This window comes from Pteropus medius, unplaced genomic scaffold (genome assembly GCF_902729225.1).
Source record: "Pteropus medius unplaced genomic scaffold, Ma_sr-lr_union100, whole genome shotgun sequence".
NCBI lineage: Eukaryota > Metazoa > Chordata > Mammalia > Chiroptera > Pteropodidae > Pteropus > Pteropus medius.
In genome coordinates this window covers 8,613,288-8,685,376 of record NW_024353908.1, presented here as the reverse complement: position 1 = coordinate 8,685,376, position 72,089 = coordinate 8,613,288, and positions in this window count along the sequence as shown.

Here is a 72,089-nt window from a genome sequence, read left to right as displayed (position 1 = left end):
GATGTAAGAAACATCCAAAACTGTAAGGTCTTTTTTATGAGTTTATTTGAGCCAACTGACGACAATTGCCAGGAAGCAAAATCTCAATAGATTAAGAAAATGCTCCAGGGAATGGCAGTTTCGCAGCTTATTTTATGCATGAGAATAAAATGGGGAGACGTAAGGAGTGTTACATGAAATCCATTGGTGGTCGATTAAGGGGGCGGGAGAAAGCAAAGCTAGGAGAACTCTCTAGAATTGGATAAAATGTAAAATAGAGAGACATATACTTCTTTTACATTGGTCGACACAGCATAGTTAATAATTAACATTTACAGCACAGAGAGATGGTATTTGGGGAATAAGATAACAATGAGATGTTCTGTGATTTTGTCCTCTGGTGCAGCAGTTGTGCCCTGAGGTGTCTGGAAAAAATATTACTCTGACATTTCAAAGGTATGTTATCTTAGATGCAAAAAGTCAGTAGGCTCACTTAAGGTAAAGATCGACCTTTGTCAAGGAAGCTACTGGCCTAGTACCGGACTATTTGCCATTACATACTTTTAGTTAGGAAATTGTATGTTCATGTTCATATGTTCATGTTTACATATTCTATTTCTCTCTTTGTTACATCAGCCTTCCCCACTAGTCATGAGGACCAGAGTTGAAGTATGAGCAAAGAGTCTTAGCAGATGGAAGCTGCTCATAGCCAACACACACTTTCTTGACCACATGCAGGACCAAGTAAATATGGCCACAGATTTGGCTCACTGATTAGCCTGAGTTCTTCTTGGGTAGAGAATACTAGGGGCCAAAATGAATGTCCCTGTTAGGTAGCCAATTAAAGACCTCATGGATATCGGGAGTTTTCAGAGCTTCATGTTTATTTACTGTAGTGTGACTATTTAGTGCTTCATGGATATTCAATGTTTACTTGATCCTTCCACTCCTTCCTTCTTCTGTTCAGCACATATATGCCCTATTATGTTTTCAATTCTCACACATGTCACATGATATTTGTTTCTATACTTGATTTCATCTATCCTTTTTTACTTGTTTCTTTATTTTCCGTAGCAGAATTGTATATCCTTAATATAAGCACAATGCAGTACATCTAACATAGAAAAATAGTTTATTAAAAAGATGTTGGCAAAAAAGGTGTTGGAAGATATGAAAATGGGATAGTAAGACAACCCAGGGATTAATAAAAGTAGAAGCATCTACCATTCCTACAACTGAAGGAAAAGGTGAGGATGTGCTTGTTACAAGAATCCAGGAACCAACCTATCTGGAGGTGGGACCATGGAGGAGTTGATTTCTGAAGGAGTGAGAGAGAGGGTGGGTGGGAGAGAGAGAGGGAGAGGGAGAAAGAGAGAGAGTCACTCTATCATGGGCTAATGTAGCCGGAGGCCAGTTGGAAAGGAAGCCTGGAGAATGTAGTGTGCAGAAGCAGGCCCCTGGAATACAAAGCAGAGCAGAGGAGGCATGACAAATGAGGACCTGTATGATATTCCAGCTAAGTTTACTGATAGTGACAGAGAAAGCCCATTGAATGAGGGAAACCCATGGAATTGGCTTCTCTAGCTTCCCAACTAAACGTGAGACCCACTAAGCTAAAAAGCCACCAAATAAAGCTATTGATCTGTTTTAATAGAATAATTATTTTAAAGCAAACCAAATTCTGTTTTCTGTGTTAGATTAGACCCAAAGGCATCTAAGATTTTTGTCATCCTGTGACTTTAAGATTCTATGAGTTAATGAAAAATTTACCCTTGAAAGACTAAATGAGATTTTAAAAGCCAATTCATATGTTTATCCATGGTAGACAATTTTAAAACTGAGAAGCAAACACTATTTTGAGAAGAGATCATTCAAAGAAACTAAATAGTAGCAGAAAGAAAAAGTCCTGTTATATTTATTAAGAAAACAATTCCAGTATTAACTACAGGTAGTATATTTATTGCATTTAATAATTATGTAGAAATTGGCTAAGAAGAGAGAAGAGGAAATTTGTATTTGTGATGAGAGTGGATTTACTTAAATCAAACAAACCGAAATGATAATAGTAATGATTCACTGAGTATTTCTTATGTATCAGAGCTATGCCAATAGTTCTAGAGGACAATTTCTCAACTCCTACACTATCGACACTTTGGGTTGGATAGTTCTTTGTAACGAGGGCTGTCCTGTGCAGTACAAAATATTTAGCATCATCTCTGGCCTCTGCCCATTTGATCTACCCCTCCCCAAGTTATGACAATCAAAAATGTCCCCAGATACGACAAAATATCCTTCCGGGGCAAAATTGCCCTGGTTGAGAACCACTGCTCTATAACCCATTATTATATTATATTATAATAATAACCCATTATTATGCCCAGGGCACAAATAAGGAAAATGAGGCTAACAGAGGTTAAATTTGTTGCCGCACCTCATGTAGATAGTGAGTGGTGCAGTCAGGTGTTGAACTCAGGTCCATTTCTAAACCTCCTACTTAATCTCAACATTGAGCTTTCTTCTGTTTTACTTCTTTCTTCTGATTTTCTGAGTATTTGTGGATAGATTTTTTAAAAATTTGTATAAAAATATTAGGAAAAGAGCAGTTATTTTGGGGGATTTGAATCTACAGCAAAAGATTAATTGGATTTCCGATGAGATAGTAATTGTATGCTGTTTAAATCACAAAAATTCAGAAGTATAAGAAGCCACAGAGCTCATATGTCTCAGAAAATGCTATTGTGAACATACAAACCTTTAAAAACAATATCTGACAGCACTTGGTTCACTTTAGGTGAAGAAAGAATGTGTTAAAAAGCTTCCCTATTTTCTGTGTGCTATAATTCTCATTGAATCTCCTTTCTTTATAACGTTATACCACTCAGTAAATGATCAATTTCAACTTCATGCAGCCAAGGTCAGGTGTGAGGGAATAACAAGCTCTCTACTAACACCATGAAGGAATGATTTATTGCTTTTGCAGAAGAAGATTCTTGACATTTTGAAAAGGTAATGTAGTGCAAGAGTAATTAAGCCAAAGGTAGACTGCTGAACAATTGATTAGCATTGTCAGAGAAGCCTGATTAGCTTAGATGCTGCAAAAACTGATATTGCCAGCTATGAATTAAAGGTTAGTAATTAAATTTATGGGCCATGGTCACTTTCTCCAGGTGGCATTTCACATAGGAGTATTTGTGTTTGAGAGGACAGGCAAAAAAAGCAAATGTCAGTTGCCTCTTTACTAACAAACTTTGGTTAAAATGTCTCTTCAGGGACAAAAGAAAAAAATATTGAGTCAAACTTGTCTGTAAGTCAAGGTAGTGCTTATTATATCTAATAATATTTTTAAGAAGCAAGTTCTAGCTACATTCTAAATGGACTAAATCAAAGAGAGTTTAATAAAATGTATTCATATTCATCCTACTTATTTACTAGTGTGCTTTATTCAAGGGAATATTTACTTATGAGTCATTTGTTGTTTTCTCTATTCAGCCAGGCAGCTCTTTTTTGAAAACTGCTCCTTCCCTTTCCCTGTCCTTCCATCCATCTACTTATGGAAGCAGACATATATACAAAATATGTCTTCTCTCCTCTGGCCATAGCTGATGCATACAGGGGTAGATGCGTAGCCCAAACTGAGGCATTCAACATTCTTTCCTGAGGATTTTTTTCCTTTCAATTTTTTTTAAAGGATATTCACAGAGTGTACAACCATCACCATAATCAATTTTAAAACATTTTTATCATCCCAAAAGAAATTCCATACTCATTAGCAGTCCCTCCTTTTTCTTCCTCCTCCTCCCCCACTCTCAGGCCTAGGTAATTGCTATTCTACTTTCTGTCTCTATAGAGTTGCCTATTCTGACATTTTATAAAGAAGAAATCATACAGTATGTGGTCTTTTGTGACTGCTTTCTTCCACTTAGCATAATGTGTTTGAGATTCAGGTAAGATGTAGCATATCAGTATTTCAGTCTTTTTTATGGCCGAATAATATTCCATTATATAGATATACTATATCTTGTTTATTCATCAGTTGATAGACATTTACATTGTTTCCACTTTTGAGCTATTATGAATAATGCTGTTTGCTATAAACATTCATATGTAAGTTTTTGTGTGGACGTATATTTTTTTTTGTCTGTATACATACCTAAGGAGTAGAATTGGTGAATCATATGTTTTGAGAAACTGCCAAACTATTTTCCAAAGTGGCTGCACCGTTTTACTCTCCCATCAGCGATGGATGAGGGCTCTCATTTCTCCACATCCTCACATCCTCAGTAACACTTGTTATTGTCCATCATTTTTTTTTTTTATTTTAGCCATCCTAGTAGGTATAAAGTGGTTTTTTATTGTGATATTAATTTACACTTCCTTAAGAACTAATGACATTGAGCATCTTTTCTGTCGGAAACCAGCCGACCAAGTCAAACCAGGTACCTGAATGGGGGAGCGGGGACTGAGAAAAAAGAGAAGACAGACAGGGTGCAGGAGGGAGAACAGATCTCACAACTGTCTCTCCGAGTTTATTTCTTATGCTCCTTTTTATACATAATCTGTTCCCAAGATAACATAATTAAAGTAACATCCTGAAGATCAAGGTACAATCGACACTTCCTTTGACACTCCCTTTTTCTATACTTAATCTTCTTCTTCCTGGAATTCCACAGAACCAGCCTTTTCCCTTTTTTTATGCAAGCAGGCCTCCCGAGATAATCCATGCACTCTTTTGAATTTTGGGAGCTTTAGCTCCCTACACTTTTCATGTGTTTATTTAACATTTTTATACTTTCTTTGGATGTTTATTTAAATCATTTGCTCTTTTTTATTAGGTCCTTTTATTATCGGGTTGTAAAAGTAATTTATATACTCTAGATACAAGTCTCTTATCGATATATAATTTGCAGATATTTTCCTCTCATTTATTAGGCTGTCTTTTCACTTTCTTCCAGCAGAAAAGTCAAGGTTTTGATTTAGTCCAATTTATCTATTTTTTTCTTTTGTCGCCTGTGCTTTATGTGTCTCGTGAAGAAACCATTGCCTACCTCAATGTGACAACGATATATTAGTGTATTTTCTTCTAAGAGTTTCACAGTTTTGCTCTTACATGTAGGTCTTTGATTCATCTTGAGTTAATTTTTGTGTTTGGTGTGATGTAGGGGTCTAGCTTCAATTTTTTGTATGTGGGTGTCCTAGCACCATTTGTTGAAAAGACTATTCCTTCCCCATCAAATTATTTTGGCACCTTTGTAGAAAATCAACTAACTATAAATGTAAGGATTTATTTCCAGATGCTCTATTCTATTCCATTGATCTACATGTCTACTAATGCCAGTACCACATTGTCTTGATTACTATAGCTTCCTAGTAAGATTTGAAACCAGGAAAGGTAGTCCTCTAACTTTCTTCTCCTATTTCAAGATTGCTTTTGGTTATACTGGGGTCAGTTGCATTTCCTTTTGAATTTTAGAATGAGCTTACCAGTTTCTGCAAAGATAGCATCTAGGATTTTGACAGGGACTATGATGATTCTGTAGATTCACTTGGGGACCATGGCCATCTTAACAAATATTGTCTTAGATCTACGAAGATCTGGAGAAAGACTAGATGTTTTTCTATTTATTTTGATCTTTTAAAATTACTTTCATAATGTTTTATAGTTTTCAGAGGAGAAGTTTGTATATCTTTTGTTAAATTTATTACTAAGTATTTTTATTCTTGTAGATGCTATTGTTCATTGCATCTCGGAAGCTTAAGGATTAAGCAATCCTAGCCTCAGTTTATCTAGTCTCTTGAATGGCAGAATTGTAAATCTAGCTAATGTTGGTGGCCATTTTTTGCTTTGCAGTAGAAATACAAAAAGACATAACAAATTCTGAAAACACAAACCAGATACATAAATGAGAGATGAGGAAGACTTCCAGCATTTTTTCTGGTATTGGAGGTTCTCATTTTGGCTCATTTTTCAGGCCAGCTGCATCTCTATCCTTTATGACAATCATTTGCTTTTGCTTAAACCACCTTCAGTGTATCTCCGCTACACTCAACTAAAAGTCCCAAATAACATCCTATTAGCATGCAGAAAATAGAACCTGCTCTTGTTGTTAGGGGAGAAACAGGTCGCTTCAATGTCACTTCCATCTCTTAGCTCTCAGTTAATCACTCATTTTTATCTCAAGTGAATTAAACAACATAATGTTTTAATGGTCATTATCTATCTTGTGAAATTACCCAGGCACATTAAGCTTTTGGTCACTCTTATCATTTTAAACTACCCAAATTATAACAGAAGTGCCAAAGCTATGAGAACTGGCACTAGATTTATATAATTGAGCAGAGGGTTTAGTACTTACTCTATTGGGCAGGTAGTTTACTACCATGTGATAGCTGTTGGAAATTATCAATACAAAATGAAACAGTTTTAGAAATCTTTTAGCAAAGTTACAAGCCTAAATCTTCTGGTGATATTTGGGCCATATGCCAATAATTCTCAAACCTGGTTTTGATATATGTTTGTTACCAATTATCTCAAGAGATATTATAAAATTTTCAAAAGACTTTTAGGTTCAATTTAATCATTTAAATATATATTTGTAGTATATAGATAATACTTTTGGGAGTATGTCATTTAAGGTCTTATGCTGCATGTAAATCATGTAACCAGAAAGACAGCATTCTAGCCAAAGTATTTTATAAAAGCTCAGAAAGGCCTTTATAGCTAGTAAACTCTTCAAATCTTTGCTTGTTAATAAAACCATATAAGATAGTATTTAAAATTGTATATACCACTTTTAGATATGGTAATCTGACTTCCATAAAATTATTCTAAGGACATTATCAGAGATGTGCATTGAGGATGTTCAATACTGCATTACTAATAATAGCATAAATATAGAGAGAGAATAAAAGGAAAACAGAGATTATAAACTTTAACTTTAGTTCAGTCACATGATAGAAAATCAAAGAGCCATTAAGAGTTATGTTTTAGAACTTTTAATGACATGGATAAATTTTCTCAATACAGTAAGTAGAAAAAAGTAGCATTACATAATACTCTGGTTCAGTAAAATAAATTTTAGATGTATTTCTATGCACAGAAGAAAAACCTAGAAAACTAACAAATTAATTTGGATAATAGAAAGGTCATTTTATTCTTGTGATGTTTTTTGTGTGTGTTTTCTATATAGCATTTATTAACATTTGCACAAGGAAAAGTAAATGCTATACCATAAAATTTATTTTTAAAAGAGTAACAAATAATGTAGATGACAAAGATGTCTTCAGGAGACAGAATACTGTGCTTAATTCTACCTGAATTGAAGGAGACGATGACCTAGATCTGTCTCAGCTACTGAGTCCTCTCTGTGAATAAAAAAAAAGGAAAAGAAAAAGAAACAAAAAACTGTCTTCTTATGTGCCAGTTTTTATCCTAGTAATATTTGTTCTATCTACTTTTCAAGGTTGAAATGAAGAGCTAACTTAAGAAGCTAGTTTGAAAAGTGCAGGATATGATTATTAATGATCATTTATAAAATAACATTTTTATAACATAAAAATGTAATATTGTTTAGTAGACATGCGACCTATTATAACGGTATAAGTTAATATTAGAAATTTTTTTATAATAGAAGTCAAATATTTTTGAATTTTGGCAGAATGACCTCTATTTTCTCAAGATTTTTAGGTCACGAGAACTGAGATCTTGGCCTTCCTTTATTCCCTTTGCTTCCTTTTAAAAGAGGCAATGTGAAATGTTTACAAATTGATATTATGCCCTGCCAGAAATTAGTTATTTCATTTAGTATTTAAATATTTTATTAAAATATTAACCACAAAATGGGAAAGAACATAGGATAACTTTAGGTATTCTGTTTTCTGTAATAACCCAACAGCACTCTTTAGCTTCTAAAGACACACAATTTGTCACTTAAACATCCAAGGCCAGTGTCTTCTCCAGTTTCCTAGGATTACTTTGGGCTCTACAACCCAGACCAAATAGAGAACTTCTTAATCCACTGCTTTGGCCCTATACTAGTGAGAGAGAAGATATTAAGGAGGTTATAAATCCCTTCCTTATGGGCCCCAATGATAGATTAAATTAAATCACTTCCAAAAGGGAAGAAACAATTTCTTTTTATTTTGTAATAGTATATCATCATATCGCATCATATATATTATGATATAACATCAAATCTCTTCCAATGAACTAATAGTCAAGTCTAGTGTGTGGCAGAGTCTGAATTCAGATCACGTAATTCGGTTCTCTCCACTACACCAAATTCATCAGTGTAATCAAGCTACATAAATACAAAATACATAACTAACATTTAATAATAGTATACTAAATGCTAAAAACCATTAAGTGTTTTTCATTTTGCAGATGAGGAAACTGAAGAGCACTTGATTAAGGTCACATAACTTACAAGTTGAAGAGACATAGTTTAAATAAAGATTAACATCATCTTCGTGTATATTTCATACTACTCTTTACACTGATTTTAGGAACCTGACTGTCCGATACAGAAAGATATTTATTTTTCTCAGAAGTAGTTGAGGTGATTATACACTCCAGCTTGCCAACAGAGTAAGACTACCTAAACTTCATACAATAGCTGAACCAAAAACCTATTTGAATATCCACTTTTAAGTTTCATTTTGTGAGAATGTCAATATTTCATTCGGCTGTTGGAAATTTGGCAGTTACTTTATGGAATATTGTGATAGTTAGAGAAATAAAATTAAAGACTGTGTCACATCAAGGAGAGAATATGAGTCTCTTATATACATTCTCAACACAATGATAAATGAATACATAAGAGAAGATAAATTTTAAAAGGTATCAAGACTAAATACACCAATTCTGGTTCTAATAATGACCAAGTAGCTTCTAACAGACCAACTCTAATGCATAAATATAAATATAAAAAGTAAGTATCTGGAGGCACTGGAGAGTGGCAAAAAGCAAGTGTGGCAAAAAGCAGTTTTATATTAGAGGAGAATCACCACTTGGAAGAAGGGAATGGTACTGAGTGAATTTCCTGATCTTTTAAATCTTTCGCTCTAATAGCAAGTTTTAGTTCGTGCTTTTCTGGATGGTTAAAATTCAGATAGAACATCTATAGTGTTATTGACTTGAAGGGGACAAAGTTCAGAGCAATTACAGGAGATGGAAATGATAAAGGAAACTCCAAAAAGAGAGATTCAGAGAGGAAGAGCACCAATTTTCTATGTATAAATTCTTCCCAAATCTGACTGATCCTTGAACTATGCACATATGAAACAGACTCCATGAAGCCCAAGTGAGGCTACAAAAAGAGTTTTTTGGGGATTTCAGCTACACTGCAGAGGAGGCAGATATTACAGTTAGAATTCAGTCAAGTTAAACACTGCTTTAGGGAAAAAAAACAACACTCTTTAGAGGAACGTAATAGAATGTGCAGTCTCTATAATTCACAATGGTTATAATGCTATCTAAAATTACTACACATTTGAAAAAAATGTTCTAAGAGGGGAGTTTATAGTGTATAACACCTATATAAAGAAAAAAGATCTCAAATAAACAACCTAACTTTATACCTCGAAGAATTAGAAAAAACGGACAGATTAAACCCAAGTTAATGGAAGAAAGGAATAACAAAGATCAGAATGGAAATAAATAAAATATGGACTAAAAAGACAAATGAAACTAAGAGCTAGTTTTTAAAAATATAAGCAAAATAGACATTTTAATAGACTTACCAAAAAAAAAAAATGAGAGGACACAAATAAAATTATAAATGAAAGAGGAGACATTATAAGTGATAGCACAGAAATACAAGTGATCATGAGAAACTACGATAAACAACTTTATGTCAAAAAATTGGACAACTTAGAAAAAAAAATGGATAAATTCCTATAAGCATATAACCTACCAAGACTGGATCATGAAGAAGTAGAAAATCTAAAGAGACAATCACTAGTAAGGAGATTGATTCAATAATCAAAAACTTCTCAACAAAAAAGTTCAGATGTCTTTAATCGTGAATTCCACCAAATATTTAAAGAACAATTAATATCAATTCTTTTTAAACTCTACTAAACTAATTTTTTGAAGCTAGCATTATTCTCATACCAAAACCAGACAAGGATACTACCAAAAAAGAAAATTACAGGCCGCTATCCCTAAAGAACATAAATGCAAGACTCCTCAACAAAATATTAGCAAAATCAAATTTAACAGTACATTAAAAGGATCATACATCATAATCAAGTGGGGTTTATCCCTGGAATGCAATGATGATTTAATATCCACAATTTAATGTGATACACTATATTAACAAAATGAAGGATAAAAATAATCTTATCATTTCAATAGATACAGAAAAAGCATTTCACAAAATTTAGCAACCTTTCATGATAAAAACTCTCAACAAACTGGATATAGAGGAAACATACCTCAATATAATACAGGCCAAATATGACAAGCCTACAGGTAACATCATACTCAATAGCGAAAAACAGAAACCTTTTCCCTTCAGGTAAGAAACAAGACAGGAATGTCCACTAACCACTTTTTTTCCTACTCAGAGCAATTAGGTAAGAAAAAGAAATAAAGTCATCTAAATCAAAAAGTAAAATTGCCTGTATTTTCAAATGACATTATATTATATAGCGAAAATCCTAAAGACTCCATCAAAAACTGTTATAACTAATAAACAAAAATAAAGTTGCAAGATACAAAATTGATATACAAAAATCAATTCCATTTTTGTACACTAACAGAAAGAGAAATTAAGATTATATTACTAATAATAATATCAAAAAATAAAATACTTTGAAATATATTTAACCAAGGAAATGGACACTCTATACACTGAAAACTGTAAGACATTGATAAAATAACTTGAAGAAGACACAAAAAAAATGAAAAGATATGCCGTGCTCATGGATTGGAAGAATTGGTGTTGTTAAAGTGTCCATACCACCCAAAGTAATCCACATATTAGATGCAATCCCCATAAAAATTCCAATGGCATTTTTCACTGAACTAGAAAAAATAATCCTAAAATTTGTATAAAACCACAACATACCCTGAATATCCAAAGTAATCTTGAGAAATAACATCACACTCCTAATTTCAAACTATATTATGAAACTATGGTAAAACAGTATTGTACTGGCATGAGAAGAGAAACATAGATCACGTGAACAAATAGAGAGCCCAGAAATAATCCCACGTACATATAGTCAATTAAATTATAACAAAGGAGCCAAGAATATACAAAGGGGAAAGGTTTGTCTTTTTAATAAATAGTGTTAGGAAAACTGAATTTTCATAAGCAAAAGAATAAAACCGGGCCACTATTTTATACTATACACCAAAATCAATTCAAAGTGGATTAAAGAGTTGAATGTAAGACCTGAAAGTATAAAATTCCTATAAGAAAATCTAGAGGGTAAGCTTCTTAACATTGGCAATAATTTTTGTTTTTTTGATTTGATACCAAAAGCAAAGGCAACAAAAGCAAAAATAAACAAACTGAAAAATTTGTTAAAGGAAACCATTAACAAAATGGAATGGGAGAAAATATTTCCAAACCACTTATCTAATGAGGGGTGAATATACAAAATATATAAGAAACTCATACAACTCAATAGAATAAAAAAGGAATAATCCAATTTAAAAATAGGCAAAGGACCTGAGTAGATGTTTTTTTCAAAGAAGGCATATAGGTGGCTAATAGGAACATAAAAAGATGTTCAATATCACTAGTTATCAGTGAAATGCGAATTAAAACCACAATGAAATTTCACCTCATGGCTGTCAAGAAAACAAGAAATATCAAATGCTGGAAAGAATGTGAGAAAAGGAAACCCATGTACACAGTTGTTGCGAATGTAAACTGGTACAGCCACTATGAAAAACAGTTTGAAATTTCCTTAAGAAATTAAAAACTAGAACTACCAGATATGTGAGACAATATAAAACTATTCCTCATATGTATAATTTGAGTGTCTGAAGGAGAGGAGAGAATAAGGCAAACATTTTTAAAGAAATTACTGAAATTTCCCCAAATTTGACAAAAGACAAATTTATAGATTCAAGAATGTCAGCAAACCAAAAGTAGTATAAATGCAAAGCAAAGCACACCTAGGCATATCATAGGCAAATTTCTGAAAACTAAAAATGAGAAGAAAATCTTATTCTTCTTATTTTAAAAGATAATACATCACCTATATGGGAACAATTTAACTTACTACTGACTTATCAGAAACAATGGAAGCTATAGGACAACATCTTTAAAGGTTAAAAAAAATCCAGAATTCTAGATCCAGCAAAAAATATTCCTCAAGTCTAATGGTGAAGTAATGACATTTGGAATAAATAAAATAACGAGAATTTAATGTCATCAGACATGTACTACAAGAAATGCTAAAGGAAGTTTTTCAGACTGAAAAAATATGATGATAACTTAGATCTTAAAGAAGGAATGAAGAGCCCTGGAGATGATCTATTTTTCCTTATTAATTTATTAAGATTACTATTTTCCTTTATACTTTATTAAAAATACATATATTTACTTAAATAAAAAATTAAAATTTAGAATGGGGGTTATAATGCGTGTAGATATATAATACATATGGCAATTATAGCATAAATGAAAAGGATAGGGAGATAAATATTGCATAATTTTTGCTTTACATTTCTTGTCGAATGAAAGCATATTGAGTCTAAGTACATTGTGAAAAGTTAAGGATGTATATTATAATCCCTAAAGCAACTCCAATAAATGCAAAGAGATATAGCCAATAAGTCAATAGACAAATTAAGATAGAATTTTAAAAGAATATTCAATTAATTCAAGAGAAGATGGAAAAGAAAGTACAGAGGTGCAAAAAACAGAGTGGACAAAGAGGAAATAAATGGTAAAAGGGGAGACCTAAATTTAACCATATCAGTAATTAAATTCAAATAGACTAAACAATCCAATTAAGAGGCAGACATTGTCGGAATGGATAAAAATAGCAAGATCCAACAACATGCTGTCTACCATAGAAACATTTTAAATATAAAGAGAGAGGTTGGGTAAAATAGGTGGATAGAAAAGATATATCATGCAAACAGTAAGCATAAGAAGGTTAGAGTGAATATATTAATATTAGATAAAGTAGACTTCAAGATAAGGAGGATTATCAGAGATAAATAGGAACGTTTAAAAGGGTAAGTCATCAGGAAGACATAACAAACTTAAATGTAAATATACCTAATAAAAGAGTATCAAAATACATAAGACAAAATTAGACAAAATCAGCGAGAACTAGACAAATCCACAATTGTATTTGGATATTTTAACAAGCCTTCTTCAACAACTGATAAAACAATTGCATCAAAAATCCAATAAATATGTGGAAGATCAGAATATAATATTAACCTCTTGACTTAGTTGACATTTTTAGAACATTCCTCCCAACAACAACAGAATATGTGTTCTTTTCAAACATACATGTTCATATATGTACTACAACAATTCGGTGGGCCATAGCACAAGTCTAACCAAATTAAAATTAAATTAGAAATTAGTTTTAAAAAATATGCAAGCCTAAATATTTGGAAATTAAATAGCACACTTCTATATAATTCAATCAAGAAATCTTAAAGAAATTGGAAAATATTTCTACTAAGTTAAAATAAAGGTACAATATATCAAAATATGGGGAGTGCTGCTAAAGCTATGCTTCAGGAAAATTTATAGCTTAATATTACATTAGGAAGGAATGCAGGCTTAAAATCAATGATCTAAGCTTCTACATAACAAACTAGAAAAAGAAGAGCAAAATTATCCCACAGTAAATAGGAGAAGGATTTTTTTTTTTTAGGTGAGGCAACTTTTGGTTGACCTCACAGATTGCAAGGACCTTGTCAGCTTACAATCCCTTATTTTTTTTATTTTTTATGCCTACAGCAAGGAGAAGGAGGATAATAAAAATTAGAAATCGATGAAATAGAAAATATACAATAAGGAAAATTAACAAAGCCATAACCCTAACTAGACTGTGTGTGTGTGTTTGTGCAATCCTAGGCATTAAGAGGATGGTTATGGAATATTATAACTAACTTAAATTCATAAAATTCATCAATTTAGGTAAATTGACAAGTTCCTTGAAAAACAATGTACTTACTAGAAATAATACAAGATGAAACAGAAAATCTGAATATCATCATTTCTGCTAAAGACTGAATTTGTTGTCAGAAAACTCCAAGCCTGGATAATTTTTTTTAGTAATTTTGATCAACTATTTAAGGAAGAAATAATGCCAATCATACACAAGTTATTTTAGAAAATAGAGTAGAGAGAATACTTCACAACTCATAAGGCTAGAATAATCATGTTATTAAAACCTGACAAAGACATTATAAAAAAAATTACAGAGTAATACACTTCATGGACATAGATTTAAAATCCTTAATAGAATCCTAGCAAATTGAATCCAGCAACATATAAAAATAATGCTATATCATAACCCAGTGGAGTTTATCCCAGGAAACCAAGGTTGTTTTAACATCAAAAAATCAATTATTGTAATATACAGAATTAGGTGAGCTGGCTTATCTATATGACAAAACATTATATAGTCATTAAAAACATAACATTTTATCTCTGTATATTGTCCTTAAAAACATTTGTCATATACTCTTAGAAGTGGATGAGATGAAAGGTGAAAACGCAATAAACCAATAGAATAAAATGTATACAGAATAAAGACTTATTAAACTTTATTATTATTGTGTTGTTAAGTTTTTAATCATATGTACATAGAGGAGCTGCCTCTTCTTCATGGTCCAAGTGCATTTTTGGTAAATCTAAGATAATCATTTATTAAGAATCTGGAATGATTTGCACACGAATCATTGCCTATATGACATGACTAAAATGTAGTCTTTTAAAAAATATTTTCAATTTATTTCCATTGGCATTCACAAATAAGAATTCAAGTTTCTGAAATTTAAGGACTGATATCAATATAGAGAAAGATTGTGACATTCCATTAGTATATATGAATGAATACAATTCACTTCTCAGAGGATTTCATCCTGTCTTATCAGGTACTAACCACGGGTAAATAACGCCCCTGCCCCAAAAGGACAACAGCTAACTTATTGAAGGCTGACTCTTTAGCAGGAACTGACAGAGCACTTTACAGGCAGTACCTCATTTCATTTTGCTTTATTCTCACAACAACCCTCATGCTATTATACCCATCGTACAAATGAAAAAAGTGAGGCACAGAGAAGTTCAGTAACTTGCCTGAGGTCACATAGCAAATAAAATGTCAGAGCCAGAATGTGATTCTAAGCAACTGATTTAAGAATCTGTGGTGAAAGCAAAACTAATGGTTAGATGTGATTCTGAAAAACATTTTACATCTGATATCCATATGCCTTTAGTACATTTAAGAATATGTTTTCTCTTAAATTGTAAAGTCTAAAGTGCATTATTTTATACTTACAATAACCTATAAAACATGCAATTTAAACTCATTCATCCAAATATTTACTTGAGAAGGAAATTAACACATTCCTCAAAGGAAGTGGATAAAAGAATAATAAATGTTAGGTGAAATACATGAAGGAGGCAGAAATTAAAGAAAACAGCTTTCTTGAGAAGAAACACAAAGAAACTCCACAGGAGGCATGGGCATGTTATAGAAGATCCTCAACTTTCACAAGGAAAAGGAACTGAAATCTCTCAAACACCCCCATTCTGGAATGCCACCACAGCTTACCATGCAGTCGAGGTGGCTAGCATTTAAGGGCTTCTTCAGACACTTAAGGAGAGATGCCAGACTCTTAGTAACTGAGCCAGTGCTGAGGTAAGGTTAGGGGTACAGTGAAAAAATCTGGGTTTCAGCTCGTGAGCAATTAATTCTCAGTCAAAGATATCTCCCCAGGGCATCCGTGAAACGTTTATTCAGAGGCTTTTAGGCATCAGGAATGTAATACCTGGAATAAAAGCATAGATGAATTCCAGTTTTCAGAACCACAAGTATGAGTCAAGATTAAATATTGATATTACATTGGGTTTGTGTCCAAATTAAATATTGAGATTACATGGTCAGATAGGAGTTATTCTTCACCTATGATTTCTGTTCACTCTTCAGGTTTCGGGATAAATATGACTTTCTGTTATTTTCCTTCAGAACTTTTATTAAAGTTTGTAATTTCAGTATTGCTTGTCTGTCTTATTATCCGTTTATTTTTTTATTCTTTGTCTTTTCCACACCAGAAGCCGGGAAACTTGCCAGTCTTACCCAGCACTGAATCCTCATAACATTGTCTAAATCCTAGAACAGTGCCTGGCAAAAAGGAGAAGCTTAAATAAATGGCTAAATGGATGAATGAACAAATACAAGAAGGAAGGAAGGAAGGAAGGAAGGAAGGAAGGAAGGAAGGAAGGAAGGAAGGAAGGGAAAGAAAGAAGGAGGGAGAGAGAGAGAGAGGAGGAGGGATGGGAGGAGGAGGGGAGGGAGGGAGGGGAAGGAAGGAAGGAAGGAGGGAGGGAGGGAGGGAAGGAAGCAGAGTTAATGTGGATGTAGAGTGATCAATAAACCTTAATTGCTAGGCAATTGACTCATGCCCGAATACTAGTTTTGTTGCTTGCAGTATAATTCCACTAAGTGGCTCGGCAAAATTATAAGCAATTATATTCATGTGCCTGCTGTGATCTTTTGAATTTTTGAAACTGGAAAGCCCAAGAGTGTAAATTCTGAGATTTGTTTTGTGCAGCAATTCAAACACTAGTGCATATAAAAATTTCACGTCCATTCTCAACCCCCACTCTAACAATGATGCATTCAACTAAAATGAACACCAGGCAGAGTCAGGGGACGTGAACTCAAATCCTGACTCTGGAAGACTAAATAAACCTGGGTAAGATATTTCTCTTTTTGTGTGCCTTGCCACATGAGCAATATGAGAAGAGTGGGCCAGATAAAGTTTGTCTTCCTTTTTCTCTATGGCATGTAATTCTGTGGGTCCATACATATTTGAGCACTATGTTAAGCCTTCCATGGCATACAAAGAAATATAACTTATAGTCCCTCTTAAACAGCAAGAAAATAATTCGAACAATATCAAAAATTTGTGGTTACCACATTTCTTGGGTTATAAGATGCAACCTTTCATTCCACATCCAATATTTTAGAAACTGAGATGTATATTACAACTGATGTTAAAAGAAACCTTCAAGGAAGATGAATAATTTGTGACATAGTTATCTTCTCTTGTGCATAAGTGAATCAATCCATTTCTAGAAGGTACATCTATCTCACTTGGGGTGATTATTTGAATCTTACCTATAACTTGGACACCTAACAGTTGCCTAAAATGTCTTCTAAAATGATAATACCGTGTCGCAATAGTGAAACAAAAATTTATTGGATAAGTAGAGGACGGGGACTGTTATCAACATAGCAAACAACACAAATAATGGCAGTAAAATGTGTTGAATTTGACAGAATAACTCATAGGAGTTCAAAGTGAGGAGAGGTTGCATGTTTGATTTATTGATCTCGAAAGGTTAATTATGTAGAACACCTACCCATCAAAAACCTCTCCCACTTTTGAGAGAAGCTAAATATGTAATTACATTTAAGGGGAGAGCAACACGATATGCTCAGTCAAGTAGAAAATGCAGGAGAAGTCTCAGTATGCTTCATTATGCCTTAAGATTATTCTATGAGGAAGCAAGTCAGTGGTTGCCTGGAAAGAACCATCACTGAGGAGAAGAAGAGAGAAATGATATAGGAGTACAAGGGAACTTTGGGGAGTGATGGGTATGTTCATTATCTTGATTGCAGTGATAACTTCATGGGTATATACATATTTCAAAACTCATCAAATTATTCACCTTAAATACATATATTTCAGTGTACTTCCATTTTAACTCCAAACACAAAATGAGTTTCTTCTGTCAATAATAAAGACTGTAACAGAAATCGCAGTCACAGATGGATTATCAAAGGCAGCATGACATGAGATGCCATGCCAAACTGATTCAGGAGCATCTTCAGACTCTGAATAACATGTCAATATCATCAGCACTTTCGTCACCACCATTAGCATTTATTAAGTGCTCACTCTGCATGGAGTGGGCATTCTACAAAAAAGTTTACTTATATTATCTTGTTTAAACCTCCCCACTACCACAGAAGATTTATCTTACTATTATTTCCACTTTACAGATATGGGGAAATAAACTCAAAAAAGGTTAAAAGTTGTCCTGGATCATTGAACTGGTAAGAAGCAGATGGAAGGTTTGAACCAGTCAGAATCTATGTTCTTAAACCACTACTCTAGGTGGCCCTCAGGACCAGGCATATGATACCTGAAGGTTGCTATTTGACAGGAATTTTCATATTGGTACTAAAAGATAGAATAAGGAACAATGATATTTCTTAAAAAGTTCTATACCTTCTTGGCCTGCATGAATATATTAAGTCTGTGGCATATTAGAGGGTAACCACAAGCTGGAGGTCTGACAAGCTAGAGGTCTGCTTTGACAACAGTACCCAGGGACTTTGATGTATCTGTGGTTTGAGCAGTATGCAGTTAGGGTTTCCAATTGTGGTGAACAAGGGGCAGAGTTGCTTAAATGTTGGTTTCATTATTTCATTACTTTTAGAAAAAAGGATGGCGAATTGAATGTAGAGAGACTTGGAAACACTGAACATTTCCAAATACCTTATTCTGTGTGAAGTATATATTCTTGATTGTTGCTCTGTTTTATCTTTACTGTGGTAAAATATACTTAACATAAAATTTACCACTTTAACTATTTTTTAGTGTACAATTTAATGGCATTAAATATATCCATTGCCTTATTTTTAAGGGTATTATCTCATTCAGGGGAGACAGCATGAACTGTGGTTAAGGGCATGGGTACTGGAGTCAGAGAAGTCGACATTTGGTTTCTACTTCTGTCTCTTACTGTTGTCTGGCCTTGTCAATTTAATAACTTCTCTATCTTCCAGTTTTCTTATCTGTAAAATGATGATAATAAAGACCTACCAGACAGTACTATTGAAGAGTAAGCAATAATATGTATATAAATTAGTATAATTCCTGGCATGGGTAAAACCTTTCACTATGCTATAGAAATTGTAGCTATAATTCTACCAGGTATTTCTGTGAGTCAGAGGTTCTTAACCTGGAGAATGTAAACCTTAGGGGAGTCATGGATTGGGCTTGAGGAGATCTATGTTTCTCTGAAATGATGCACAGATTCATGTGTCTTCTCTGTATCAGTGTCTGAGAATCAGGTACATAGCTTTCATCCAATTTTCAAAGTTAGAATTGCAGGGCAAAACCAGAAAACTCATCAGTGAAATACATATAATTAGATCAACCTTGCTTCACCTGCTACTTGGAAGCCTTTGATCTTTGACCTAAGTTTTCCCTTCCCTCTGTAGAGATTATAGGTCAATAGCAGAGCAAAATGCATATTCTTTGTCTCAGGGCCACGGTGTTGAGCCTAAGGGGGTACAAATTACCCACAATTCTCTAAAGTTGTGGCCTGTAGTCTGCATAACTCTACCTACTTTGTCCCACTCTCTTAGCACAGTGTAACTGCAATCTGAGTGTCCTAGGGGATACAATGCTCACTGGCCAGCAGGGTTGCTGTGAGAGTGTGAAAAGCAAGGCAAAGGACTCATAGAGATCAGAAGACTCTGCCACCCTATGATCTCATGTGCCTCTCTGTACCTGAGCTTTATATGGCACATTGCACATGCCCCTAACAGCATTTTAATGTGCATGTAAATTACCCAGGGATTCTGTAAAAACGTTGAGTGAGCTCAGTAGGTCTGGGGTGGGACTGAGATTCTATATTTGTAACAAGTTCCCAGGGGATCACACTTGAAAGAGTGAGGCTCTAATCTCTTCATATTGTAATGATTAGTTTGCTTGCTAGTCTCTGGGCAAACCGAAGCAGGAGAAAGGACATTATTTGATTCTATTTCCCAGGGGCTTAGTACAGAAAGGACATATAGAAGTTGAAAGTAAATGCTTAATAAGCAAATGAAAGAAAAAAGAGGAGAAAGAGGGGAGAGAGAGAGAGAGAGAGAGAGAGAGAGAGAGAGAGAGAGAGAGAGAAAGAAAGAAAGAAAGAAAGAAAGAAAGAAAGAAAGAAAGAAAGAAAGAAAGAAAGAAAGAAAGAAAGAAAGAAAGAAAGAAAAAGAAAAAGATTAGAAGATCAAGGGGTTTTTCTCTGAAGACATTAGGTGTTTTTCCAGGTGCCTTTCTCAGATACTTTCCAGGTACTTTTCTTCCTCTAAAGACAAAAATTTATTTCCTTCCTCTCTGGGACTCAAGGAAAACTCTCTCTCCTCAGCCAGAAAAAGGGGAGAAAATAGAAGTCGCCATACTAACTATGAATAAAGAGACTTAAATTTGTGAAACACCAATTGTGAGAGAATAGGAACATCTACTGTGTAATGAAATGCATTGTGCAAAATGCATTTTATGCCCTAGGCATAAAAATCTGCAAGACAGAGACGAATACATGCAATGCAATTTTACACACTTATTTTAGAGTAGGCTGTTCTTTAACACAGAATACAAAGTTTAACTTAGGCAGTTATTTTAGCCTTTACTGCTAATACACGAAAAATAGAGACTCAAGGAAAGAAGGAGGAAGGTCTTGGGAAGGTGCTTTACCAAGGTAGACACAAAATGGGTTTAAGAAACACAATCAATTTCTGTCACTTAGATTAAGCCAGGTGGAGACAGCTGTAACCCCAGGTGTGACCACGTATTACCTTTCCTGCTCACAGTCTCTGCTGTGTTTACTTGTGAGCGGATCATTTCACAGACAGACAGAGAGTACGAGTGCCATCAGTCAGAATGCTGTGCCTAGATGTCACACTATTTCATCTGGCAATGATGAATCACACTGGAGCTCTCACATCTGCTTTCCCATGACCTCTGAGCAACAAGGGAGAGCTGAAGAACAATTCTAGGCTTTCAATTTCCCTAACAAAGCAACAAAAGGCCCAGATTAAACTGGCCTCTTTGAAATTTAAAAGGAACCACCATTTGTCACTTTTTAAGGGGCAAACTGATTAAGAGACAGTGAATAGTCACAAGACAATTCTCTGATTAAATGTGTAGCCACTATAAATGCAGATTCAAACCCTTAGAAAGAAATAAATGCACACCCTTCTTCAATTCAGCTGAGTCAGCGTGGAAGTTTCGTATTTTTAAAGAAAGTAAAAATTGCAAAGGCAATTTTTGAGGAAGTGCTTAAGAGACACATGGGGAAAAGTAAGGCTTTAGTACAAGTTCTGAATTCAATTAGCTTACTATAAACATGGTCTTGATTGTTACAGTCCATCTTTTACCACCATCCCAATAAGGGCCGCAAAAGTGGAAAAAGCAACCCATCTTCACCCAAATTTCGATGCTGCCTGAAAGTTTCTGTGATGATGATGATAACGATGATAATAACTAATTTGCCATCAACTAGATGTTCTAAGCATTCTTCATCTATTAAATTGTTTACTCCTCATGACAATATAAAATTGATGGTTATTTAACCTTCATTTTTACAGTTGAGGAATCTGAGGCATACAGAATTTAAATAACTTGCCTAAAGTTACACAGCTAGTTAGTGGAACAACTACTCAAACTTGGGTAGTCTGGCTCAAGGTCCTGTGCTTCCCATTCCCAGCTTTATTGAGATATAATTGACATATAACATTGTATATGTTCAAAATATACAGTGTATTGATTTGAGGTATTTATAGATTACAATATGATTACCACCATAGTATTAACTAATGCCTCCCATCACATCACATAACTACTAATTTTTTTTTTTTATGGTGAGAATATTTAAGATCTGCTCTTAGCAACTCTCGAGCCAGCATTGTTAACTATAAACATCATGAACAGGATGAAAAAAGTACTTCACAGTTCTCATTCTCAGCTCCCAGTTCTCTCTGATAGTGAGAGAGACATGAAGAAAGAATTATGGCTGATACCTGATCAACTTCGACATTTGGGCAATGCCATCAAACAGGTCACTATGAAAAAAGACTATCAGCAGTGAAAGATGGAAAAGTCCTCAAAAACCCACCATTACTCTCAGTGCCTACGAGCAAAAGGGCATTCAGTCCATCTTGAAGGAGGAGGGTGAACACATAAGAGAAATGGTGAAGCGAATTAATGATATCCGAAATCATGTAAACTTCTGATACCACCAGATTCGCACCTGAAGTTAACACAAGTGAAGGCCTAAACTCATATTGTAAAACATCTAATTTATAAAGAGGCATTTTGGGTGAGCTCTGGTGTGGTTCATTGTTTTTTATACTTTTCTTGTTTCATAATTATTGAATAAATGCTTTTATTTATATATATATTTAAATAAAATATATATATATTTTTTCACATCTTCTTTATACATTTACCTATTGACTGACACTTAAGTTGTTTCCATATCTTGGCTGTTGTGAATAACAGTGCAATAAACATAGAAATAGCACCTATGCATCTAATTCTTCTAGCATTGATAATGATGATGCACTAAGTGCTCTGCTTCCATGGCATTGCAGAATCTACAGTGTTTACTTCAACTGTCTGTGAAGTAGCTCTCTCAGTTCTAATATTCCATAAGACAATGAGCAGTCTATCACAAAAGTGCCTAGTAATTACCTGTGGCACTGCAGGGGATAATGGGTAATGGGAAAGGACATAAAAGACACACAGAATGTGGTCCCTGTCTTCATATCATAACTTCTAAAAGATATGTATGAATTAAAGATGCTTGAACCTTGAGAGCCTCACCAAAAGGACTCTCTGACCACCATGAAGGGAACCCCAGGGTAGTGGTGGTGATTTCTGTGGCTCAGCATCCTTTAGCCCTTCCACTGTTAACAACACCCTGAACTTGTTTTGAAGCTTCTGTCTCCCCTTCTCCCAAGATACACATTCTTGATTTGCTGTCATCGGGCAGACAAATGGCTTGAGATATGCCACTTGGAGTCATCCTCTTGGGAATTCAAATCTGAGCAGAGTAATGCAAGGACAAAAACCCCCAAACAGCCAAGAACAAAAAAAGCAAAAACATTAACATCAACACAAACTGCATATCATTTGGAGAAGCTGTTGATTCCATTCTGCTACCTGGATCTCCAGACGGTAGAGCTATCTTGGTGTGTCCACTTCTGGGTCTTGTTCTTCAGTGTTGCTTAGATTGTGTGTGAATTCCCATATGTATCAATACATTTACTTTTGGCCCAAATTGCCCAGTTTCTGCTACTTGTAACCATATAACCATAACTGTACAGCAAAATTACATATTCAGTTGTTCTTTAGACAAGTTAATCCTGAACTACACATATTTCAAGTCACTTTACAGAAGCACTCTGTTGGTCACAAAGGGGAGTGATTAAGTAGGATTTAAATAAACCCGCTGACAAAAGTCAACGTGGCCATATTTTTCAAGAAACATAGCACATTAGAAATGTCCCCCAAACTCTCTATACAATCATTTCATTAACTGAACTAAGTGATGAATCAAGAATCAACCACAAAAAGACCATGTTTTCTTGGGCAAATTACTTCTTCTATATGAATTTATTTCATATCTGTAAAATGAAGAAGGGGAAGGTCCCTGAGTCTTCTATGCATAAGTCAACTATTCAGATTTTAAAGGTTAGAAATGAAAAAGATAAGCTTCAGAAAGTACTGAGGAATTGAGTAGATGCATTTTTTTTTTTTTATAATGGTGACATTGGTTAACAAAATCCAGGAAGTTTCAGGCATTCAATTGAGTAGATGCATTTTAAAACCTCTTTTTTTCCTGAAAACAGACTTTTTTCTCATATGAATTGATAGAATGGAGTTGGGTTCTAATTTGACTCCTTGAAGTAGAAATTTATGGTATGCATGTTATAGAGGATCCAGGATCTTTCTTGAGCCTGTAATGATCTTACCATTCAAGAGAAGAGCTCCAAAAGATTATTAAATAGCTCTTCTGTTATTTAACTGAAATCTAGTTATGGACCAACCCAAGGAGGTCAGCAACAAATGTAATTTAATTCTTAGCTATTAATAAATGAGTTTCAGATTAATTTAAATCTTCAAAGGAACTTTAAGTTGAAGCAAAATTCATCATAAAGCTTATTGAATTATTTTATTGGCAACTATTCAAATTTTAAAGTTTCAAGGTCCAGGCATATGTCTACAGAGGAACAAACAAATTACATCTGTCATTTGCAGTAAACAATTTGAGTCCCGAAATGTATTTAACTTTTCATCCTGTTTCCTCATTTTATACTCCTCTAACCTCCGAAAGCTACCCAAACCACAAGATTACTCCTGACCTATATCTGTTTGTTCTATAGTTCACCCTTTTTGCAATTTAATGACATCATTTCCCAGCCCTATGGTCAGTGGCCTTAAGCTGAGCAAAATGGTCAAAGGCAGAATATCAAAGGATTCAGATCAATTCCATCTAGAGTTAAATTCACCAGACAGGATGAGAGCAATTAATTGATAAGAAAAGTTTACTTCTTCCAAGTATCAAGAAAACTTAGACACACAAACTTATAAAACATAAAAATTATTGACATATATTCTTATATCAATGTAGTTTTTCTTCAAAAATAATTTCAGAACACATACTTTTCTCAATTGTTATGTTTTCTGATTTCACCCATTGGCATCAAGATTAAAATTAAATGAGATAATATGTGAGAATCCATTAGCACAACTTTGGGGCTATAATAGCTGTCAGATCTTGAACTCTGACATTGAACCAGGCACTATTATTAATTGTACTTAAATCCTATCATTTGATTCTTACTGCCCTTTAAAACAGATGCTATACTATTGTATTTTCCTGCTAAAGAAAATGAGGCTCAGAGTAGTAGAATACATACCCAAAGTCACACAATGAGGGAGTGGCAGAGATAGAGTTCATATCTAAGCCTCTTAAGATTAATTATTTTAATTACATTTTCATGTTAATAAATTCAAGGAGAATCTGAAGGAGAAAGAAAGCAGACTGTGGATTCTTGAAAACTGAAAAATTAACTGAAAATGATGCCAAAGGGAAAAAAAGCATTCCTCTCTTTTAAATGGCATTGTTAGCAATTATTGATGCTAGTATGCATGTATGTATGACACCTGATGTCTTTCCAAGAGCCATAAGCATATCTCATGATTTTGCATTTGATCTGACAACCTGGGGTCTTCCTGGTGGTATGGTTTAGAGGGGAAGGAAATTTACCATCACTAATGTTTGCCCCTTTCATCAAGAGGTAAAAGCTAGAGGTGTTATGACCTAAGCAGAGATCATTTCGGACAGTAAGCACCATTAGCTTTGACTAGAGATTGCATTTGTAAGAGGATCCATCTGTGCAGTTTCCTCAGGAGGGGCCACATATTTATCTCCGGAGAATCTGACACAAGCCATTTGTCAGCCATGGTCACACGTGCTTGATGTTGCCATGCTTTATCCTTTTAGTCAAAGCAATCATTCCTAGTTGTGAGAGAGCAACTGTGGAGTGCCAGGTGTTGATATTTTAGAAACACACAGTGATAGGGACAGCTGTGGTGGCAGATTTCAATTTTTTCAGCCAAGCTGGTAATAGCATACTACACTGGGTGAAATTAAAAAGTTTCAGATATAAAGTCTTTGCATCTCCACAATAATGTATGATTTGTGATGACTTTTCTCTGAGGAACTCTCCATGGAATTTACCTTCATTCTGAGGCAGGGCATGTGAAAGAGTGGCTGCACTAAGGCACATACCTCCTGAATGCTGTCAAAGAGATCCCTCAGATTTTCCTGTGCTGAGGCTCTCTAACATTTTGCCTGTTCTCATCATTGTCATTCATCAGTATGCTCACTTTCCTATCAATTCATATTCAATATGACATTTGCTTCTACTTTCCTTTATGGGTCAATGTCTTTCTGAACCTCACAAATGCTGGCTATATCAAAATTATTACTGCTTTGGGTCATAATCATTTGTATGTTCTGATTTAATTAAGAGAGAAATAAAAATTAAGGAGATTTTTTAATGGAATCTTTTGTTTCTCAGGTAAAAGCAGTGCAAAGCCAACAAAAATCAGTCCTACAGATTTTTTGATAGGCAATAAAATCAGGCCCTCGAATAAAATGAAAATTAAGTTCAGGATTGGCAGGATGTTACTTTGATATTTTAATAGTTCATTTTAGTGGTTTTAGAAAATGCTGTGCTCATATTGGTACTTAACCTGTTTGAGAATCTTATGAAAGCCATGGACCTCTTCCCAGAAAAAGATGCAAAGATGATCAAAGTTTTGCATATACTTTCAGGTTTTCATGTATCCAGTGAAAGCTTTACAATGTATGCTCTAGATCAGTGCTATCTAAAAGAACTTACTGTGATGAAAATAGCTCATTAAAAAGAACTTTATTGAAATATAATTTGTATCATATGATTTCTCACTTCAAGTATACAATTCAATTGTTTGTAGTATATTTACAGTTATGCAACCATTGCATAACTAGAACATTTTTGTCATCCCCCCAAAAAACCTTGAATGCTATTAGCAGTTATTTCTCATTTTTCCCCAATCTCAGTCTCCCCTATCTCTAGGCAACCATTAATTTACTTTTTTCCCCCTTACAGATTTGTATATTCTGGACATTGTATGTAAATGGGATCATATAGTATGTGATATATCTTTTATATATCTTTATATCTTCTTTATATCATTCTTTAAAAGTTTCTTTACAATGTTTTTTAAGTTCATCCATGATACTGATCAAGATGTATCAGTGATCATGATGTATAAGTGCTTTATCCATTTATCAATTGATCAACATTTGAATTGTTTCTGCTTCTTGGCTATTATAAATAATGCTGTTATGAACATTCATGTACAAGTATCCATGTGCCTACATATTTCAATTCTCTTGAGTGTATTACTCGGAGTAGAACTGCTGAGTTATATGGTAACTCTACCAATAACATTTTGAGGAACTGCCAAACTGTTTTTCTAAGTGGCTATATCATTTTATTTTCCTTAAAACAATGTATGAGAGCTCCAATTCCTCTACATTCTTATCAACACTTATTATTAGCTACCTTTTTCATTTTAGCCACCTTAGTGGGGTGGTTTTGGCTTGTATTTGCCTAGTAGCTAATGATGTCGAGTATCTTTTCATGTACTCATTAGCCATTTGTGTATCTTCTTTGGAAAAATATTTGTTCAAATCCTTTGTTCATTTTTGATTGAGCTGTCTTTTTATTGTTGAGTTGCAAGAGTTCTTTATATATTCTGGACAAGTCTCTGTTTATATGTATATATATGTATCGTAAATATATTCTCTCATTCTCTGGATTGCCTTTTCACTCTTTAAAAAAATTATTTTTTAATTTAGTTTCAAGTGTACAGTACATTGATTAGACATCTATATAGTTCATAAATGATCCCCCCAATTGCACTTTCCCTCCCCTGACCCTCCATCTAGCCAATGTTTTAAGGCTAACTGCATTCCCTATGCCGTGCTCCCCATCCCCGTGACCATCTATTAGTTACTCATTTGTACTTCTTTAGTCCTTCACCCCATTCTCTCAGCCTCCCAAGTCCCCCTCCTCTCTGTCTGACACCAAATTGTCCACTATATTTGTGAGTCTGTTTTTGATTAGTTTGTTCTTTTTATTCCTTAGATTGAGAATGTCAGTGAAATCATATAGTGTTTATCGTTCTCTGACTTAAATACCTTCTAGGTCCATCAAAACAATATCTTTTTCCATCTCCTTCCTTTTCACATGTAGGGGTCTTGTTTTCTTATCCTTTCAGCCACTCTGTCTTTTGGTTAGAATACTTAATTCTTTTCCATTTAAGGTACTTATTGATAGGAATGTAATTGTTACCATTCTTTATTCCTGTTTTTGATGCATGTTTTTTCCTTCTTAAAGAAGTCCCTCCAACATTTCCTGTAATACTGGCTTGGTAGTGATAAATTCCTTTAACTTACTTTTGTCTGGGAAACTCTTTATATGTCCTTCAATTCTAAATGATAGCTTTGCTGGATAAAGTATCCTTGGTTGTAGATCCTGGGTTTTCATCCTGTCAGATATTTTTTTTGCCAGGCTCTTCTGTCCTACATAGTTTCTTTTGAGAAATCAGATGCCAGTATTATGGGTGTTCCCTTGTAGGTAACTATCTGCTTTTCTCTTGCTACTTTTAATATTCTTTCTTTGTATTTAACCTTTGGCATTTTAATTATGATGTGTCTTGGTGTAGGCCTCTTTGGAGCCCTGGTTTTGAATTCTCTGAGCTTCCTGGGGTTTTATGTCAATTTCCTTCACCAGGTTAGGAAAATTTTCCATCATTATTTCTTCAAACAGCTGTTCAATTTTTTGATTTTCTTCAGTTACGCCAATCAGACGGATATTTGGACCCTTAATAGTGTCCCACATCCTCCTTAAATTATTTTTATGGTCTTGGAATCTTTTTTTTTGCCATTCTGTTTGAGTGTCCTGATTGGCTTTCCTATCCTCCAGATAGGGCATTTGATCCTCTTCTTTATTCACTTTGTTTATTCCTTTGTTTACTCCCTTTAATATACTTCCCATCTCAGATAACGTGTTCTTCATTTCAGACTGGTTCCTTTTTATAATTTCCATTTCCATTTTTATGTTTTTTATCTCTTTGTTGAAGTTCTCACTGAATTTATCTACACTTCCCAAATGTTCATTGAGCATCTTTATAACCAGTGTTTTGAACTCTGCATCTATTAGATTACCTGACTCTATTATTTCTGGATCTCTGTTCTGTTCTCTCATATGGTTTCTGCTTCTTTGTCTTCCCATTTTGGCTGCCTTTCTGTATCTGTTTCCATGTGTGAAGCAAAGCTCCTAAGTTTCCCGGTCTTATTAGCGTGGATTTCTGAAGTAGGTATCCAATGGCACAGTTCTGAGAGGGGTTCAGGCCAAACTTAGTAAGCCTCTACCCCTCTGGGACCACCTATTACTATTCAGCAAACAATCTGCAGATGCTGTGCTTATAGTTGCCTCAAAAGGCCACAACAGAAACCGAGGCCAGCTGCTTCTAGTGTGAGACTAGGCACTGCTCAGCAAGGAGCACCTGACTTGCTGAGGATATACCTGAATATGGCTTGTGTGAGGCCATGAGTTGGAGGAGATGGGGTTTCAGGGACTCCTCTGGGCAGAGCAACCTCTGTTATCCAGTTTGATGACATCCCAGCTATGGCGGTGCTGTGTCCAGCGCGCAGGGAGTGGGGAGGGCTCAACAGGGAACAATGGATACCTCCAGCACTTCTGTACCCTGCCAGTCTCACCTCAGCCCTCATTCTGACAATGTCTCCCTGTAAGTCCTTGGTGCCCCCTGTGCACAGCAGAATTGGCACTGGTGCTCAGAGCGAGCAGGACCGTACCGCAAAAATCCACTCATGGATGCGGCCCCTTTAAGAGACTTCTGCCACTGCCACAGCCTCCGTCTCACTTAGCCACTCAGGACTGGGCATCCCTGCGTCCTTGCCCTGTCTTACCCTCTGCCGTTGCAGGATGATTTCTTAGACTTCCCCTAGTTGTATGGCTTATTTCTCTAGATCCCAGGTGATTTTTCCTTGTTACTGCTCCTTGTTTCCATCACAACTTTGATTTGGTCTCCAAGAGGGATGAACAGAGCCTATTTAATCTATGCCATTTTTTCTCTCTCCTGCCTTTTCACTTTTTTAACAGTGCCCTTTGAAGCATAAAATATTTTAATTTTAATGAAGTTCAATGTTTGTCATTGTTGTTCAATTGTGCTTTTGATGTCATACCAAAGAAACCATTATCTCATCCAAAGGTCATGAAGATTTATTCTTATATTTTCTTATAACAGTTTTTATAGATATAACTCTTATATGTTGTCTAGGGTCCACTTTGAGTTCAATTTTACATATGGTGGAAGAAGGGACCCAATTTTATTCTTTTGTATGTGGATATTCGATTGTCCCAGAACCCTTTCTTGAAAAGACTTTTTTTTTTTCCTGTTGAATTATCTTGACATGCTTGTAGAAAATCAATTGACCATAGATATAAGGATTTCTTTATGGACTCTCATTTCTATTCTATTAATTTATGTCTATCTTTAGGCCAGTAACACACTACTGCAGCTTTGCAATGAGTTTCGAAATTGGAAAGTATGCCTTTTACAGCTTTGTTTTTCTTTTTCGAGATTGTTTTGACTATTCTGGGTCCCTTTTATTTCTGTATGAATTTTGAAATGAGTTTGCCAATTTCTATTAAAAAAACCAGTGAGGATTTTGACAGTAATTCTGTTGAATCTGAAAATCAATTTAGAGAGTACTGTTCTCTTAACAATATTAAATCTTCTGCTCAATATTAATTCATCTTCATTACTAAATATATTCATTTGAAATTCTTCTCCAAGAATCCTGTTTCACAGCATTTTTCTTTCATTTACTTCAGACTTTTTCATATTCATCTGCGAACACAGTCATTTTCAAAATTTAATATTATAATGGCAATCATAATAATTTTATTATTTGTCAAATAATTTTTTATTCACTTATTTAATAAATTTTTATTGTGTGCTTACTATGTTGCCTGCACTTTTCTGAGAATTCTGATTTTAGTAATTTGAGTCTTCTTTTTTCTTCATCAATCTAGCTAAAGGCTGTCAATTTTGCTGATATATTCAAATAACCAACATTAGTTTTATTAATTTTTTGGTATTGTTTTTTATTCTTTATTTTATTAATTTCTGCTCTAATCTTTATTCCCTTCTTTTTGCTTGCTCTAGGTTTAGTTAGCTTTTCTTTTTCCGGGTTATTGACTTAAGACCTTCTCTTTTAATATAGACATTTTACAGCTATAAATTTTCCTCTAAGAACTCCGTTAGCTGCATCTTATAAGTTTGGCATGTATGTTTCATTTTTACTCATTTCCAAGTATTTTCTAATTTCCTTTGCAACTTCTTCTTTGATCCATTGGTTAGTTATGTATATAGGTGCATTTTGAAGTGTAATTTGGTTCAATAAGTTAATTATGGAAGGAAAAAATACTAATTTCTTACCTGTTATGTTAGATTATTAAAAATTAATCATTCGGATTCAGCAAATAAACACATTCCATACTCATTATGTTAATTTTCACTACTATATCTTTGTACTGCTTCTCAAGCTTTCATATGGACACAGTCACCTGTGGACTTAACTAAAATGTGGATTCTGTAGGTCTGGCATGGGCCCCTGTATGACAATGTTAAATTCCTTATGTTAGTTTACAATTTTTTTATAGCAACTTGTCTAGCATCTTGTCTTGCTAGAAGAGGATACTTCTGAAATCCAGAATGACTATTCATTGCCCCCAAAAGACACACTCTACTCCTTTGTGTCTTTGCACACTCTCTTCCCACTGCCCTTAATGTCCTTATCAACCTGCCCCTTGCCAACTCATCCTTCAGGATCCAGTTCCTGCCAACTCTATTAAGAAATGGTCTCAGCTCCACTCTGGGCTTCAGGTTTCTTTCTTTGTGCTTCTTTAGAATTATACACATAACATTGATATTGTAGTTGTCACATTTTATGATAGTAATCTATTTATGTCTTCATCACTAGCTGTGAGCTCCTCAAGGGCAAGAAATGCCTCATATTTCTATTTCTAGTACACAGCACGGGACTTGCTACTCAACAGTTCTTGTCGAGTAAACAAATTTAGTCAAAATATAAATGGTTTGGGACTAAGGCACCAACTATTAACCTTATCTACAAATAGAGTTCATTCATTCATTCCCAAAGCTCTCCTTGTATCCAGCTTCTACAAATATCACAACTGCTTTGAATTATATTTGAGTTATATTTATGCATGGAATTGTGAGTTCCTCAAGAGGGCTGGGTTTGTAGCACATTCATCTTTGCATCTCTTGGCTCACATAGAACAGTGTCTTGAACATAGAAACCATTCTGTAAAGCTTTGCAGAACTGAAATGAGCTTAACAAGCTTTTCCGGTTTTAGCCAAGTTATTACAAAGTCTCCCATTACTCTGGGGAAACAATTTGCTCTTAACATAAGAGTGAAAGGTCTATTGCAATACTGTTTGGTATTTTACACTTTCACATTCCTGTGGAAAGAGATATGTTCAAAACAGGTGGGTATACTGTCTACTCTGACTACATTGGTCAATACCTGACCCAGATGACAGCAATATAGTGAGTGTGAAAACAGGAGAGTCATCTTAGAAGGCAGAAGTCAATTGAAGAAGCAGTAATGATTCACAGAGGAAAATATATTTCAATTTGAAATATGTTCATAGATCCACTCTCTTTCTTTTGTGGTATCAGAAATGAATTGGTGGGTTAATATCAGAACATGGCTCTCTTAATGACTTTTTCACAGAGTAGCCTCTGGCAATTTCAAAATCACTCTTTTTCTCACTCACCATTCTGCAAACATTTATTGAGCATCAGCTAAGCATGAAGTACTGGAATAGGCACCACTAGGAGAGAAGATTAGGTGAGAAAGTATAGAAACATTATTGGGTATTTTAAAATAATATTTTCACTATCAACTGCAAGAAACATCACATGCAAGCAGCAAGAATAATACCAGTTACTTCAGGACATACAGGTTTTTAAATTCAGACTTGCTGTTGGATTTCTCAAAATCAATAGCTGAGATAATGATTCTAATAGTTATATATTATCAACATTTGCTACTCTAAGACAGTGATAATTAAAATTAATGTAACTATTCCTAGGATGAAGACAAATATTAATATGGTCATTGCTTGCTTTCTTCATCAACCTTAACTCGTACCATATTCCTTCCCTCTGCCGTGTACCTCAGCCGCACTAGCCTTTTTTCAGAGCCTTGAATACTTGTACTTCTATGATAAAGTTTACACATACTGTTCCCTCTGCTTGGACCATTCTTATCAATCTTCTTCCATTTACATGAAAAATTCTTATTTATCTTTTATGCTTCAGCTCAGTGTCATGTCTTCAGAAAATGTTACTTCCCCAACTTCCTTAATCAGATCATATCCTCTTCTCATATACCCTAACAGCACCATATACCTCTCCTTCATGGTATTTATAAAAGTTACAGTTTTTAAAAAATCTTATTCTTATATACTTTTATGGCACATCTACTAGACTATAATTTCTATGACTGTAGAAATACAATTTCTTTTTGTTCACCACTGGCTCACTAGTGCTCAGCAAGGCACAGGAGGCAATTAAAAATTGTTAAATAAACGAATGAAAAATAAGTTGAGGTGACATCAAAAATAACATTACTATAGTGATTACTATTATAATATTAGTTTGAAAATGATTTTATGTTAGCAGATAAATATGATAAAATTTAAAGTGAATGAAAGAAAAAAGCTATAGAACAGGATTGTTAGAGAAGAATTTCAAATGACTATATTCAAAGATACAGATTCAATGTGGATTCTGAAAACATGAAGAATGACAGACAAAATACATTACAAACAAAGGTAATTAATGGATGAATTATGAGAACCTTCCCAAAAAGCTGTGATGGTAAGAGCATATGAGACATAGACTTTTGAAACTATAACAAAAAAGAAGCAGTGACATAGGCAAAACATATCTCCACATTTACGGTAGAAATGTCGATTCCTCCTGGACTGAGTCTGAAAGATGCATGAGGATATAAGTACCTTGGAAATCACTCAATCAAATCTCTAAGTAAATCCACCCTGGAGATTTAACCAATGTGAACTGTGAACTAAACACATAAATTACACATGTGAGAGTGAAGCAAGGGTGTTGGTATGTGGAAATGAAAAATTGTTATTAATACATCTGTCAGAAATTAGAATGCTATGCCAGCTGGTGATTTGCCTTAAGCTTTTCTCCCTGAGAGTTCATTGCAAAAGTTCCCAGTTGTCACTTTGACAAAAACATTTGTTTTTGATGGACCACCTAGAATTGGGTCTTAGACTCAGTTCTGTATTAAAATAAGTAAGAAAATGGCTTATTTCTTAGCCTCAGAGAAGCCTGTGGACCACCATATGATATGCGTGGCCAGGAACACTTAAGTCTATAACCAAACTCTCCTTTATGAAAGCATCTTGTGGAAAACTCTTGACTAGGGGTAGCATAAGTGTTTCCAAAAGTGACTTCCAAAGTCTACAGGGGCCTGACACAAAGGAACCCAGTTCTTTCAGCAATTACAGATCTTATTAAAAGAATAGACATGTACTTTGATGACAGGAAGCAGTTCAGGATATTGCCATGATGTGAAGTCCTCAGGCCCACAGGAACAGACTTGCTCTAAAATGACATTCTGACTTGTTTTCTCCACTTCTGTTCATCTTTAACATCTTTTCCTAATTCTTGGCACCATGTGCCTTTCTAGCTCTGGAAGTAGTGGGCTTCTCTGCAATATGACTCTCGTAATGAGCCTATGATTAATTATAAAATAGACTAAGGCTTGGATAATCAATGGTGCGATGCACCCGTTCATAACCAATTTCATGTTTCCTCTCACCCACTAAATGGCACATGGCCAATTTCTTGAAGGCCTGGAGTGAACTGACACATGTGGAGGCTGCAGAAGATCCTCCAGGCATAATATTAGTGGTAACCAAGAGTTACTTAGCTATACAATACTTAATGAAATGACAGGTAAACTCTTTTGGAGGGAAATTTGACAATATTTACCAAGCATCAGGAAATGTTCATAGCCTTTGATACGGAATTAACACTTTGCTTTTTAAAAACTACTCTAAGGAAATAATCCATATACTGAGAAAAACTATATACACAAAGATTTTTTTTGCTGCATTTTTATAATAGCAAAGAAAAAGAAACTAATCAAATGGCAAGTAGAGTAACTGTTAAGTAAAATGTGGTATATTCACTTGTGGAAATTAAGTGGTTATTGTTGATGGTAGTTAGCAAGACCAGGAAGGAAAAAAAGAAACCCCACTTAGGACTAATGAAAGTGAAAAGCTCAGAATAAAAAGTTAAATGTATATGCAAATCATAAATATTAATATATACATATAATAAAAATGCAAGCAGGAGACACATTAAATTATTCCCAGGAGAATTTTTAAATTGTGAGGTGGTTGGTTATTTTTATCTTTATCTTTACTTTCCAAATGTACAGTCGTGTGAGTGTGTTGTTTTAAAGAGAGCTTTATGGAAATATAATTGACATAGCACAGAATTCATTTAAACTTTACAATTCAGTGGTTTTTAGCATATTCACGGAATTGTGCAATCATCGCACTATACCTAATTCCAGAACATTTCATCATCCCTAAAATTAATTTGGTACCCTTTAGTATTCACTCTCTATTTTACCCTTCCCCTAGTCTTTAACAACCACTCATCTACTTTCAATCTGTATGGATTTGCCTGTTCCAGAGATTCCAGACAAATGGACTCATACAATATGGTCTTTGGCATTTGGCTTCCTTCATTTACCATAAGGTTTTCAAGGTTCATTCATGTTGTAGGACACATCAATACTTAATTCTTTCCATGGTCATATAACATTTCATTGTATGACTATCCCACATTTTATTTATCCATTTATTAGTTGATGAACATTTTGGGCTGTTTCTACTTTTCAGCTATTATAAATAATGCTGCTGTGAATATTCAGCTATAGATGATTGTTTTCATTTATCATGGGTATATATCTAGAACAGGAATTGCTGAGATATCTGGAAGCTCTATGTTTAACCTTTTTGATAATCTGCTAAACTCTTTTCCAAAGTGATGGCAGTATTTTACAATCCTGCCAACAATGTGTGAGGGTTCCAATTTCTCAACATCCTTGTCAACAATTGTTATTTTTTGTCTTTTTGATTTTAGACATTCATCTGTGTGTAAAGTGGTATCTCATTGTGGTTTTGGTTTATATTTACTTAATGATTAAGGACATTAAGCATTTTTTCATGTTCTTATTACCATTTGTATGTCTTTTTTGGAGAAATGTCTATTCAAATCCTTTACCCGTTGGGTTATTTATAGTTTTATTATTGATTTCTAAGAGCTCTTTTTATATTCTTGATACAAGTCTATTATCACATATATGATTTGCTAATATTTTTCCATTCCATAGGACATATGGATGATGTCCTTTGAAACCCAAATATTTTTAACTTTGATGAAGTTCAATTTATTTTTTCTTTTATTACTTGTGTTTTTGATGTCATATCTAAGAAACCAATGCTTAATCCAAATTCTTGAAGATGTACTCCTAAGTTGTCTTTTTAAAGCTTTTGAAAATAACTTTAGTTAAATTTAGGAATATCATATATTTTAGTTTAATATATCTGTATGGCTTGAGGAAGGGATCCAACTTCATTCTTTTGTAAGTGAATATTCAATAGTCTTGGGACAATTTTTAAAAAAGATGATCCCTTTCCCATTGAATTTTCTTGACACCCTTGTTAAAAAATCAATGATCATAAATGGAAAGGTTTATTTCTGGACTTTCAGTTCTATTCCATCGATCCATATTTCTACCGTTATGAACTATTACATTGTCTTGAATACTATAGCTTTATAGTAAGTTTTGAAAGGGGGAAGTATGAGTTCTCTAGCTTTGATTTTCTTTTTTAAAATTGTTTAGGCTACTCTGGGTCCTTGTATTTAAAATGAATTTTAGGGGTTGATGTCAGAAACATGGCAGAGTAGAAAATGTCTGCAGATGTCTCCCCTTGAAACTACAATAAACTAAATATCTAAAACTCAACAAAAAACACTCAATCTGCACACTAGAATGTCTGAATGTGGGATCTGCACATAAGTGCTAACATATGTGCAGATCCCACATTGAAAAACAACTAGAACAGCAGAAACAGTTTTTTTTAGCAAGGAGATTGAAACTCTCAAAGGAAAAAAAAACAAATAGAACTTCTGGAGATGAATAACACACTGAAAGAGATAAAAAATGAAATAGCAAGGTCGGAAAATAGAGTCGACCAAATTGAGGAAAGGATCAGTGATATCAAAGACAGAAATTTAGAAACAAATCAGAAAGAAGAAGAGAGAAACTGAAGAATGAAAAATAATGAAAGATAAATACAAGAACTAGCTGATACCATCAGGAAAGAAAACAGAAGAATAATGGGCATTCTCGAAGGAGAGGAAAAGGAGCAGAGACTAGAAAGCATTTTCAGACAAATAATTGATGAGAATTTCCCAAATCTAAGGAATGAACTGGAGCTTGGAATTCAAGAAGTCAACAGAACACCCAATTGTCTCAACTCGAAAAGGCTTTCTCCAAGACACATCATATTACAATTATCAAAAATCAATGACAAAGAAAAAATTCTCAGGGCAGACAGGGAAAAGAGTATGGTAACCTATAAAAGAAAACCCATTAGATTATCATCAGACTTCTCAGCACAAACCTTACAAGCCAGAAAGGAGTGGAATCCAACATTCAAACTATTAAATGAAAGGAACTATCAGCCAAGAATAATGTATCCAGTAAAGCTCTCTTTTAGATATAAAGGAGAAATAAAGACCTTTCTAGACATACAAAAATTGAGGAAGTTTTCCACTATGAGGCCTATATTACAGGAAATATGGAAAGGGATCAGGTCACCTAAAACAAAATGACAAAAAAATACATAACTATGAATAAGGCAACGAGCAGGCAGATAGAAGCAGAGTACAACCCTTATTTAAAAGGGCATTATAAGCTTAAACAATAAAAAGAGATTTGTTATAGAAAGAGAGTAATGAACATTCAGTATACATAAGGACAAACTGAGACAACAATAACAGAAAAAGATCCAAATTCACAAAGGGGAATGGAGATAAGACACACATAAAAGAAAATGGACTACTGTATATATAACTATCCTCTACATATTTATAATGGTAACCACACACCAAAGATTCAGAACTGAAGTATATAACATAAAACAAGAAGAACCAGAGGGACAATCCACAAAACCCCACCAAAACAAAAAACAACAACAACAAAAAAACACAGACACATGAATACAAGGAAGCAATGGAAACACTGAACCACCAGAAAGCAAAAGATAAAATGTCTATAGGAAAATCTCATATTTCAATAATCGCCCTAAATATAAATGGACTGAACTCACCAATAAACACGCACAGAATTGAAGATTGGATCAAAAAACATAACCCAACTATATGCTGCATCCTGGAGAGACATCTCAGTTACAAAGACAAATATAGACTCAAAGTGAAAGGATGGAAAATGATATTTCAAGCAAATGGCATTCAGAGAAAAGAGGGAGTAGTGGTTCTAATATCGGATGAAATAGACTTCAAAATAAAAAAGGTAAAGAAAGATATTAAGGGAATGATACACCAAGAAGACATAACACTTATTAATATGTATGTTCCCAATCAGGGAGCCCTGAAATATATAAAACAATTACTAACAGAACTAAAGGGAGAAACAGACCAAAACACTATCGTAATAGGGGACCTAAATACCCCACTGTCGGATATGGACAGATCATCCAAACAGAAAATCAATAAGGGCATAATATCCTTAAATGACACATTAGACCAACTGGACATAATTGACATATACAGAGCCCTTCATCCACAAACATCTGCTTATACATTCTTCTGTAGTACACATGGAACATCCTAAAGAATTGACCACATATGGGAAGACAGGGATAACCTCAACAAATATAAGAGGGTTGGAATCACACCAACCATATTCTCTGATCATAATGCTTTGAAGCTGGAGATCAACTGTAAAAAGAAAGTGGGAAGAACAAATACATGGAGATTAAACAACATGCTACTGAAGAATGACTGGGTCAAAGACGAAATAAAAAGAGAGACCAAAAGATACATAGAAATGAATTATAATGATAGCACAACATATAAAAACTTTTGAGACATGGCAAAAGCAGTAATAAGGAGAAAGTTTACATTATTACAGGCCTATCTCCAAAAACAAGAATGAGCCCAAATAAACAACCTAACACTTCATCTTAAAAACCTAGAAAAGGAAGAACAAAAGAAGTGTAAATTCAGCCGAAGAAAAGAAATAATCAAAATTAGAGCAGAATTAAATGAAATTGAAAAAAACAACAGCAAAAAGAAAAAATAAATGCAACAAAGAGCTGGTTCTTTGATAAGGTAAATAAAATTGACAAACCCCTGGCTAGACTCACTGAAGAAAAATGAGAAAGGACAAAAATAAATAAAATCAAGGATGAAAAAGGAGAAATTATGACAGGCACTGCAGAAATACAAAGGATCATACAAAAATACTATGAAAAAGTATGTAACACCAAATTTAATAACCTCAAAGAAATGAAACAGTACTTAAAAAGATACAACCTTCCTAGACTGAATCAAGAAGAAATGGAAAATCTAAATAGACCAATAAGTAGTATGGAAATGGAAACAATCATCAAAAACCTACCAAAAAGTAAAAGTCTAGGACCAAATGGCTTCACCAGTGAATTCTACCAAACAAAGAAGATTTAATACCTATTCTCAAATTCTTCCAAAAAATCAAAGAGTAGGTAATATCTCCTAACTCGTTTTATGAGGCCAACATTACCCTGATACCAAAGCCTGGTAAAGATAACACGAAAAAAAGGAAAATTGCAGACCAATATCTCTCATGAACACAGATGCAAAAATCCTACATAAGATACGAGCAAACCAAAAACAGCAACATCTTAAAAAGATTATACACCATGATCATGTGGGCTTCATCCCAGAGGCATAGGGATGATTTAACATATGCAAATTGGTAATGTGATATACCATAGAAACAAATAAAAAAATAAGAATCATATGATCATATCAATAGATGCAGAAAAGGTCGTTGACAAGATGCAACATCCATTTATGATCAAAACACTTAAAAAATTGTATAGAAGGAAAGTACCTTATGGAAATGGTGTAGAAGGAAAGTACTTTAACATAATAAAGGCCGAATATGACCAACCTTCAGCCAACATTACACTGAATTGTGAAAAACTAAAAACCTTTCCACTAAGATCTGGAACAAGACAAGGCTGTCCACTATCACCACTGTTATTCAATATAACATTGAAGGTCCTAGTGACTACAATCAGGCAAGAGAGTTGTATAAAAGACATCTAAATAGGAAATGAAGAAGTCAAACTGTCACTACTTGTGGATGACATGATTCTCTATATAGAAAACCCTAAAGACTCTGTAAGAACACTATTAGAAACAATAAGAAATATAGCAAATTTTCTAGATACAAAATAAATGTTCAAAAATCCATAGTGTTCCTATCTCTAATAATGAACTGTCAGAAAAAGAAGTGGAAAAAATTGTTCCTTTTGCAATTGCAACAAAAAATAAAATGCCTAGGAATTAATTTAATGAAACATGAAGTACCTGTATAATGGAAACTATAAGACTCTATTAAAAGAAATGAAAGAAGATACTAAGAAATGGAAAGATATTTCGTGTTCTTGGATTGGAAGAATCAATATAGTTAAAATGACTTTATTACCTAAAGCATTATACAGACTTAATGCAATCCCCATCAAAATCCTATCAGCATTTTTTAAAGAAATAGAACAAAAAATTGCCAGATTTGTATGGAAGCACAAAAGACCCCAAATTGCCAAAGCCATTCTGAGAAAAAAAATAATGAGGCTGGAGGCGTCACTCTGCCTGACTTCTAATTATACTATAAAACGACAATAATCAAAATGGCATGGTGTTGGCAGAAAATAGACACACAGACCAGTAGAACAGAATCAGAGTCCAGAAGTAAACCCATGTTACATGGGCAAATAATTTTTGACAAAAGAGCCAAAAACATACAGTGGAGAAAGAAAAGTCTCTTCAATAAATGGTGCTGGGAAAACTGGAAAGCCACCAGCAAAAGAATGAAACTAGACTGTTGTCTGTCATCACACACCAAAATTAACTCAAAATGGATTAAGGACCTGAACATAAGACCTGAAACAATAAATTGCATAGAAGAAAACATAGGAACTAAAGAGAATTTTATGAATTTGACCTCAAAGGCAAGGGAAGTTAAAACAAAAATAAATGGATGGGACTACATCAAACTAAAAAGCTTCTGCACAGCAAAAGAAACTGTCAATAAAGTAAAGAGACAACCATATTGGAAAATATATTTGCAAGCAATGCCTCCAATAAGGGCCTAATATCCAAAATATACAAAGAACTCACACCACTCAATAACAACAAAAAAACAATCACATCAAAAAATGGGCAGAGGACGTGAACAGACATTTCTTCCAAGAAAACATACAAATGGCCAACAAATATATAAAAGGATGCTCAACATCGCTAGCTATTAGGGATGCTAGCCTGTTATAATAGCTGTTAACAACAGGACAAGTAATAACAGGTATTGGAGAGGATGCGGAAAAAAAAAGGAAACCTCACATACTGCTGATGGGACGGCAAATTGGTACAGCCGCTATGGAAAACAGTATGGAGGGTCCTCAAAAACCTAAGACTTGATCTACCATATGATCCAGCAATCTCTCTACTGGATATTTACCCCAAAGACTTGAATACTCATATCTGAAAAGATATTTGCACATCAATGTTCATAGCAGCATTATTCACGGTGGCCAGGACATGGAAGCAACTGAAGTGTCCTACAATAGATGATTGGCTAAAGAAACTATAGTACATATATATAATGGAATATTACTCAGCCATAAGAAGAGATGAAATACTGCCATTTGTGACATGGATGGACCTCTAGATAATCATGCTAAGTGAAATAAGCCAGACAGAAAAGGTTGAAAATCACATGATATCAATTATATGTGAGATATAAACCTAAAAGCAACGAATAAACAGGAAAAAGAAACAGAGACTCATGCACATGGACTATAGACTAGTGGTTACCATAGGGTGGAGGGGAAGGGAGAGTGGGGAGGTAGATGGGGTAAAAAGGATCAAATATGTGGTGACAGAAAGAAATCTAACTATGGGAGATGAACACACAATGCAATATATATATGCTTTACTGTTAAATTGTACACCTGAAACTTGCTGGATTTTGTTAACCAATGTCACCATAAAAAATAAATAAATAAGTAAACAAATAAATAAAATTAATTTCAGAATGAATTGACATTTTTCTGTAAAAATGGCAGCTAAATTTTGATAGAGATTCCACTAACTCTCTATATCAGCTTGGAGGAGTATTACTGTATTAACAATATTAAGTTTTTGATCCATGAATCTGAAGTTTCCATTTCTTTAGATCTTCCTTAATTTCTTTGAATGATAGTTTTCAGTATGTCAGTTTTGTACTCCTTTTGGTAAATATATTTCTAGACATTTTATTCTTTTGATGCTATTGTAAATATAACTGTTCTTAATTTCTCATTGCTGGTAGATAGAAATATAATTAATTTGATCTTGCATTCTATAAGTTTGCTTAACTTCTTCAATGTGATTGTAAAGTAAGAAGGAACCACTTAAGGAGGAAGATTATAGTCCTTCTCAATTTTGCATAAAGGATGTGGATACTCTGGAATCTCCAGTCAGTCCTAAAGATACTAATCTATAAATATGCTGCTCACTTGCATGAGAAGAAAAAAAGTGGGAAGCTTAAGGTCTAGCAAGATGGTATGTCTAGAGAAAGTGGATAAAATATGATATAATTTGTGCTATATTTGTGTCCTCCCTATCTATATATTGAAGCCCTAATCCTAAATGTGATGGTATTTGCATGCGGGCTTTTGCTAGGTAAGTAGGTTCTGATGAGCTCATAAGGGCAGAAACTCTTCCTGTCCCCCATGATAGAGTTAATGTCCTTATAAGAAGAGAAAGAGACCAAAGTTCTCTCTCTCCACTAAGTGAAGACACAGTGAAAAAGTGGCTCTCTGCAAATCAGAAAGAGTCCCCTTACCAGACACATAATCTGGCAACACCTTGATATTGCACTTTCCAGACTCTAGAACTAAAGAAATAAATGTTTGTTGTAAAGAATCAGGCAAGTGAGTTGACCCTGCACCAACACAGGGATTTCTGAACTGGCAGCAGCTCTCAGTTTGGCTCTTAATTCTGTAAGAACAGAAAATGAGTTCTAGGGCATGGTAAGTTGGACAGAGAGAACCAAGACCCTGCATGAAGCTGAGCCCTCAAAAAGTATTGGGAAGAGGATAAATAATCTCTATCTGCTAGCTCAGGGTAGTGAAAGGGAGCTTATTTCCTGGTCTTGGCTTTAAGTGGGAAAAAGTTAAATTAAAATTGCCTGGAGTAAATCATACCTCTGAACTTGCCAGGGATCTAATATATAAATGTAGTGATTGTAGTTATCAATACTGCATTGGTTGCTCTGAGAGTAAAGCTATGAGAGTAGAGCTTTCACTATCACACCACCACAACAAAATGGTAATTATATGAAGTTAAGGATATATTAACATTTATTGTGGTAAATGTTTCACATTATATACATTCCTTACACAGTGTTACATGCCAATTATATCTCAATAAATCTGGAAAAGCCCAACTTTGAATTTGTACCCTTTGCGGATTTAGGGTCAAACTCTATGCTACTCAGGTGGAATGGGTACCACCCCCCACTGAGAAAGTAGTATAAACTTGCATAGCCCAGTGGTACCCCTGAATTATTTGAGAAGTGACCATAAAACCCATCCTGAAAAGGCACTTCAATAACCCAGGCCACTTGAGATTTACACACAAATACACAAAACAAGCCCTATTGAAAACTAACATACAACCGTATGTAACAAAATATAAGAAGAAATGATCCATCATGAGCAAAACTCAGCAAACAAAAACAATAAAAACAAAATGGAAGAATTAGTATCATAAAGACTTTTGATAAAGGTATAACATCATAGTGACAGTATATCAAACATACCTAAAATGAATAAAGTGATAAAACAAGGAGTGGAAATATTAAGTAAATGTACAAATAAATAATAAAAATATTTGTAAAATAAGCCAGTTAAAGATAAGAGAGCAGGTTCTGAACAATCTAGAGAGAATGGCGGATATAAGGGGGAGAGAAAACCCATCTGGGCCTATAAAAATGTATCTTTCTTTCTCAGCAGTTGTATTTTAATTTCAAGGTATTAGGAAACATGATACATTTTTTGGTAAATGGCATTGTACTTAAATACTGACACTGTTATTCCAAATAACTCAAACAGCGATATTTCTTCAATCATAAGCAATGAGTTCTATAATTAGAGCATCATAATAGATCCTGGATCAGGAATCAGAAAAGGACAACCAGGTGTCATAGCCACTTAGTTTCTCATGCTTTGGGCATCACATACCACTGATGGCATCTCTTCATCTCCTATAATGGCCCACTTTACTTCAGCTTGGAATACCATTGGCTGAATCAAATCTATTCCTTCCTTGAAAATTTTTATTAAAAAAAAATAAGGCATAAGTTGTGCTCTATTTTTTAATGCTTTCTTTTTTTAAAAGCTAGTAGAAAGTCTCTCAACTTGGAAACATATTTAGGTTGTTATTTCAGATAGTTTTATATTTCTGCAATCAATGGAATTCTTCACTGACAGTGATCTGTATACAGTGATTTATAACCCTTTTTGGCTATTCAAGTCTTTGTCACACATTTCAATAGATCTTACTATTTTACTTTTTTTTGTACTGTGAATGCTACCATTTTGTTTCTTACTCCCTCTCTCCCCTCAAAGTCATTCAGGTCATTTATTTTCTGACCCACTTAAAAAAAAGAAAAAAATAATGCTGACTATTCTTTAAGAAACGTGTGGTTGCTTATGAATGTATAATATGAATTTTTCCCTTAGAGAAAACCTAAATCTCCTAAATGTTATTGTTATTGGACAAACTTTAAAGTTAATCCATAAGTAGGATTCCCAGTATTCACATTTTCACTTTATTTTCTTTAGAAATATCCCCTTAACAATTCATAGTTCTTCAGAGTGACTTTCTTTATACTTTAGATGAGAACAAATATATTATTTCTCTTTAAAAGATGCCAAATTCCCTAAGAGTTACAATATATACCTTTTTTCCCCCAGATCCTTGATGATTTTCTTATTAGAAACCCAGGCACAGAAACTAATCATGGGCCAATGATAGAACACTTGGGTATTGAAAATCTTGCTATCTGGAGTTAGATTTGCTAAATAACACTTTTGCCCATAGGGGTGGGCAGATCAGGAAGCATTTAGCAACTTTCTCCTGCTGTTAAATCATTAAAAGTCACTATTCTTTATACTCACAACCAAGCCCTTTCTTAATCCAACAAGCAGCGGTCCTATTCTGTCAGAGAATAGCCTGGGTCTTCATGAATCACTTCTTTTGCTGAGATAGTGAATGCATTTGTTGGGCTAGCTAGATTAATACCATAAAAAAGGGGCACCTGCATAATTATGCTAAAATAAAATGTAGTTGTTTCAATTCTCCATTTAAAAATCATCTGTATGAAGAACTTTCAGAATGATAGAAGTAAGGGCCTCTGAAAATCTGCTCAACCATAAAGGCAATGAGAACACTGGCAAAAATTGTCAAACCAACTGTTTCATAACTTTGAAATTAACCAAAGAATTGCAATAACCCAAGGAGTGTTATGCAGGAAGAACGGTGGATACTCAGAATTAACAGTGAGCTTTGTGGCATTTTACCATTCCCTAATCCCACCTTTCTCACCCCAGTTCTATGGTAACCTTGAAAAACAACAGCTTCAGCCTCAAACTAGGGTAGCTGTAAAACTCAGTAGCCCGACAGTCACCTGAGGAGATAAAATAAGCTTAGAGCTCCCTGAAAGCCTCATTCTTAGAGAATTTTCCACATTTGACCTGTCTGGCAGCTCCCTGGGAACTCCCACTTGCAGGACTCGTATTTATTTAACCTGAATTAGAACTTGCTCAATACAAATGACCTTTTCTCTGGGGTATTTGTTGAAAACAATCAGTAGTAATTATTTAACAAACAGTAAGAGGTAAGATTCCATTGGGGCAACAAAAGACTGACCAGAAAAAAGGAAAAGCTCCACTATAATTCTAGGTGATACAGAAGACCACATGCATGTGTAGAGTTGTAGATATGCCCAGAAAAGACCTGAGAAGACTCTAATTTCTCACCTCCAGCTAACTGTGAGGTTGTGCATAGCAAGAAGTAAAGGCTAATGCCGGGTTCTACACTGTAAGAGCATTGAAGGCATGCCCCAATGAGCACACAGAATCCCTAAGCAAAGGCTGAGAGACTTATTTGTTCAAAGAATTTTAGAAAATTTCTATCCAATCATTAACTGACTACTAAACTAACCAAGCTGAGATTTCAGTGGCCACACATGACAAAGAATATAAATGTTTCAAAATTAGTTTAGAGTAGTCACTACACAAAAAGAAAAACAGCAACAACAAGAACATCAAAAAGCAACAACAATAAACTCTGAAAAGGGGAATCTGATTACAAGGTTTGCAACATTGCATTATTTAAAATATCCAATTTTCAACAAAAAATTATGAGATATAAATAAAGAAATAGAAGAGTACGGGCTATGCACAGGGAAAGAAACAGTCACTAGAAACTCTCCACGAAGAAGTATATTGGATATGATAGACAAAAACTTTAGATTAGCCAATACAAAGAGCTAAATAATACACTATCTAAAGACCTAAAAGAAAGTATGTATATGTCTACTAAATAGAGATTATCAATGAGATAGAAATTATAAAAAAATAAATAGAAATTCTAGAGTTAGAAAGTACAACAAAAAATTCACTAGAGGCACTCAACATCAGATATGAATTGGTAGAATAGAGAATTAGAGACTTAAAGATTGGTCAATTGAAATTAACCAGGCAAGGAAGAGAAATCAAAAAGAATTAAGAAAAATTAAACAGAGTCTCAGAGACCTGTAGCACATGCACCAATATCCTGAAAGAGAGGAGAGAAAGAAAGGGGCAGAAAGAATAGTTGGAGAAATAATGGTCAAAAGCTTTCCAAATTCAGTGAAGAATATTAATCTATACATTCTAGAGCTCAGTGAAACCTCAGTAGAATAAACTCAAGAGATCCACACTTAGAATATTATAATCACACTGTCAAAAGCCAGTGACAAAGAGAGAATCTTGAAAGTAATGAGAAAAGTGATTCATCATGTGCAATAGATCCTCAATAAGATTAACAGTTGATTTATTATCAGAAACCATGGAAGCCAGAAGGCAGCTGATGATCTACTCAAAGTGCTAAAAGAAAATGACTGTCAACTAAGAAGTCTATATCTAATAAAATTATCTTACAAAAACAAAGGAGAATTTAAGACATTGTCAAATTTTAAAAACTGTCAGAATTCCTTGCTAGCAGGCCTGACCTACAATAAATACTGAGGGAAGTACTTTAGGCTGAAATAAAAGAATTCCAGACAGAAATGTGAAACCACATGAAGAAACAGAGAGAACCAAGAAAGGTAACTACATAGGTTGATGTAAAAAACAGCATGATATATATATTTTTTGTTTTTTAACACTTTTTTCTCCTGATTTAAAAGACAACTGCATAAACAATAAGTATAAAACTATGTGATAAACTTATAATGTATGAAGACGTAATTTATATTGCAACAATAGCACAAAGGAGTAGAAAGGAAACGGAGCTATAGAGAAGTGAAATTTTGTATGCTATTGAAATTAAGTTCATAGAAATCCAAATTAGATTGTTATAAAATGATAATTGTAATTATCAAGGCAACTACTAAGAAAATAATTCAAGATATATAATAAAGGAAACAAAAAATAGAATTAAAATGGTATATTAGAAAATGTCCATTTAACACAAAAGAAGTCAGCATTGAAGGAACAGAGGAATATAAAAGGATATAAGACATGTGAGAGTAAATAGCAAAATGGCAGGTATAAATTCTATCATATCAGTAATTATAATATATATAAATGGATTAAGCACATCAATCAAAAGACAGAAACTGGAAAAATAGATTAAAAACTATGATCCAACTATATGCTGTTCATAGGAGACATTCTTTAGAGTCAAAGAATTAAATAGGTTGAAAACAAAAGGACAGAAAAAGATACACCAAGCCAACAATAACCAAAAGAATACTGTTGTGGCTATAGTATTAGACAAAATACCACTGGTTAATATCAGAAAAAAATACTTCATGACAAAAAATGTTACTGAGACAAAGAAGGACATTTTATAATAGTAAAATTATTAATCCATTAGAAATACATAGCAATTATAAAGATATGCATCTAACAACAGAGCTTCAAAATACACAGAGCAAAAACTGACAGAACTAAAGCGAGTAAAAGACTTTTCCACAATAATAATAGGAAATATTAATATTTCATTTTCAATGAATAGAATAAGTAGGCAGAAAATAGACAAGGCAAATGAAGAGTTGAACAACATTATAAACAAAGTAGAACTAATTGATGCCCATAGAATACTTCACCCAGGAATTGTAGAACATATATTCTTCTGAAATGCATGTGAAACATTTTACAAGATTAACCATATGTTAGGTCATAAAACAAACCTTCATAAATAAAAAAGATTAAAAGTGTGTTCTCTAGCCACAATGCAATGAAATTATAACCAATAACAGGACATTCTGGAAATTTATAAATATGTGGAAATGAAACAACAAACTCTTAAATAGACAAAGAGTCAAAGAAGAAATCACAGAGAATTAGAAAACACTTTAAAAAGAATAAAAATGAAAACACAATGTACTAAAATCTATGAGAAACAGCTAAAGGAGTGCTTAGAATGGAATTTATAGCTGTAAATGCCTTTATTAGAAAGGAAGAAAAAGCTTCAAGTTGATAATTTAACCTTGCACCTCTAAAAAAACTAGAGGAATAAAAATTCCTCAATCTAAGCAAAAGGAAGTAAATTAATAAAGACTATAGTGGAAATGTATAAAGAATAGAAAAACAATAAAAAAAATAAATAAAAACAAAAGTTGGGTCTCTGAAAAGACAAACAATAAATGACAAGACTTTACCAAGACTGATCAAGGAAAAAGTGAGAAGACTCAAATTACCATATCAGAAATAAAAGAGGTATATCACTATCACTCTTAGAGATACAATAGGAATTATAAAGGATTATTGTGAATAATTATACAACAATAAATTAAATAACTTATATACAATGGGAAAATTCCTAGGGAGACACAAACTACTGAAACTGACTCAAGAAACAGAATGTCAGAATAGATATATACAAATAAAGAGATTGAATTTGTAATAATAAAAAAAATTCCATAAGATAATTTCAGACTCACATGACTTCACTGATGAAATTTACCAAAATGTTTAAGGAAGAATTATTAGTACTATTTCACAAACTGTTCCAAAAATTAGGAGAGAAGGGAATACTTCCCAACTCATTCTATGTGGCCAGTATTACCCTGATACCAAAATCAGACAGACATGACAAGAAAAGAAAACTATAGATCAATATCCCTTATGATTTAAAAATGCAAAAATGTCTCAACAGACAGAACTCCACAACAAATGAAATTTATCACCCAGAGATGGAAGATTAATTCAACATATAAAAAATCAGTATATTATGCCATATGAATAAAATAACTAACAAAAAACACATGTTCATCTCAAGAAATTTAGGGAAAGCATTTGACAAAAATCCAACACCCTTTCATGATAAAGCACTCAACAAATGAGGAATAAATGGGAATTTCCCTCACCTGATAAATGCTATCTATGGAAAACCCATAGTTAACATCATACTAAATGGTAAAGGATAGAATGCTTTTCTCCTAAGATCAGGAATAACTCAAAGATGTTCACTCTTGAAGCCTCTATTCAGGGCATTTAGAGTTAGTGATTATACTGGAGGTTTCAGTCAGGGCAATTAGGCAAGGGAAAAAAAAAGGCATTCAGATTTGAAAGGGAAAAGTAAAAGTATCTCTATTTGCCGAACACATGATCTTGTATATAGGAAATCCAAGGAATGCACTAAAAAGTATTACATCTAATAAATGAGTTCACAAAGCATACAGAGTGTAAGATCAATTTAAAAATCAATTTGTGTTTCTACACACTAGTAATAAATAATTTTAAAATAAAAATAATTATATTTACAATAGTATCAAAAAATAATAAAATACTTAGGAATAAATGTAGCAAAAGAAGTATAAAGCTTACCATCAAAACTGCAAAACCTTTTTGAAAGAAATTTAAAAAGATCTAAGTAATTAGAAAGATACCATTTCATGGATCAGAAGACAATATTGTTAAGATGGCAATAATCTACAAATTGATCTACAAACTCAACCTATTTTCTATCAAAATCCCAGTGGCTACTTTTACAGAAATGGAAAGGTGATCCTAAAATTCATATGAAGCTACAAGGGATCCAGAATAGCCAAAACAACCTTGAAAATAACAAGCCTTTTTGAGATGATGACAATGTTTTGAAATTAAATAGTGCTGATAGTTGCATGACTCTGTGAACATACTAAAAAAACCACTAAATTGTATATTTTAAAAGGGTGAATTTTTTGGCATGTGAATTATATTTCAATATAGCTGTTTTTTAGAAAATTTGTGGCAGACATGTCAGGCCAAATGCATTGATGGTGCAGAGTTTACTTTTCTCTTATTTCTTTCACACTAAGAGATGTTAGTGTATTTATGCTTTATTTAGAATAATAATTGAGAATTATTTTCTAGAAAATAATATATAATGTCTGAGTTCAGAGTAATTAGTCATTGCAGATAGATGTTTCTAAGAATTTTTTAGTGTGGTCATAATGAGAAACATACACCAGATGTAGTCAGTTCTGGCCTTGTAAACATTTTTCAATGGAATAATGATTTTAAGGATCTTTATGAAAAATTATAAGAGATCTTATTTTGCAAAGTGTTCAACGTGTAATATAAGATTATCAAAGGTCAGAATTGTTGGAAGCAGACCAGATATCAAAGTTTTTCACTCTTTTGGTTAAAATCAAGGAAAAATATTTAAACATCTTCCCTATTTCTTTATGCCAGATGTTGGTCTTTGTATGATTAGCTCATCCGGACTTCTAAATTATGGATTGCTGACTTTCAAAATACCAGGCTAACAAGCTTCTGAGGATAAGTAATGAAATAAATATTTCATGAATGGAGAGCTGGAGGCCTAGATCACTAACTCTAATTTCAAATTCCATTTCTCTGCTTGCTTCTGTTTTGACTTCCTAGATTGAATAGAAAGAGAAAGGAGAAGAAGGGGTTGACGGGGCGGGGGGGCGCGGGTGGCTAAGGCTATTTGAAAAAACCAGTTATCATGTACTAAAAGATTCTTTTAAGGTGTCATGTCTTTTGGAGAGAAAATTGAAGAAAGGAAAAGGGTTTTGCATGCAAATTTTATAGTAGAAACAAACTAATTATCAGGAGCTAGATATTTATTTTAGCTCTTGATTTTTAGAAAAAACTTTGATTTTTATCTTGACTTTGAGATAATCCATTCAAGTCCCCCTTCATAGACAATTGGCACCAGAATCAGTCTCTTCACAGGGAAAAGCTACCTCATAAGATATAAAATTGTCTATCAGACATACCGTCTATATCAGTTAAGGTTAGTGCTATGCTACATATCACCAGAAAAGAGAACCAGTAAGCCAACCAAAAGAACGATTGCTTGTGTTAACATGGATAGGATACATACAAACAAATGCACATATTTAAAGTCATGACCCAGAGATGGTGGAGCTAAGGATGGGAGTTTTGTGTACAATTCACATGGGATCATTTATAAAACTGAAAAACTATGTAGCTGCCGCTTACTGAACTTTTTACACCCTAGGTCTTCATATATATTCTCTTATGTGATAGATGCCACTATCTCTATTTTAAAGAGATTTATTAACTAAATGCAAGGTAACCAAGTTGGTAAGATTTATCTGGGATTTGCACCAAGATTAGAAAATCCATACACTTGACCATTATCTTATATTGCCTCCCCAAACTAAAAATAGATCTCATCCAGTGAAGATCTCTATTAGAAGGACAAAAATAGAACATTTTTCATTTGCTTTCTTTCTCAAATAACTATTAATACTGTGTACAATATTCTTTCATTCCACAAATATTTATTAAGTGCCTATATGCGGTTGAAACATAGTCTTTAAAACACTATGCTACTTTGAGTGGAAAAATGAGTAGGGCGAGAAGTCAGAGGGAATTGCATTGTATCATTTTAACTATTTTGAGTTAGTAGTGTAGCTGAACTTCATCCTAACGGTCTCTTTATAAAAAGATTTATTACCAACTATCAGATAAATACTCTAAATGATAAGAAAAATAGTCATTTCTGTATCACAATTATTTTACACATAGTCTTATGTTCACCTGGATTGTGATATAATGCAAAGATCTTTTTTAGTTAACTCTTAAAAGATAGTTATTGGTCTTCTGATAGCATTTTAAAGGGAAAACTAAACAAGAGTCAACAAGTTTATAACTAATTCTCCTACAGAATAACTACCAAAGGCGAATCACATGGCTGACAATGTTTATGTTACCATTTTTGCTTTTCTCCATCCCAATCCCCAATGTGTGTAAGGTGAAAAATTATCAGCCCAAATTCAGGCCTGAAAAGATGGAAACTACTTTGTGTTGAAGCACAGAATAAAAATACTTTATTTGTTCTCCTTAAAAGTCCGCTGCAGCTTGAAAGACTTCCCACGTGCACAGCAGAAGGAATTCAGCTTTTATCTGACAAGACTGTTTAAGAAGTATGACCTCTGGCTTCTTTTACATTGCTGGAACTTAAATTTTCATGTAGTGTGTCCAGCATACTTTTTTTTTTCATGCAAATTTCCTGTCAAAACTGCAAATGGACATTTAATCAAAGGTCAGCCCTCCTTCTTACTTCTGTTCGGTAAACAAACAAACAAACAAACTTTATTTCATCTCTGGCTTTCAGGTCAGTTTGAGAAAGTGTTACCTAACAGAGAAATTACTGATGTATTTCTTCCTGGTCTTCTTTATAGTTTTTCCACCTCCTTTTTCTTCTTTTAAATCTTATAGGTGCTTTAATTTGAATATGTTTTCACATTTTAATGGGATACTTAAAGTAGCTATGGAAGGGATCTGAACTTTGTCCTCTTGTTAACTGAGGTTGAATTGCTGGTAGATTAACACCCAGCAACTGACAGAATAATCATCAACCTTTTTTAATAGCAGTTTTGTGTCATGCTTAACTTGTGGAACTTGTGTATACATATGCCTCAAGAAGGAAAGTTTGTCTTTCATGTTGAGAAGAATAAGGAAAAGAAGAACAAAGAAAATCGTAAATTATTTTATATAAATATATTATTCTGTGGTCACTTGCCTCATACTGCAAACCTAAGTTGAGTTTAGACAAAGATATTCCTTCATTTAGTGGGTTTTCAGTTATTGAAGGGAAGGTTAACTATAAGATGCTACAAATAGGCAAAGTTCCACTTGAGTTTTCATCAAAACTGTCTCAGCTAGTTGTAATGGTGTAGAGCCTCGAAATACTTGGTAAAATGTTAAAGCATAGCTATTGAAAAATCATATTGCAAAAGCAACTATAACAATCACGTTGAAAGAAACAACACCCCTGATTATAACACAAAACTTCAATCAAAGAAAAAATTGTCAAGTGAAAATTTGGTGATCTTAATAACACTATATCATGTAGAATACTTCACTTTTAATAAAAGGGGCAGTTACCACTTGAAGAAAGAGACTTTGAAAGGAGACAGACTGAGTTTAAACCCTATCTTGCCATTTCCTAGGTGTCTGACTTTGCATAAATTAGTTTTCAGAGAGCTGACTTGCTCATCTATAAAATGAGAGCTCAAACCTCTTGTTATCTTTCAAAGCTCAGGAATATAGGACAGGAGTCTGTAGTACTACACAACCTCCCTTCCTTTCTTATCTACTTCCCTCAGGCTGCTCCTCTGTCACCCTGCACACCTCATCCCCTGCCCTTCTTTCCCCCTAGAGTAGCCAACTTTTATTCCCCTAATCTTCCCTTATACCTTTCTCTGGTCTTTTATCGTGTAGATTTACAAGGCATTCTTTTTCTACTTAGAGAGGATTTCTCTTTAGGACTGAGAAGTAGGGAGAAAAAACCCACAATTCTGGGATTCTCTTCTGGAGCTGGGGAGTCGGGGAGCCTGAGAAAAAAAGTCCTTTTACAAGATTGATGCCTGCCTTCTGTGTCGCCATATGCATCAGCTCTAGTTTTGTGGGCAAGAAGGAAAATTGTTGGGGCTAGGGGTGGTTTAGGACCAGGAGACACCCTTGAGCAACCGTTAGTTAATAAGGTCGCGGGTAGAGAAAATTTGCCTCTGCTCCGTTGTTTAGTGAAAAATTAATCAAGATATTGAAGTAATCGGACCAGTAGAAGCTGATACTTAATAGTCTTGTCAAGCCAGTTGTCTTTTTGTTGCTTGATGCCGCTCCCTCTGGTGAACAGAGGCTCATTTTGAGTTCAGATTTTTCAAAGCTAAAAGCTGCTCCTGCCTTGTGTCTTCACTGTAATCAACATCCATTGGAAGGGAATGAACAACACTCTGGTGGTAGAACTGAATTACCCTTCGCTTTTTCTTTTCCCTTTTGTTTTTAAGAATTAGGACAATGAACATGTACTGGGAGACAATGTAGTCATCAAAATTGCAGAGACATCTGGATGTGGTCCCTTAACTAAGGCCATTAACATCACTGGCAGGCATTCAAATGATCTGCTGTTGCTTTCTTTCAGGGAGCTGATTATCTGGCTGCACCCGGAGCTGCTAGCAAATTTCCTGGCTAATGGGTGTCGGTGACCTGTGCCCGAGCAGCAACGATCTGAAAGGTAGCGCCTCTTGGAACCCCAAATTTTGCACCCCATAAATGCATGCAATTGTAAATCAGGCAGCACTTTATGAACAATTACTGGTTGTGAATTTGATAAATAACAGTGGCATTATCTACTATTGCCTACACATATGTTGTACTGGTTGTCAGATAAGTAAGCTAAATACCTATAATGGGTATTTTTTTTTCAATCACAGCTTTATTAAAATATAATCTACATACCTACAATTCACCCATTTATAGTGTAGAGTTTAAGGGGTTTTAGCATATTCACAGAGTTGTACAATAATCACCATAATCAATTTTAGAACATTTTCATCATCTCAGATGAAAGCCTGTACCCATGAGTGGTCATTATCTGTTTCCCCTTCACCCTTGAGCTCTCAGCAACTTCTAATTTACTCTCTGTTGCTATCTAATGGGTTTCTTTTAACCTGCTTTTTCAACCAATAAAAAGAAATCTATATCTCACAGGAGTGAGGAGTATAGACACTGTTAGGACAGGGTCAAGTAGACAGGTTCATATGGTTTTGGTGAACTCAGTAAGAGCTCAGCATCTAGGAAGACAGACCTGAATGTAAATTTGGCTCTGCACAGGCTTTCAGATAAGTTAACTTATCTGTATTTTCAGATAAGTTAACCCCTTGGAAACTATTTTCTCAACCACAAAATGGGAAAAATAATAATTCTTATTTTATAGGGCTAGTTTTGAGTATTAAATGAGAATGCATATAAAATACTTGGCATTTCTGGAATATGGTTAAGTACTCATTACATGTTAATATTATATTTGTTTATATTTTTCATGGAACTCCGCAGAATGGATTTCAGTTTACATAATAACTCATCTTGCCACAGCTTAACAATTTCTTCTTACTTCTTTTGAGGTAACTGCAGTCGTCACTTAATAGGTCAATTGCAAGAACGACTTTAGAGTGGTGCAGTAGATGGATGCGAGATCACAGTGAGTGAAGAAGTGAAAGAGAATTGAGCAAATGAAGGTAGCAAAAACAGACTCCTCTATCAAAAAACTGGGCAATGGCTTGAGGGGAGAGTTCTCTGTAGGATGTAGAGGGTTTTCTGATGTTTGTAGACCACTGAGAAGGAACCAATCAAAGGAGTAAGATTGGAGATGCCAGATAAAGAGGGTCGAGCTCAGAAGGACAAGAGTCAAGGCCACCCTGAAAATGGACATACCATATGAATAACTGGATAAGCATTTTTCAAAGCCATGGCTAAAAAAATTAAAAATAGTAGTGTCTTATCCTGGATTCCCCTGAAACAGAGCCTGATGACGAAGGCTCAAGTACGTAGTTTATTTGGAAACGTGATCCCGGGGAGCAGCAGTATAGAAGAGTAGGAGGAAAGCAGGAAGGAAGGAAAGTTTATACATGTTCTACAGCTAACTGTTGCTTAATCCCACTGAATCTTCTGAAAATCTCATAAAACACATTTCAGAACTACCTAAGGACAAAAAGAGGGAAAAAATGACATTTTTTTTTTTTACCTTTCTCCTAGGTCAAACATGGTCCACTGGATTAACTCCTTTGCATTTCCAGGATGAGAAATTGTGAGTGCCAAGAAGGTTTCCAAAAGTATCCCATGCTGTGACTTCCAAGAAGCCCCAGGGCTTAAAACAAAGGTACAGGGCTATGACTCAAGTAACGAGCTGTGCCACTGTATTGGGATAAAGCCTGTCAAAGCCTGCACAGAACTATCATCAAATGTTAGCTGGATTTTACAGTGATAGGCAAGAGATGTCCCACATAAACGTCTCTCATCATTGAACATTTATTATATATCAAACACTGTTCTAAGCACTTGGCATTAACTCATTTAATCCTCACAACTGCCTTGCACTGCAAATGAGAAAACAGGCACTAAAACTTAAGTAACTCACTTGAGGTCATATAGTTATTAAGCAGCAAAACCTGGAGTCGGAATCTAGCATATAAGCTAATCACTGCACTGTACATCTTCTGATATCACTGGGCCAGTTGAAGCTAGAACATCCATTCACACTTCTCTGACCCTCTTTTCCCTGAATAGTATATAAAGAACCTCTGCTGAACTCTAGGTGTAATTTATTTTTACCTAGACATCTGTAGATGATGTCTGACTTAGTTCCCTTCACCTTGTTCCCCAAAGGAAAACAAAACCCCAAAGAGACCCAGCTTGCTGGGTCAAGGTTAGCTTGGAGTCTCTTTGACCTATGAGGTCTCCTACTCATTTATTCTCCACTCATTCTGTTAAAGTCATTTGGTAATCAGTCACTCCCAAAGTGCATGTAGAAAAATTAACTTAAATTTAAAAAGAATGCAAACTTTCAAATACACTTAGAACAAAAGTTTTTAAAAAATGGCCATAGCTACAATTTGTAGCTCAATTTGACTACTGAGCACTTGACATGTGGTTACTTCAAATTGAGGAGTGCTATACGTGCAAAATACACATTGAATTTGAAAGATTTAGTATAGAAAAAAGTAAAATATCTCATTAGCATTTCTTATACTGATTACATGTTCAAATGATACTATTTTACATACATGGGGTTAAATAAAATATATTTTTCAAATTAATTTCATTTATTTTCTTTATTTAAAATGAGGCTACTAGAAAAGTTAAAATTGCATATGTGGCTCACATGATATGTCCATTGGACAGTGCCACTCTAGGTAATCTAACTTCTGCCATCTTTCTCTCCCTCTCATTCTTACTTTTCCAGTCACTACTTCAGTTATCTTCCTAAGACACCTCCAACATGTTCCTACCACCTGGCTTTCCAGTTACTGTTTCCTCGGCTTGGAATGTTCTTTCCCTACAATTCCCCTTGGCTCACTTCTTCAAATTATTCTTGACTTCTTCAGAGAAGCATTACCTAGCCACTCTAGGTAGACAGTAGTATCTCTATATGTCCTTATTGTTTTTCTGTTTGTTTGTTTTCATTTTTAACATTTAAATTGGTATTGTATCCTCTGTCATTGCTTGGTTTATATTACAGTGGAATAAGAAGATGGATGGTGAAATGGGTTTTTGTGTTTTCTTGTAATTGACTTTTTGAATAATGCTCAATTTTTAAAAGAAAGTTTGTCCACCTAAATGGACTACTTCATCTTTTAGCCTTGACATTTCAAACTTGCCTGAGCTCCCTTCACACTCGCACATCTTTCTGTTAGGTTGAAGGATCAGCTTGTAACTTAAGAACCTTTACAAGGGTCTTTTTCCCTCGGAAGGTATGTTGACTTGTCTGGCTTTCCAATGAGAAGGGTTTCCCATCCTCTCCCATTCAGAGATGCTGCAGTTGTTTCTCTCCGTGTCCTCTGCTTTAAGTGACAGTAGAGGGCAGCAGCGTCCTTTCCACAAGAAGCAAAGACCACCTAAAACTGGGCTGTGCATAAAGTCAAGCCCCTTTCAGAGAAAAATTGCTGAGTCCTATTATGTCTAGGACTGTACTTGTGGCAATGGCACATTTTTCTCCTAACTCTAATTATATAGATGATTCACTCTTCTGAAGAAATTTGCATATTTGGAAGTTAGGGTAAATTAGCAACCTTGTCTAAAAAAATCTGTAGTCTTATTTTTTGTTGTTGTTACCCAACCTCCTTATTAGACAGTTATTTTATCTGGGTTTTTATTTCCTCCTTTCCACTTAATTTATAGTTTGAGGCTAAAGAACTGTAGAACTGGAGTAAATTAATACTGGTGGATTCATCTAGTCTACATCACATCTTGGACTTACAGAAATGAAAGCTGTCTTCTTGTGGCATATAATTCCTAGATTTATCTGTAATGATCACTCTGAAGGAAAGACAGTTTTAACTCTGACTTTACACACTATCCAGAAATAAATTTCTTCACTAACCCATTGCCACTACGGCACTGAGAATTTTCAATAAAGACTAGATATGTAGGACAAGTGATTAATAACCTTCTAGAAGTGAGGTAGATAAGATGCTTGTAGATCTTTTGGTTATGCTTATTAGTCATGCAGATATATTTTCTAAGACTATAAGAAGAAAGATCCAATTTCCCAAAATTTATTTTTAAAATTCAATAGGTAGTGAAGGCGCTTAAGGAATTACTAAGTACCTTGGTCAATTAGTGATTTTAGCTGGAAACATCAGTACACCAGCAGCTTAAAGGTGTTTTACCTATTCAATTTATTTTTACTTTTATTTTTTAACTTTCATTACATTTACCAAAAAAAAAAAAAATCACAATTAATTCTTCATCTCTGCCTTTCATGGAAACAAACAAACAAACAAACAGAACAAACAAACGAAACCCTAAAACCAAAACAGGCAAAAAAAACCCAATGGTTTAGAAAAGATCACTTGACCTTGGCATGATGGTCATGAAAGTTAGTGGCTAGAAATGACTAGAAGCTTACTCCATGAAAGTTAGTGGCTAGAAGTGACTAGAAGCTTACTCTCTAGGGTTCTATCTAGATGCTAGTTTGCTGTGTCTCAGTAACAGAATTCTGATTCATAACTGAATTTATTCTCAAATTGTATCCCACTGTTTTGATACCTAGTACTTACATGGATATCTGTTATCATGTTCTGGTTGCTTTTACTGTGAATGTTACATTCTCTAAAAATTCATTTTGGAATAAACAGCCCCCATATACTTAGGGCCAGAGAAGAGAGTCTTGACCTTACTGAGCCATAATCATAGTTATTATACCAATAGCCACTGGAAGATTTTGTTGCTGTTTATGATCACGCAAATCAGTCTCAGCCTGGATTGTTTGGGCTTTGTTTGTATTTGATACTTAACTTTGAACTCTAGGTTTTGAAAATTTCCATTCAGTCTCAGGGACATAACCTTAGGAAATTGGGTTCTCAAGAGATAGCAGTAGATAGTGTTGAGCATGCCTTTTAGATATAAAATCGGATTAAAGAGTTTCATCCTGTTGAAATTATTAACCATTGGAGCCTCTGAATATAAATGTACTCCTGAAGGCGGTGAAACTTAAGGCAGTCATATGAAGGAGAGTAAGCAAAGATTTCTATTATTATACATATAAGATGCTGAGAAAGAGATGAGAAAAAAACTACAAGGAAAATATAAAATGGTTGTGGGATAGACATTCCATTTGAATAGATGAAGATACTGTCAGGAAAAAACTCTATTTTCACCTATAATAACTCTATACAACACACATAAACTAACCAACTCTTATTCGAAAACCTAATCCTGGTTTAAGAAGTGAGAAATGATCTATGCATTCTGAGTTCATCCATGCAGTGAGAATAAACTGAATTATGATTTGAACTCTTATTGATAGGTATGAACTCAGGACACTTGAAGTATAAAAATGCAATGAACCCTCCTTTGTCCCAAGTGTGGTACTAGATGCTGTGGATGCAAAAATGAGCGCAAAGGAGTAAGATAGTCTCTGGCCTGGCAGAGTTCAGTTCTGGTTCAGGAGACTGAACAAATAAGTTAACACATTTATTTAACCAATAATCATAGTAAAATATGATAAGTGCAAAGCCAAAATATGGGTAAACTGTTGCAGGAACAAGAACAAAGAGGAGACAACTGCTGAAAAAAATCTTACATACCTACTTATTCGATACAATTTTTATAAACATATCAATACACAAACACAAAGTTAGGCACTTGCTTTATAACTTCAGATCAGTTTTGAATATGATTATTTCTTTATAATGACAGTCCCAATAATTTAGTTTTTATGGCTATTTTTTAGTCCAGTTTTAAAGTCAGAATATGAGCCTCTCTCAGAAAATACAGTTCTCATCTTACTTATTTTTGGGCTCCTCCATAGCACCTAACACTGGGCCAACATTCAACAAAAATTTTGAAGCTAAATTAAATTTGAATATGGTTTTACAGGCAGGTGAGGTAGAAAAAAGAAAGGTTACTCATTGGTAATATTTGAAACAAAACTGGATAAGACAGTAATAAAAAGGAAAATTACATATATCCTCTTTATATGCTCGTGTGCCAAAACTCTACATTAAGCATACTGTTTAGGACTAAAAAGATAACCTTACAACTTCCAATATTTGATACAGATTAATTGTATTTTCAGCAGGAAATATATATCAAATAACTAGAAAGTAAAAAACTGATATAAGAGATGAATTTGTCATTTGTTCAAGCTATTTTCTTCTTTATATAAATGCGACTAGGTTAAGAAGCATGGATTTATCTAGGATAGTCTGGTCCCAGGTATGAAGGAAGCCTTTAAAGATTTCAGCAATGGTTACTTTTTTCCTTTGAAATAAATTAATGACTTTTCATAGTTGCATTTTTAAGGTTTGTTTAATTAGAGTAAAAAATTTCCTGTCTAAAGCATCAGCAAAACCCCTCTCCCCAACATCATCTTGTAGATATGTGCCAACGAGATCCCACTAAGATTTCAGCTTTCCAAATGATTCTCTGTTTTTCTAAAACAGCAACTCTTAGACCAATTTTTTCTATGTAAGGAGCTGCCCAAACCACCACGTAACCAATGGCTTCGCTTTGTTCAGTCACATGAAACTGCCCATGATAATCGCAGCACCTTGTACTCTAACCATATATTATCTCAATCAACTTGAGTATCATCACCGCCAACTTGATAAGTCTCTGCTCTTCAGATACAGAACCAGCTTATAGAGGTTACAAGCTATGAAAAACATAAATGATAGCACAAACTTAGATCCTCTATCAACTAGTGATATTGGTTTCACTGTGTAATTTTTCTGCTCTAGGCATGGTGTGTTCTAAAGCTGGGGAAGATGTTGTTTATTTCATTAACCCATCCTTTGCAGGTACTTTGAGTTGCTAACTCTAGTGGAAATGATCACCCATTCCAAGCGGGTACCACCGACGATGATTTCCTGTGACAACATTATTGGCAGGATTTGAGAAAGCTTCTGTTTCTGAATTCTGTTTCTGAATATTTAATGAACATCTACTGCTTTGAAGATAGAATATTCAAAGCACAGGGTACAAAAAAATAATAAACTATATGTGTTTTATATATATAAACACATACATACATACATACATACATATAATCATCTTTAAAAATATTTGCGGGACAAATGATATACACAAAAATTTAACCAGCATTTGGAGAAATATTTAACAAGTACTGATGATAGACTTTGACATCATCTCTTTGAGTGCAGCTGTTTTGTGTTTTGTCATTGCCGTATCTTCAGCTCCTAGAACAGTAACAACATATATTTAGTGCTCAATAATTTTTTTTCTGAATGAGTAAGCAGCATAGGCAATAGAGGATGATGGAATCCAGGAGGAGAGGTCCTCCAAGGCACCATGGAGGAAGGAAGATTTGAGCTGAGCTTTAAAGTACATAGTTTAGGTAGGCTTATTAAGTTTAGTGCCTTATTTGTGAAGACAGAGCAAAAAGCAAATCTCAAGGATGATCCTAAGAATGTAACTCATAGCCTAAAAGCCAGCTCTGTCTGCTAAATATTTCCTATAATTCAAAATACATAAGGGAAAGCAAAACTAGAGTGAAATAATTAATAGTCACTAGTCTGAAAACAAGGTCAACAGATGGCGTAATTATAGAAAAGGAGAACGTACAAAGTCCCTTTCTTGCCTACCATTTCCTTTCACTTCTTTCTAAACATGGTTCAAAAGTCCTGGGAAGGAATGGAAATTGAGGACAGGAATGTTGCTCTTTGTCACTGAATGTGGAAGGGATCCCTTTGCTTTTGTTTTCCAGCCCTGAGGCTGGTCCCACACATTAGGCACGGTTGTCTGGTCTTAGTTGTCTGCCAGTGCCAAGCCTGGCTGCCCTCCCCTGTCTCCTAACCCATTCCCAGCCCCCACCCCGAAGTCAATGAATGACAACACCCATGAATAGATTGGCTGCCTATCTGACTTCCTGGAAAATCGACTTGTTTGTTCCTAATTATTTCTTTTGCAAATCTAAAAATTATCCAGGTGGCTATGGGCTTTTGGTGAGTTAGGAGGTAACCGGGAAGCCAGAAAAATACAGCTACTGAGAGGAGGTCTGAAATCTCTATATCACCAGCTCCCGGAGTAGGAAAGCCAGATGCAAGTGCCAGATTTTTGATGGTAGGAACCTCTCACCATTCTTACTGTTCTAGGCAGCTAACAGTGTGATCTGGCATCTTGATTATGGCAATTCAGTGCAGATTGTTTTTTCAAGTGGCTAGACTCATACTTTGAATGTATGTATGTATTTATGTATATATGTATGAATATGTATCTTTTGCTTGCACTGCCTGTTGTTTGGCTTTACTTGGAAGCATAGTGAATTTAGGAAGCCTGTGTGTCACACTCTTAGGGCCCTGAGCTTCACAGTACAATAGATCTTGGTTTAAGTTTCTCTGTGTACTACAAGTAGTTAAATCACCTATGTTCCCATCTATATATGGGGGGAGCGGCATCAAAACATCACTCATAGCATTGTTGTGACAATTAGATAGGATCACCCAGTGTGTTCCCATAGTCCCTGAGGTAGTGTGCATATTAATAAAAGTTAGCTATTATTATGATTGTTCTCTTTTGTTTCCCAGTCTTGAGACTGACCTCAAATTAATCACCTTAGTCTGGCTTTCTTTGTTGTTTATTTTAATTCATTAGTCCAAATACCTTATCAGGATTTCTTACTCTTGGCATTATTGACATTTTGAACCAAACAGTCCTTTGTTGTGGGGCTGTCCTGTTCCTTGGAGTATCTTTAACAGTATCCCTGGCCTCTACCCACTAGATGCCAGTAGCAAACCACACCTTCCACCATGGACTGTGACAACCAAAACTGTATCCAGACATTGACGTATGTCCCCTGGGAGGCTAAATCATCCCTGGCTGACAGCCTCTTGTGTAAGAGTCATTCTTGACTCTTCTCTGTTTTGCACACTCTTTCACCTAATCCATCAACAAACTTTGTTAGCTCTACTTTGAAGATGACCCTTTCTTTCTCTCTCCACTGCTACCACCTTAATCCAAGCCGCAGACATCTCTTTACGAAATTACTGTCTTAGTCTCTTGCTGGTCTTCTCATCCCCTAGCCCTTGCCACCACCCTCACTCAGTTCCAGCCTTACTGGCCTCCTGGCTGCTCCTTAAACACAGCAGACAGGCTCCCACCTTTGCAATGGCAATTCCTTCTGTATGAACTGTTCTTTCTCCCGTTTCTCCATGCTTCACTCCCTCATTGTCAGGCCTCTGTTCAGATATTACTTTTGAGGAGAGGTCTCCCCAGTCTACCCCAAATTCTGGCAGTTCTGACATTTCCTATTCCCTTATTCCAGGCTTTATTTTTCTCCATAGTACTTTCTCCATCTAATATAGTATATTTTAAAATTTTGTTTGCCTTCCTTCACTAGACTGTCAATTCTATGAGGATAAGATTTTTTTGTATGCTGAGTTATTGATTGTGCTCCCCAAAACCAGAACAGTACCTTGCCTTTAGAGGGGACTCAAATGAATAAACACATGTATTATCATAATTTATATTTTTTTAAATTGTGGTAAAATAGACACAAAATAAAATTTACCACCTTAACCATTTTTAACTGTACAGTTCAGTAATATTAAGTACAGTCACATTGTTGTGCAACCAATCTCCAGAATTCTTTTGATCTTGCAAAACTGAAACTTCATATCCATTAAACAACAACTCCTATTACCCCCTTATCCCCAGGTTTTGGGAACCACCGTCCTACTTTCTGTCTTTATGAATTTGACTACTCTAGGGACCTCATATAAATGGAATTACAACAGTATTTGTCTTTTTTAACTGGCTTATTTCACTTATTATAATGTCCTCGAGGCTCATCCATGTGTTAGAATTTCCTTCATTTTTAAGAATGAATAATATTCCATTATATGTGTATACCACATTTTTTAATCCATTCATCTGCCAATGAACAGAAGTGGAATTTCTGGATCATATGTTCATTCTATTTTTAATCTTTTCAGAAACCACCACATTGTTTTCCATAGTGGCCGCACCATTTTACATTCTCACCAACAGTGCACAAGGGTTCCAGTTTCTCCATGCTCTCACCAACACTCGTCCTTTCGGTTTTTTTAAAAATTTTACTTTATTATTTTTTATTGTAGCTGTCTTAATAGATATGAGCTAGTATCTCATCGTGGGTTTGATTTGCATTTCCTTAATGATTAGGGATAGCGAACATTTTTTTCATGTATATCACCACTGTTTTTACATCTAGGTCCCTCTTCTTCACAAAGATTTGTGGCTTATCCAGGCAGTATCATATAAATCTCCATCTCTCACACCCACTGCCTCTTACATACTATGTATCTTGGGACTATGTGCATCTCTGTCTCAGTCTTTACTCAGCAGGCTTCACTAGGTAGTTAGGAAGGAGGCTACCCTTTCTCATTTGAGAACACACTAGAAATCTCTGAATTAAAGTCCATTTTTTTCCTTCTCTATTGACATCAATCTTTATGCTCCCACAGGCAATTATCTCACAGCAAAGTTACAAGAGCAAACAATTAAATGTTCAAATTAGGACATTTATTGGTAAGACTTTCAGAAGTTCTCTGAGGGGATGACTCACTCAGTTGACTCGCTTATGTACTTCCAATGTAACACTTGTCAATCAGATGTTTAATCTGAGGACAGGGTTTCTTTTCCCTCTTTTTTCATTTTTTCTCTTTTTGATCTCACAACATCTCAACTTTGAAGAGTTATTTGCAGTCACTGACTTAATTTAACTACATCTTGTACATATTATCCATATTAATTAGTAAAGTCCTCTTCACACAAATCTGGAACATGTTAATATTTTTCCATTTAGCATTGATGAATCTCTCTAAGAAACTTTAGCATTGATGAATCTCTCTAAGAAACTTCAAAATGTTTCCTCCAAGAAATATTAATTTGTGCATATAAAATTCCACACTGATCTGTCTGTGAGAGCTCATGTCAGTCAACACTTGCTCTTTTTTCACTATGGCCTGAAGGTTGTGTTGCAACAATGACCCAAGGGTAATTGTCATATGACAATATAAATTTGCACATATGCTCAGCTTCAAGGATGATTGACTGCCCCAAAAGTAGATGGTATAATCATCTTTCCTTTCTTTACTGTCTTCCTTTTTCTCCCTAAATTCTCCTTGAATGCTTCTGATTTTTCCATATGCTGCAGTTTTCTACTCTACTTCTCGAGAGCTCTTTCTCAATCTCTTTCATGGGTTCCTCTCCTTCTTTTAGCCTGTAAACACAGGAGCTCAAGTCTCTTTGCTCAGTCTCTTGCTCTTTCTCTTTCTTGTCAGCCCCATTCATTTCAGATTTCCATTTCCGTCTCTCTGTATGAGACCCGAATGGCATGACTTTTCCTGAGTGCTGGCCAGGCATCTTATCAAAACTACTACATCACCCTAAACTTAGTCCTCACCCAATACCTCTTTTTTTGCTGTCGATATAAGCATCCTATTAATCTCAGTTTACGGAATTTAAATGTCTCTCCTACTTCCATTTCCACTGTCAACAAGAAATAGATAGTGCTTAAAGTATCTAAAGGAAAGAAAGATTTTTTGGGGTTGTGGGACTCAGAGAAGTCTCCAAAGAAGAAGTGACTTTGGGCTGGCATTTAAAGGATGTGAAGCAGATTATGTTAGGTAGAGATGAACATTAGAAGAGAATTTTCAGACAGAAGATAAAAGAGGCAGAGGCTATGCTTTGGGAGGAGGAGAGTTAGCTGAACTGGCTAGAACAGACTGCAGGGAGCAAGAGGAGTTTAAGGTAGAAATCACGGAGAACCGTGAGTTTAATAGGAATAACATCATTTAAATTTATAATCTTTTCTATTGTACTCCTGGTTTACCTTCCCTGGGAAACTCTAAGTCCTTGGGTAATCTCTCTCTCTCTCTCTCACTCTTACTCTCTCTCTCTCTCTCTCTCTCTCTCTCTCTCTCTCTCTCTCTCAATCTCTCTAAGTCTTTTCTGTATCCCCCAGCTTGTTACCCAGCATATTAGAATTCAGTAAATGTTTAATAAATGGATAAACAAGTGAGTAGTCCAAGTATAAAGGCACGATGAGCACAGACAATAAACCACTACAAAAATAAATGTTTCATTTAGTACTTGAACTTTTAAGCCTTTAGTCTTCTTCTCTAACCATCGATTACTCACTTATCTATCCATCTTCCTCTCAGTTGGCTAACCAGTCTTGTTTATTTGTAATGTAACAGATATGACAGATATAAAAGAGTAAAACCTCAAGAAGCTACTTGGGGGACTCAGAATGGCATGTAAACAAACTCTAAAATATGTTGCAAAGAGAATTTTAAGAGAAATATGCCTCAAATTATGTGGAAACACATAATTTGAACAACTAGTTACCTGGAATAACATCTGAGCCACATAGACCGTTCATTCAAAAAATATAATCTCCTGTGTGCCTGTCACATAGATGGAGGTATCCTGTGTGGGATGTACACTAACTCCTGTTTCTAAGACCTCTTAGTCTAATTAGTAGTAAAATACTTTCATTTATTGAACAACTACCATTAAGCGAACATGGGCTCTCACATAGTGTCTTTATACATACAAAGCAACTAGGATTCAGAGAGGATAGGTAACTTGCCCAGTTGGAGTTGGGGTTGGTTTCAAAGCTCATGCTCTGTTTACTACTCAGTGCTTCTTACCAACAGCAAATAGAGGGAGATACAAAGTGTTATGAGAAATTAGAGAAGTGGAAAACTAGGGAAGAGTTAGGGAAGTCTTCCTGGAAGAGGTGGGATTTTACAGCAGCAGGATGACTGTTACATGTTATTTGCTCTGATGAAAAAATTTTTAATATCCAGATCTCGTGACAAAATATTTTTCACCAATCCTATTATAGGCTCAAAAAAGCACAGAGGTGCAATTTACTGTTTATTTGCCCCAACAAGTCTGTTGCATGAGGCCTCTTCTCTCCTATCCTACACAATAATAAAAATGCTTAGGGCTCAAAGTTCACTCCCTGTTGTTACAGAAAGCAGAGACAGGGCGCTAAGGAAGATAGGCTCATCTTTTCTTCTTGCTAAACATTGCTTAACTGATATGAATCAATTTATTTGCACTGGATCTGAGATCAGATATTTGAGCCTTATGAGTATAAAAAGCAGGTCATAATATCCCTAGCCTGAATAATTCATATTGTTTGTAACAACTCTTTCAAGCCTTTTTGTTAAACTTGAAGATTAGCTTTTTCTTTTTCTCTTCCTAAATCAAAGCTTATTTTAAAATTGTTCAACTTTGAACAATTCCTCAAGCTGAATTGTTCCACTATTTGATTTAGTATTTTGGGGCCTCGGAAGCTTGTTCTTTGGCCTACTATATTATTCAGTGCCTTTGTAAATGATGAATAGGTTGAAAGCCTAGAAGGCTATTTTCTAATTTCTCAAGGGTCTCTTTACCACCTAATTTTCTTTTCATCAAATGTTATTTACTGAGTAACTCCAATCAACTGCTTTGGTATTGTAGCTTGCTGTGATTCTACAGATAATAAATGTCAGCATGGGGAAGGTAAGAGATCCAAGCTGCAAATTTAATAATTCTTTTTATTTGAAATTGGCTTCACTTTCATCATATCGAGTCTCACAGAGGGCAAGACCTTTTACTCACCATCTTGATAAGATCCCTAGGGTCCCTGTTGATGTCTCTAGGATTTGCCATGTGGTAAGAGAAGAAAAGATTTCAAAGATCTAAGAAACAAAGCAATCTGTTATTTGTCCTGAAAATCATATTATGTTCTGTGTTTTATAGGCACAGTAGGCAAATTAATGTGCAGTCTATCAAAGACATAGTTACAAAGATGTTAATATGTTACATAGAGACTAGCAAGAAAGAATCATTTCTACTTGGAAGGTAGGAAGATTAAAGTGGGAAGTCACAGAGGGAAAATATGTGAAAGTCAAGTCACAGTGGCCTCTTCCACACCACAGTAACCATTGTACATCAAACCGAGCACTCTTTCTTGCTGAGCTCAGATGCTGCTCACAATCCTTCTCACTATAGTCCACCAGGAAGCAACTGCCAATCTTGAGATGTCACATCCAAGAAAAATTTTACCCATTCCTGATGTCTTAGGTAGGTTATCTCCAAATTCAGGGACAGTTATAGGCCAATCCAAGAGGCTACCTTAGAGATATTAAACACAATACTAAAATACTCTAACAAAATTGGAGGTTCCAACTAATTACCTAAGTGTTGGTAGCATCCATACTCTTTAAGTACAATGACCACACACTGGTTTGCCTGAGTCAGACCAGTTTTTACCTGTTGTCCTAGATTAGCTGTGAATAACAACTCCTGCACTCAAAAGTGTTCTGGTTCGGACAATAAGGATAAGGATAGGGTTGCCAGATAAACTATAAGATACCAAATATTGCATGGAATATACCTATACTAAATTTTTTTCATTGTTTATCTGAAATTCAAGTTTAACAGAGTTTCCTACATTTTTATTTGCTAAATCTGGTAACCCTTTTAACCCTATATAATGGCCCCTAAGGGTTTTATCTTGCCTACTATTCTGCCTACTGCTCCTACCCACTCTCAGCTCCAGCCCCACTGGTCCTCACATGCCCAGAACATCCATGCTCATTCCCTCCTCTGGACCCTGCACTTGCTCTTTGATCTCCCTATATCGCTCACCTTCTTCACTCAGCTGACTAACCAGGTTCCAGCAGATGTTAGTCCAGAAAGATATATCACCTCTGTGAAAGAAGCCTTATACCTTCCTTTTTTTGTCATTATAAAAAATAATGGCATTTGTTCTCATAGCTGTCTTTCTCTCCCGATTAGGATAGATATTCTATGAGATCAGGGGACCTTGTCTTTCTAGATCACTGCTGGGGTGGGTTATACATGTTTGAGCAATGTTTGGAACACAGTAAATACTCAATAATTAATTGCTGAATATTAAATGGACACACGCATGTGTATCAAGTGCAGTGTCTCTGGTGTCATGATATAGGAGCATATACATACTTGTTTCCTAGAAGAGGGTCACATTTCTTTAGAAAGATCTTCGGTTTGAATCAGAGCTATTTCCAAATGTGCAGTGGTAGTGCATATGGTAATGGTTTCATAAAGTATGTTAATCAAGGAACCACAAAATCATTTAATCTAGGAGGTTTCCTCACCACCATCGAATACTGATTATATTTACATAGAAATTGACTCATTATCATGCAGCTGATAAACATTGCTGAAGGGAGAGCCTGCAGAGGTGTATTTGCCAGAATCTCCAATTCCAATAGCTGACAGAAAATAATCATTTTAAAGAATGCCACACACAAAAAAGTGACATTCGTGCATCATCGTATTTCATTTCCCTATAGTAGAAACAATGATTGATAAAGTTGATAAAATATAAAGCTACTCGTTAAAATATAAAATGTTAAGGATATGGAAATGTATGATGATAGATGTATGATAATACCTAAAAATAAAGTTCTAAAAATCTGTTTAGGATGTTAAGCTGGTTAAAAAACATTTCAAAAAATTGGGAATAATTAAATGATTTCATGCATCCTTTAGGTGGATATGTATATATGAAACTATTCTCTATCATATATGTAAATAAACACAGCAGATCCACACACTTGAAGTGTACTTTCCATTTAAATTTAAACAAAAGTATCAAGTGTATATTTTAAAAATTCAAGCACCAAATTCTCATCTGATTTGCATTCTTCTGTGTATTTTATTTTAAAATAAGCTTCCTTGTCATTGATGCTGCAGATAATTTGTTGGCAGAGCACAGTCCCAAGTGAATCTGGGCTTCAAACTGACCTGTGGTTGAAACTAGTCGCAAGCTGTCACCCCAGCACCCTGTCTCATAGGTGGCTTTCCCTGACCTGTTTCACATTCATGGTTCACACCTTTTGGTAAAAGAGGTGCAATTTGGCACATAGGTAAGGTCAGATCTTAGAGTGGAGCTAATTTTACAGCCCTTTCTAGTTCTAGAAAAGATTTTTTGTTAAGGAGCTAAATTCTGTAATGCAAAAATGTAAGTGTTTTACAATAAGATTTTAAAACTGAGATCAATATAGTGATTAATTTTTCTTCAGATTCACCTCTCAGTTTCACTCAAATACATGTGAAATTACTAGCTAAAATAAAAATTCTAGCAAGTGATTTGCTAATTATAAGTAATTAGCTCAAGATTCTATAGAGTTTCTACAAAGTCTGTCTTCAGTTACATCAAAAACTGCAGTGATAAATAGTCCAGCAAAATGAGCTGAAGATGAATTAAAAGTTGGTGGGAGGCAAGCTGGGAAGAACATTTTGCAATTTAATACATCACTCTTCTATTTCAATTTCCACTCTAGGAATAATCACTTGTTCATTTAAAAAGGCCTCTAGATTGAATACAGGGTACATCACCTGAGGATTTGGGGTGGACTTTGTTTGACTATGAATAATGGAAGATATTTTTATTTACTTATTTTCTAATCAAGGCAAACCTCTAGCTAACATTGTCTTCAAAGACTGGACACAGTTTTAGGACAGAGATTGTGTCCTATTCATTTCTATTCTCAGGCTACTCAATAATGCAGTTAAATTCAATACAAGGAAAATGTTCTGCTTGTTCTCACAGGTAGCAGCAGAAACAACTCTGTCATCATTGATCTCAACTCTATTCAATCTGGCTGGGGATTGGGGCACAAGGTAGAGAGAGAGTGTGTAAGGTAGAGATGGGAAAAGGCTAAGTAGGAGCCCTGGCAGGTGCAGTCAGAAAAGAAGCTAATTTGAAACTGTATAACTTCATATCTATAGATGTATTTGATCCTAAGATATTTAGTTATATGAGAAGCTGCACAATAAAAGAATGCAGTACTGTGCATAAAGGTAAACTATATGTCAGAAGCATTTTTCCAAAATGACTAAGCATATTACGGTCTTGTTTTAATGCCAAATAATAGTTGTTGGCAATTTTTGTATGTGAAGTCAAAATTTAGCATTTGTTTTTTCCAGGCTTCATCATTATTATAATTAAAATAGCAAAAGATACGTAATTCGTAGAAACATTTCTTTTTGTCTGTGTCTTTACTTATGAAGACTTACACAAAGTTCTTTTTAATGAGTAATTCCAAAGCTTACAAAAATAAGAATTTCATTTTTTCTAGATTTATTTTAGATATAATTGATATACAACACTGTGCAAGCTTAAGGTGTACCACATGTGACTAGATACACTTATATATTGTAAAATGATTTCCACCATAGCACTAGTTAACACCTCCATCATGTCATATAACTACCATTTTTTTTCCTGTGGTGA